This window comes from Anopheles stephensi, chromosome X, assembly GCF_013141755.1.
Source record: "Anopheles stephensi strain Indian chromosome X, UCI_ANSTEP_V1.0, whole genome shotgun sequence".
Taxonomy (NCBI): domain Eukaryota; kingdom Metazoa; phylum Arthropoda; class Insecta; order Diptera; family Culicidae; genus Anopheles; species Anopheles stephensi.
The window spans coordinates 2,312,089-2,384,177 of NC_050201.1; the positions used below are offsets into that span (position 1 = coordinate 2,312,089).

The following is a 72,089-nucleotide window of genomic DNA, read 5'->3' on the forward strand; positions in this document are numbered from 1 at the left end:
AGTTGAATAAACATCGCTATCAGCTATTTTACCTAGGTTTGGCACGGCTACAAAAGCTGGGCCGCATCACTTGCGCTCTGGCACCCGGGCACAGACGCGAATATCCCCAAGTCAAGACAGAAAAAGCTTCCGTGTGTTGGAGTATTTCTTCTGGTACGAATACGTACCACCACACGCACACAGCACGGCTACGGAGGTAAGACATCGGTGGGAAGACTTCTGAGGAGTCTGGACCGAGCACATCAATATTGGGGCGTCAAAGAAAGTAGGGACGGCCGGACGAACTGGAAGGGAAGTGATTTAAATTCACGGTGAAACGAAAGGACAAACTTACAGACACGGTGAGTATTGCCACTATTGTGCGGGAAAATCTTTAACTTTCGTTCGTCTAACGTGGGCTGGAAGGAAACTTACTGCGACCGGTACTGGACCGCCCAGGTCCCGTTTTTTTCCCCTTCCTGCCCAAACACAGTACGCTACGTTGTACAGTTCTACTAATTGACTACCGGCGATGAAATTCCGTCCCCCTTCCTGCCACCTTCTTCTCCTCCGCAACACTTCCATTCGGAGTGGCCAGTTGCGAGACGCAGTAGGTTGATTAATTATCGCGCGGAATGAAGCCGTCGGTCCGGAGGTTCAGGTTTCATCGTTTCTGATGCGTGTGCCTTGAAGCTCGAACGGTCTCAGAATCGATGAAGCGCAACGTTGAGGTTAACACGGCCACGGAGCAGAGCGTAAATAATTAGCGTCCGGTCTTTCCGGACGACGGCCGGCCAGCTTTTGCACCTACATCGCTGCAGACCATTGGACATCAGAAATTACATGCCGCCGTACAGCCGATGGAGTGGACGTTCTTCGCGAAGTCGATTCCTTCGTAATTGGTTTCAGGATGATGAATATGGAGCAGATAATTGAGTAGTTTTCGGTGCGTGTTTTTGGGGTAGAATGACGGCGCCTTGTCGTGCTTGGTCGGGCGCAGATTTTACAAAGCATCAGCTGGTGTTAATTATGTAGGTGTTGTTTTATAATTAATATAATGGTTTTTGGCAATAGCTGGGTATGGTGTGGTTTTAATCATGTTTTGATGCGCAGTAGAACTACTGGTCGAGTAGGAATACGTGACAAGATGTTGTTTTTGAGATAGTTTAGACCGGGGAGATGTGGTAGACATTAGACGAGATAGAGTAATGGCGACGACAGCTGACCATCAGCGATGTTGAGGACGCCTGAAGCAGAATTCAACTTCGTCCAAAAACTCCTACGCTACTGCAGATTTAAACGTCAAATATTCGGAACGCTTGGAACACCGATGGGATTTGCCTGACAGACACTTAACCCCTAACATCTTAACTATCACAGTCTGTAGTCAAGGCACGTGAGCGTGCTCTATATTCGGACATTTTGATTGGAGTAAACAAGGGCACAAGTTCGATTGCAACCCTGCTCACTTCACCAGCACCGGTTAATCGGCCAGTTCATATCACTTTGCCACTTTGTACCTACTGCTTCTAAACCACTCGCTCTCTCTCTCTCTTTCACTCGAAGTCAGGTGTTGCTGCGTGTGCCTGCACCATCGAGAGAAAACGTTTTTTTCCCCCGAGCATGTGTGTGTGTGTGCGTGTTTGTGAGCACCCTTAAGCTATGAATTGAGTGAGCCATGTACCGTTCATATTTCACTTTGCACCTGTTCCGGGTTCACGGTGGGGGGCAACAAAAAAATATAGTGTGAAAATCGTTAGTCGACGACGGATTGAAGATGCGGTAAATCGGTGGTAAAGGTTGATGTTTTGCGGTATGTTCAACTGCCATACCAGTTGACCTGTGATCGGCGCACGATATTTACAGTGTGGGACAAAACATGTGTGACTGCTGTGGAAGTAGCGAAATTCTGGAGAAAATCCATCTATATACTATCGTTGGGATGGATAACCAGGGTTCTGGACTTTTCCAAGTAGTTCATGTGGCTTTGGGCCTTGATGTCTATAGAGTATTCAATCCGCTAGCCTCTAGACGCTATAACCTCGAGAGGTCTCGGTCTGCCATTTCTGGTTTTCTGTGACATGATTTTAGCCGGGACAAAGTTGGCAGCCCAGGATGGGATTTGAACCCCGGACCTGCCGTGTGTAGCCCGACGTCGTTATCGTCTCTGCCACCAGAACACCCCAGTCAAAAAGCTGCTTTTGCTAAATCAAATATAAAATAAGAATTATTGAAGATTCTCCTGATCTGATGGAAGTTGCACATCGTTTGTCCAACACTGTACGTGCCCATACTGTATGCACTACCGCACTGGAACAACGGTCGACTCGCTGGAGAGTGTAACGGTCCGGGCGGTTTTTGGTGCAGCCAGGAAGACAAATCAACCAATCGATTGCGCTAAACCACGTAACACGTACACGGACAGTCACATCCTTTCGTTGTCATGTTGTCTGAAGCGGGCAACGATGTCATACCGTTGCAGAAACGTATGCTGCCGAACGTTCCGTTGGGTGCCAACTTTTTGGGATGTTGACTTCCAGATAGTCTGCCGAGATAAAAAAAGGCTACAGGAAAACGGTGTTGATGGATAGGAAAGAAGACTAGTGATGGGTTTAGCATAGTATAAAACAGCTGCTGAATATATGAGAAGAGAACAGAATTGGTGCAAATGATATTATGAAATGTCTTGGAAATATTCTTGATGTTCACAGGGACTTGTATGAACTATGAACTTATTGCTATTTACTTAATTTGACCAATCTCTATATCCTCTTGAGAGGTCTTGTCCTGTCAATTCTTACTTCCTTGATGTGAGATGCTACCAAAATCTGATTAATCCGGATGGATTTCGATATCCGGCCCTGCTTTCCGATATCCTGAGCTTAACTGTGTATTGTGAAACCAGTTTTGTACTACGCAGAATTATCCGTTAACATAATTTCTTTAGCTAGCCTGCACAGGCATCATCACGTATTGCTTCCTTTTAAATTTAAAATAAATATCGTCAATCGGATAAAAATGGCCGGTGAGCATTCAGCCAGGAAGAAAAGCTGAAACTCCAAACAAACAACTTGCGTGGATTCGAGCGCCGTAGCATCGGTTCCTAAATTAGATCACATCAGTGTATCAACCTTCCTTTCCCAAACGGAATGAAAACTATTCCACTGTCCGTTTCACACCTGCCGATGCATATGGTAACAACACGTGCGTGTGCCATTTTGTTGTTGATTTCGTCATTTGCACCGATGTTTTATGGGCTTGAGCGCGTTGTTTTTCGACTCGCACAATATTTGCCCAAATGCAAATGTCTGTTGTTGTCCTGCCCAATGGCTCGCATATTTCGCGCCGGACTGGCGATGGATTGCAATACCAATCGGGCCTCACCGGAGCCACAGAGTCAAATATGAGTTGCTGTAGGATCCATTTCATCCAATATGCTCATCTCTTTTTCGTTTTCGTAGAGAGAAAGAAAAAAACCAACGCGAGAGTGCAAATACAAATTCAAACTGAAATCAAAATCGAAGCAAATTGACAAGATAAAAACAAATAGTTATTGAAATACACAAACAATAGCAAACAGCCAATTTCCATAGCTGTACGCGTAAATAAAAATGTATCGGTGTTGTTGGAAGTTCAAGGCTGGAGAGGAAAGAATTGACATGAGAAAATAAATACATTGTTGATGGCTTGCTTTTCTGTCCTTGGATCCCGTGGTTTTGGCTTTTCATCGCGAAGAAAATCTAATTTGGTCAATTTTTTTTGTATCGCAAAAATGGAAAAGAAAAAAATTGAGAATTCGGAATATCTGCAGGGACAACTAACATCAAGTATTGCGGGATCTGAAATTTAGGTTTATGTTAGGGATGATGACTTCGATAACCTGCATCAGAATACTCCAAGCTCTAGATATCCTGGAGGGTTTCCCAAATCTGTGCTCCAAAGTCTGTATCAGGAAGCTTGGCTTAAAGATTGTCTGTGATGGCTGACGTTTGTCTAGACTATACCTCTCTGTCCAATATGGATTCTTGAAGCCTTTTGACTATAATTCTGGAAGATATTCCAGTTGCTGGATCTCCATACTAAGACACGGATACGCTGCTCGAGAGATTCTCAGCAAAGGTAATCTGATGGACCTCAACTTTTAGGCATCCGTGCTCAGTGGCGTACCAAATCATCGGCAGTGCTATAGCGATGATTGAGAGGACCAATTGAGATATGGGGATTTGAAAGATCTGCCTAGTAGGTCAGACAGCACCGTCCAAGAGATCATCTATAAGACTCAGAGTATTCTACGACCTTAGCCGAATAGGCAAAGTCTTACTATCTACCGTAGACTGTGTGTGATGTCCAGTGGAGTATCAATCTTGCACCAACGAGAGGACTTCAGCATATACGTTGACCCTGACATCTTGGTCTTCTAGTCTGGTGACTAAGTGAGATGACTAACAGGTGCATGGACAATGGATCGAAAACATAGGTCGTAATCGCCGCAAAGTAAGAGGTTGTCTTGTAGAAGCGGCCTCCTATTTGGGGCCCTGTATAGAAGGCTTCATGGACCCTCAAGGGGTCTCAAGGAAGAGATCTCATAACAGGGATCTCGTATAAGGGACGTAGCGTCATAGGTCTGATAACGAGAACCTTCTAATACGAGTTTGATGCTAGCCTCAATTTCCACAGTATACATATCTCCCAGAGACTTCAACTGCAATTCACTCTTCTTATAAACGTTTTATATCAATTTTTACATTAAGTTCTGCATAGGAAAAGTAGTAGTAGAGCAATTAAAAGCCAAGTAAGTCTGAACCCTTCATTAGCAAAAAGCCTTCTTACGCCATTTTTTCCCCCAAATTTCATATTGGTCATCATGCAGGAAAAGTGAAACTGATACAAAATGAATCTCAAAAAACACAAACAGTACGCACTAAAGTACAATTAAACGATTTTGGACACATCCGTGTCTTCAGTTTATTTTATTTCCCATTTACGCTCGCCGAACTGGTTTGGGATGGGCAAAATGTTTCGCTCGTTTTCAACTGCGCCAATGTGTTTTTTTTACACTCAGTTTTCGATACAATCGTGTTTGTGTGTGCGTGCGTGAATGTTTCTGTGTGTATGTAGAGTATGTCTGAAAGTGTGTGTGAGTGTGCATGGTAATATGTATTTGCTTTATCTTTTGCCTTTGAAAAGTTTGTCGGTTACTTTCTTGTTTTACTTTTCACTGCCGATCTAGCGCTGCTCATTGCTGTGTGTGTGTTCCTCTTTTTTCGTTTTATTTGATCAACTTTGTTTTCTTGTTTTTTCTCATTTTTCTCTCTCTGTGTGTTGGTGTGCTTTATTCCCTTTGTAAGGGGCCGGTTGAGTGTTGAGTTACGTTGTTTATTAATTTCCTCCCGACGGTAAACTTCAATATTTACAAATCCTTATTCTACACTTAGTTTATTTTTCTTGCATGTCTTCGTTCCATTTACCACTCGCGGCTTTTTGCTTGTTGTTTGGCTACCCCAATGTAGCTGTCACTGAATCATCATCAGATACGGCTGCACATGTTAATTAATACAGCTTTCCCCTCCTGCCATGTTCTCAAGAAAATGAAAAAAAAGAAGATGGTATCTGTACATAATATTGGTTTTGAGTTTGAGCCGCCCGAACTTTACGTAACAGCTGTGTGTTTTGATCGATCGAAGTATAGAACACCGATTTTATATTTTCCTTATGCGTGTGTTCGTGAAACATGCAACTAGGATGGTAAAAATGCTGACGCAAATTTGCTTGCCAATGCTTGCCAATTGTTGCGCCTGATGACGGCTCTCGATTCGCCCCGTTTTGTGCCTACTAAGTTCAATCCATAATCGTAGCGTGAGTTGCTTATGAAAGAGTCGTGAGGATTGGTTTGATGATGTGTGTGTGTGTGTGTTTCGTAAAATCGTACAAGAACCATTATATACAGATCTTCATCAATCTGTTCACAGTAAGTATGAACGTTAGGCTAGCCATAGAAGCTTGGTTGCTGTTTGTGAGGGACAGGGACATATATCGACATATGGTAAGAGTAGTACCTTGTAGCCTGTACTTAAACTCTGTTTGTGTTTAATCATCTGGAACTTTATCTGATGTTACCTCTGGCCTGATAACTGGTTGGCATAAATGTTGGCTGGCTGTTCCGCTTCTAACACCAGCTGTAATAGTAGAGCGTGTGCGGGAGCGATAAGTGTTTCAATTGTCGTATAATTGCTACTGCTGCATAGCTGAAACCGAAGCTCGATGGATGGGTCTTCAGGGTCGGTTGTCTAGAAGGAAGCGTAGATCCTGCTCACTGTACCATCGCATGCCCGCGAGAGCGATCGAGGACAGGAGCAGAAGAGATTGAGCTGAAATTGGATAAATGAATAAGGAGATCTTTAGGAGGAGGAGATCTAGTGAAGTTAGTTTAGATAGAGACTTTGAGCCATTGGACTCCGTCATTAGATGTCATTGCAGGACATAGGTACCTGGACCTTCAGTTCAGGTGTCTATAGTATATTCTGAATTTGATTGTTAATGTCCATGTTTTTGAGAAGCTGGACGAGTCTCTAAAGTGCTTCTGGACATCAGGACGTACGAAGATTCTCGATCAAGTATCACAGGCATAGACTTATGCTGGAGGGCCCAAGAAGCTGGACTCCTTCGGAAGCTTGAGCTGAATCGGAAGACGGAATAGAGATCTCCTGGGTTAATGCAGGAGGCGGCGTCTTGAGTATGATAGGGTATACAACATGGTTCGAGGTTCGGAGCCATGCCCTGTTCTAGATGTCCGAGATGGTGACTTTGGGTACAAAAGACAAAACTCGGTGGTGTCGACGATCAGCTCACCAGGCGCGCAACTTCATTCTCCTGGATGTCTATGTAACTTGAAGCTGTGTAGAAAGTTACGTCCAGAAATTGGAGGACGTCCTCGAGGTGTTGGCTGTGTGGATTTTTAGAGGTATTTGTTTTGACAGCATTAAGGACACTTCTCCTTTAGGACTAAAGAATTCTAGGTCTTTTTCGACCTGATGTGGCTTTGTCGAAGTATTTGGAGTATTATGGAGCGTATTGAAGTTAGTGAGTAAAGGTTACAGAAAGCTTCTCAGTTTCTTATAATTGTATAAGTGTAGTAAAATTTCACAACACAATCATCACCAAATATATAAAATGAAATTTTATGTCGCGAACGTCTGCGGTGTACGGAACAAACCACCCGAATTATGACCTATCCATCTCATATGCAACGGTCAAACGATGTTGAATCAACGCTGCAAACTGGCATTCCAGCGAAGAAATCCCTGTCGGCTGGGGCTGTAAAAAGGCAGGCGTTTTTCACATTCCGTTTTCATTGTGACGCTTCAAGTGCTGGGGTTGGGTTACCAAAACAACCGACTACAACTACCGGCTACATGACGTCACCTAATCCCACATCGGCCTTAGAAAAGCTTCGGGTCTTCGTTATCCACTTTTATGGCCCCCGTGCACATTTCACGGAAACGGGTAGGATTAAATGGCCTTAGACTTGAACGTTTTTTTCTTGTGATTGCTTCTGTCAGACTTTTAAGGATTCCCGGTAAGCGTTGACTGGGTGGAATGAAATTCCCATACACTTGGCTGGGTGATGAGAGATGAGACATTGAAGATTTAGAATATTAAGCGTATTTTTTGTCAAATTTATGTTTTGTGTATGTTTTAAAGGTCACTTTAATATTGTCAGTTAAGGAAGGAAGTTTCATCCCTGGATCTACTTCGATTTGGAGATTTAAAAATTCGTTTGACAGGTGTACCCTCTCAAAAGAGGATTGCTGGTTCTACGAGATGAAGTGTCTGGGGCATTCCTGGGCTTTCCACAGGATGAAGTATACAATGCATTGGTGGACTTTTATCAGGACTCTGCTCAAGGTGGGGTGGATAATGCTCAAGAAGACTTTAGCTCTCTTATTTGCAAGTTTTTCAGAAGAGTTAGTCCACTCCATCGTCAGCAATGTCCAGAGATTCCTTGAATATTACAAGTTCGTCTGCTTCTTGTTTGCTTCTCTTTCAATCACTGTTTTGAAAATGTACATACGCCATTGCAAATATTGTAACCTCGGAATTGTAACCCCAAAAACACACACATACACACGCTAGGGTAACTTACCGGCTGCCAGATTGGATTTAAGATCGAGTCCCGGGACGATACTGCTCCGGCCCGTTGCTCGGTTATGCCCACCGAACCCAAACAAAGACGACCGATGGCTGCGCAACGCCACCACCGCCTTCGCCTCGCGCCCGACCGACGGTGCCGCATCCACCGACGCCATGCACTTGATATGGATAACGTTGTCTAGCTCACGCTGCACAAGCCTATCTACTGGTACACGCATCTCCAGCGTGCGGTAACGCAGGTGAAACCCATCGCTCTCGAGCGTTGTTTCCTGCTGCTGCTGTAGGTATTCCATCGGAACCTGCAAATGACAACGTGGTTGTTAGATGAGAAGGAGAAAAATCCGGCTATCAAACAAAGCAAAAAAAAAACGACAACAGCAGCTCGAAGATCTCGCAACGGTGGCGTGTCTTCAGGAGCGTGCTAATTATGCTGCCACTACACTGCGGTACTGGCTGGATTGTGGTTTGCTGCCAATCGGAAGCCGGATAAAATCAATGCCGCTCGTCTTGGCTGACCGCAACATATGGTTGTGCAACCCGAGCTGGAACTAGGCTTTGGTTTTGCGGTTGGACTGTTGGACTTTGCATAAGAAGTACCGCCGTATAGTTGCTGCCGGTGCGTATCCTACCACTACCGATAGGTGGTCATTACAGCAGACCGATATATCAATGGCCCAGAGCAAGGCAGAGAGAGAGAGAAAAAAAGCATCTCTATGGATTTGCCTTTTTTGTTGTAGCATTCTACACCGCCATGTTAAACCGCTGGCATGTGCATGACTTCGGGCATGAAGTCGGTATTGATGGTGATGATGATGATGATGGTGATACTAAGGATAATGATGTATTCACCGTCACCAATCATCAGCTCTTCGTATAAGGAGCACCGTTTAGAAGAAGATTTGAACCTAGACATGGCGCTGCGTTGTCTAACCCGATCAACCACCAACTACTCAATCAAACATTTTGATAGATTTATCTATCCACACATCCAATAGAAACGGACCTAAAATTGTATTCGAAATTAATCCTTCAACGTTTTATCGCATCTCATCCGGCTACGTTCTTCGTTGGGTGATACAAACTGTGGGGAAAAAAAAACGTTTCAACCGTTTCTGCGCATGTGCTCATTTCAACGTGGCTTAATCGATGTAAGCAATTTGAAATGGTCAAATAGGTAAAAAAAAAGGAAACTGCATTTCAATTCCCAGCTCTGGAGGATGCTACGAGAGAGACAGCCCATCAGGATAGGAATGCATGGACATGAATAATCTGCTTCATGGTTGTCGCACTTTTTTTACAACCATTTTGAACAGATAAGTAATACAGGGGTTTTCGAGGATGTCTATCGAGACATTTGATTTGTTCAGGTACATAAGGGACCCTTAGAGGGAGGTGTAGAATTTGGATTCGGAATAGTTCCTTGACTGATAAAAGTTTTAGCGATAATTGAGCAAAGAATGATCATATCAGAAAATTATCTTAGATCCATGGATTACTTGGGCTCAAGGGAGAGGCCCAGGACGCTCTAGTAGCATGCCGGAAGTACCTCACATATAAGAAGAAGAGGAAGATTATTAGCATAGGTCACAAGCTCACTAGTTGTATAGAGGGAATAGAGCAAAGAATGCTTACATCAGCGAAGTATCTTATGGAGACTGGAATATCCTGGTCGTGCTTTACAAGCAATAAAAAGAAGAGTTTTACAATTGTTGGACAGTATCGTAGTATGATGATGTTGAGACCAACGGAACGGTCTCCTGAGATAAAGATAGGAACGACTCCTTCAATATGTAAATAATATGCCTGAACAAATCAATATCTAGTCGAGCATGTCAACTATATTCTCGCAAAACCCTGTAAAACGATTGAAGGGCGAGTATTTACACGCAAAAAAACTAAACGGGATCAATATATCACGTTCGGCTGCTCTATCAGCTTCGAACGCTTTGCGGATAACGTCCGTCTGGAGTGGAGCATGGAAAATGGTCGTTACAAATCTACCTCCACAGTTCCAGACCGCTCGCTGATCATTTGTCTGATGGATCGGACTTTCAAACAGACCCGCACACACACACACACACCCCGTGCATCAGTTGATATAGACATACACTCATGTACACTACCAACACGCAACGCGATATCTCAAACATCCCGAGGGAACCTTCGGAATGTTGCGTGGTTTTAATTGTCAACTTTGTTCGTACGAGCCTGCTCGTAACGAGCGCTACTTACCGTGCGGCCATTGATGAACCACAGCAACCGGGTGGCGAGCGTGGACCGATCGGATGTACAGTTGGCGGCAATGTGCTCGTTCGGCAGGTAGCTGGCACTGAGCCCGGTAATGGTAGGGTCGTCCTGGGGCAGCACCTCCACCGTCATGTTGCGCGTCCCGTTTGCGAGCTTGAATTCGGGTGCGTCACCCGAAATTTCGCACCGATACTCTCCGCTCGTGCGGCGCTGCAGCTCGGTTAGCCGGATCGAGCAGAGATACTGATTGCAGATTGTTGGCCGGTCAGTGGCGACGACGATGCCTTCCACGGGGTAGGTTGTGACTTTCGGAAAAAGCATTGGAGCGTACCTGCCGGGGAAGGAGTTTAGTTGTTAAAGAGCGCTAGAGTTGTTGGAAGAATCGTTGCGCTTGGCGTTTAATTGCATCCACACGCAGGGCTCACTATTTAAGTCTGGATACACGGAATGTCACGAAGGCCGGATATAGAGGACCTGACGCTATTGTACCAATAAAGAGCAATATTTTTTTAATTCAAGTTTCAGTAGGCTTTTTGTCGCCGAAAAAATGTTTTACTCCTCTAAGAGCTCTCCCTTGCCATACGGAAGTACTGAACATAGCGCACCTCAATAACCTGAGGTACCTTGCCGTCCGTTTGAAGTCTCACTAACCTGAGCTAACTGTGTAAAATGAACTATGGGCGGGTTCTAGAAATTTTTACTTTAGATCTCTATTTGATCTCTGTATTACGACGGTTCTAGGAATTTTGGAGTGAAAAAAACAAGGTAGTCTGATGCTTGCCGTATGTCCTCGTCCGTTCCTTGCAATGATTCAGTACGGCTCAGATCCGCGCAGGCGATATTGGCGTTCATTATTGTTATCCCGGGCGGTTTCTTTTTCCGTGTGCTGGCCAGCTGATGGTTAGCGGACGATGGTTAAAAACATATAATGGAAATATGGCGAAGATCGATTCCGAGGGTTTGCACGGTCGATGAGCAAAAAAAGACGACCAACCTTCGGTGCACATGCATCTCGGGTGCTACACGGTACGCTTGGAACGTGGAAGACTCGTCGGTGCGTCACAAAAGCATCGATCGGCTCGCATTGGCTGGCAGTAGGAGGGATGAAGAGGAGGTGTTGGAGGGAAGGGACAAGTGCACAGGTTCAGGTCGGTCGGTCAGGATTTGCGCAAGAAGGCTCGGTGCACACACACACACAAAAGAGGCATAAACAAACAAGGACCCAGCAAAACCGGAGCAAATCCCCGGCTGCAATCTGACACGGTTCGTGAAACGAACTCATTTTGATGATCTATCCTGTTATCCGCTGGCCGTGTGTCTTCCGCAATAAATGGAGGTACAATTTTCTAGCTGCCGCATCAGTGCAGATGCTGCAAATTGGACCGTCAGCGTCCGGGGGTTGCATTTCGGAAACCGTTTTTGCCAGCGCTACCTACATTCGTGTTCTTCGCACATTCGCAGGCGCTTTATTGTGAGTCCTTGCGACGGCAGATTTTATTATCTCCCATCACGCCCTTCTTTGGTTGCCTTCCACGTGTGTGTGTGTGTCTGTGTGTTTGAAAACAGCGTCCGTACTGCGACTACTACTATTTTAAACCCGTGCACGGTATCAAGGTAATGTGTAAAACATGAATGCGCAGTTGAAAAATAGCTTGCAGGCGTAGCGATATATATATTGTCGTCTGCTGCCGAGCGTACCTGTAAAACTCCTTATTGCCTTTGTACCATTTAACGGAGTTTAATTGGTGAGCACCCAGATCATAGCTGCAGGATAGCGTTACCGTATCACGATAGTCGACCACTTCCGGCACGTTCATGTTTGTCAATCGCAGCGCCAGTGTCCGGTGCCATTCTGCAAATAAACGGAGGGAGAAGAGTTTCGGAACAATGTTAGGGACCGCCTACTGTCTACCGTTAAAGGGGGGTTTTTCGGATGCGCAACGAACGGCATAATGTGCATATAGATGGAAAGATTGCGATGGCAGGCCCAAACCCCAAACTCCCACCCCCCCCCCCCCGTCCCCGTACGGCTACACAAATGAAAGTTAAACATTTGCACGATGAATTAAAATGTCTGCCCGCGAACATTTGATGGAGCGGCGAAAGGGGGAACGGACGGAGCCCGGAACCGGAAGGGCAGGTGCGACACGGTGAGTTGTATACAAAATGCCATCACTGCAGCACAAGTTATCATGAGGCACGGAATGAAATAATCACTGCCAACGGTGTGGTCATTGTTGGGTGGCTCACCCCGGGTCTCGAAGGTGAAACTGGTGAAACTGGGCACACCCCAACGGTGAAAATCAATCGTTAGCAAACAAATGGAGTTTTACATTAGGCAAAACCATAACAAAAACAAGACCCATTTGTTCCGCTTCACAATGGGAGCATATGGGGATAAAATTTGAAAATTGGAATTTTTGAAATGCAGTCAATTTTTTTTGTGTAGGGTTGATCTAAGAGAAAAAAAACATTTTGATTTTATAGCGTACTATTATCAAACAATTTATGAAATTTATCCAGCAACAAAACTTTTAGGCAACAAAACCATTTTAGACACAGAAAGAATACTGTCAAAAACTTTTCCAGAAACTAATTTTGTCGCATAATTTGTTCTCTAGTGCCCATAGTGCGCCCTTGCTTTTGCTAGAGGAGAATGAATGTAAAAAATAAAAAATAAACTCTCAATTAGTCAGTTACGATTTACAACGATTGGAATGTGCTTTGATGTTTTGTATTTGTTTTTTGCTTTTAATGCGGTCACTGTAATATTAATAAGATGATTTGATCGCTGATAGAACAGCACAGCATATGATGAAAGTACATAATTTATACTCGTAAACTTCAAACGTTTCACAGCATATATTTTCCTTTGGAAGTGGTATTTTATGCTCTGGCATTGGTTGTTCAGTTTTCTACTCGCACTATTGGACTGAACTCTAGGACTCGTTCATTACTTCGTAGAGCAAAGTCCAGCTCATATTGGGCATGGTTAACTTACATTTGAAAGTGCGTCAAAATTCCTGTTCTACCTAAGGATAGTCTACCTCTTCTTGAGCAGTGTCCTCCAATGGCTCACACAATACAAGCTCATCTTCTCATGATTACTGGATGTCCTTTTTATTCTCCGAAACTATTACATGTCCCGTATTTTAATTTGCGATAACTTTTGAGGTTATATAATAAAATCTTCGCATATTAATCTTTATCAATTATTCTTTTTTTCAAACATTTTCTACTTTTTACTTTATTTGGTATCATAGTCCCAATATGCTTTAAATAACAAAAAATGAGTAGCCATTTACATTTTATTAAAAATTGTCAATGGTTCCCCGCGTTTTACCGTCTCAACGACTATTTACACGTGGTCCAGGTATGCAGGCCCAGCCTTTTAATATAGCTTTAAATTTTAATGTTCACCACTGTGCTGATGGGCACAAAAAGGGCCTTCAACCGTTGCGTTAGCACCGAACCACGCTATGCTAAGCACGGTGCACCGGTTTGACTCCGGCTCGCCAGTCTAATACGGTGCACGTGAACCGGCTGAACGCATTTAGGGCATGCAATCAATATTAGGGGGCCGTATCGGCGTGTGCTCTTTGTGGTTGTGTAGAGTGGCGTTTCTATTGAAATTAGAAACGGGCAGAACAGCACAAAAAAAAAAACACAGAGCTAGACGGATACGCCAGGATACGGCACACAAACAAACAAAAACGAGTGCATCTATTGATTACGACCGTGGGCATCAAAGAAGGAAGATAAAAGTGCTGCCAACCATTCAGTCGAACTCCAAAGAGAGTGCCAGCTGTAAAAATGGTAGAAGAAGAAGAAGAAGAAGAGAGAAAAAAAAAACACCGGGTGGGAGGTAAATAATAACGGAAGAATGATGTCCCTGTTCGGCACGAGCCAGCTTAGCCTATGCGGATAATGATGATGACGACGGTGAACGGGAAAAATTGAAAATTGAAAAGCAAAAGGGACCAGTACGTTTCAGTGCGCCCGGCGTCCTGTACACATTATTACTGTATTGCTTCCGGTGTCGTTCCTCGTGCATCGTGCCATCCCATCGGTATCCTTTTGTTGGGGGGATTTTTTTTTACTTTTATCTAGTTTATGACACGCACTAAAACCCGGTTGGCAGGTGAGGCATGCCGATGACATCCAAAACGTCCCTATCGCCAATAATGGACGTCGTTCACTGTCATTGATAAAATGGTTGTGACTCGCAGGGGAATGTAAAATGGACGGAAGAGGAAAAGAAAAACAAAAGCCCCGTACCCGAACCCGGATGGAATTGATTTTTCTGAAACGATTATAGTGATACAATTAAGGTTTTCTAATGTCCAACGCTGTTGATCCTTTTATTCTGAAGACTAGGCATGTCATGGGACATAGTTTTAATTTGGTTTGTTTTAAAAAGATATCCTCCAATTAAACCTAACGAATATAATCGTATAGTTTAGTCTCACAATCTAATAACGAGTGACGGAATGAAGAACACAGAGGATTACAAGGAATTGCTAGTTAGTTGGGTCCGGCAAGTAGGTATCCGTATGTTGAAGTCAAGGATTTCGCCGCACGTACGAAGATGACGACAAGGGATATACAGATTTAAGGAGGATAATGTAGATGGTACATCAACATTGTTGGACGGTATCCCTGCGTTGGGTAAGAAGCGTTGTTATTGCTAGGGAGGCATGGGGACATCAGAATCTTGAAGCAATGTACTACCTGGACACTCACAATCCTTTGCAAGCTGGTTCAGATATTTGTCCAGGACATTAGATTTTTGAGCGTTCTAGCCGCTACAAAATTGCTATAACTCTCAAATGGCAATGAATCGTCCAGACAATTTCCGAAGTCCTTTACAAGGGATGCACTTTGCATGAGTGATGTTGTACTTCATCATGTAAAATTTACTTTACTAAAATATGCCAGTTCATCAGCATCAGGAACATCCGTAATCTCTAAATTGCTTTTCCCCATTTTGGGGAGAAATCTATCGGGCAACAGAATTGCCTCCAAAAAAGTACTCCCATGGTGGCCATTTTATGAAAATGGTTTGTGCCGAGTAAAAGCATACAAAACATGAACAATGTTCCCTTATCCTACATGAACACATGATGCACATACTGTTGTACGCTTTGCTGCACTTCGATGCGTTACAGTATTTACGTACATGCGTTGTTTGGGTCAGCTATCGGTATGTCAGTAGTTTTATTCTACGAATTGTTTCACGTATTTCACTCTACACACTACCAACAGCCCTATTATTTTTATAGTTTAAGAACGGAATATTCTAGAAACAACCGGCAACAAAACCAAGAGCCCACATTTTCCGGATGCACAGCACGCTGATGCTGAGCCGTATCGCTGATGCTGAGCTACATTCACTCACAGTGATAGGAATTTGGGACATGCAGCAGGAATGTGAGCGATTCCGGAAGAAAAGAGAAGGAGATGGAGATCCTTAACAGGCAATCATTGACACCTCATTATACGCTGCGAGCGGAATTTGTGGAGTGATAAGAATTGCTGATAGCTTTAGTATTGACGTCAATTTTATCACCCCGACTCAATCTTGCTTGATAAGTTTAATGGCATTATTAGCTGGATTTTTGTTTGTATCTGAAGGGGGCTGCCTCTGATGACTCAGGCACATATATAAGGGACTTTTTCGGCGAGTCCTCTTAACAGGAGGTCCTAATACGAGGCCCTGGGTTTGAGGCTCCTGAATCGATGTCCCTTTTACGAGGTCTCTTTGACGAAGTCCCCAAAAAGACCCACGCCCTATTTACGAGATATATGACGGGGCCATCTACTCCGGTTACGGGGATATCTGCCAGCCACAGAATCTGGACCTCAGAAGCCTACTCATGAAAGCTTTCAACAGATAAAATTTATGTCTGTAGCGAATGTAAGGACTTTATAATATCGTCAAAGATGGTCAACCTCCGAGACTCGGATGACCCTCTCCTGAGCTAGGGTGACAGAACACAGGCAAGTTCAGCTTCTTGGAACAAGTCCATGGTGATAGTAAAAGATTCCTGAGAATTTTCCGTCCACCGTTTCCCCTCATATTCATCATCACAAGCCACGATTCTGAAAGAGCTCTTTGAGTCGTATAGCTTAACCCAGGCTGCGCAGGTTATACAGAGTTGGTAGGACTACTCCTCTGCATTATTCATACAATCCTATTTCTTAGGCTCCCACTGGTAGCACGTGTTTTAATGTTATTACCCAGTCTTTCACTTCATTCATAAGTTAAATAACAAGACAAACACACACACTCGCACACACCCGTGCTCAGGTAGGTAAAGCATATTTGGTCACACCTGTTCGGTGGGGAAGAACTCCAAACTCCTTGTTCAAGCAGGGGGGTTTTTTTTTAACGCGGATTGTACACGGCACTAGGAAGAGATTCACTGTTTGCTTGAAACGTTTGGCAGATATTCTGCGCCATCGTTCACTCTTCACGACATGACCCCGGAAATTGCCCACACCCCATGGCTCCCATGTTTCCAAACGTCGAACCTAATTATGATCTGTTTTTCTTCCATTTCGTGCAACTGGCGTGCGGGATGCCCTCCGGCATGGATCCGTGTTTCACACTCCAACTTTTATTCCTTCTTGTTTTTTTTTTACTCTACAGCTCAACCGGGGCTTTTAACCCGGAGATTGGGTAAAGAGAGCGGAGCAAAAGAGCGGTGAGGTCTGCTCGTACGGAGGTACGGAAATAGAAAACGGAAATTGAGGTTATGGGATTGCGTTTGTTTCGTGTGTGAAGACGTGTATGTGTATAGCAAAATGTGTACTTCTCCTGGTAGGATTTCTTTCGTGCTCACGTTGCCACATGCCACTTTGAATATCTACACCGAAAACGTTCTGCTAAACGGTGAGAATTCGTAAATAGTAGGAGGGGGAGTTGGGTTGCGGTACCCCATCCACGGAAGTCCATGGAAAAGGATGATGTTTGCAAGCTGTCATGAGAACAATCCGTGCATGAGCATTACTCAACGTGCAAAACCGTGCCGTACCTTCCCTGGTACTTCGATGTGATTCTTCAACGCAAAACGAGCGAGTTTTTATCTCACCAAAAATGTTCCTCGTTTTGGGGGTAAGTGAAGCACTTTGGAGGAGCTTGGAGCCAAATTTTTTTCTTCCTCTTAAGATATTTGCAAGCCCGCAAACTACGCCCCTGAAACGTCCGCCATTCCCCGGTAAAATGGGGCCGATTTTTCTCCACCGACGAAACCGACGGACAAATTTCGAGTGAAAGCGATATTAAGAATAATTGCTCCCCTATTACTCCTTAGCGTTCGCTGTTTGTGCAGCGGTTTTTTTTCTCTCTTCTTCTTCCTCTTGGTTCAATTTTTAGTTTGTGACGCTTCCTGTTCCTCCTTTGTCCCGGGACTTTTTGCTAAACGATCAAACTTTGCGCCACATTCATTTAACTGAGCCATTTACAACGGGGAGGGGCGAACAAAGTTTTACACTGCACCAGAGGTTGGGTGGGCAAAGTTATTTGAAGGCATAATAAAAATGTGAAGAAAACATTTTCGCAACATGCTTCGGTTTAGGTGGAGCTGATGGAACAAAGAAGCCACCATCACCACGACAAAGGAACGGATAGGTCCACCAACGTGGCAGTAAAATGTATTCCGACCACAAACTAGACGATGGGTCGTCACGCTTATCGTCAGTTAGCTCGCGTTCGTCCAGTGTCGCAAGTCTTTGTTTTGTTTACGTTTACGAGACCTTGAAACGATGTGACGTATCTGAAACTATCAAGAACTCCTGACCATCCGGACTAGATATCCGGCGATGTGATATCAATAGATCTAGTAGGTCATTGTGTGGACGCCATGATCTAGTAGGTCGTTAGACGAAGAAATATACTGTCATAATTATCTACTCAAGGTTATTCTCGAACCATTTTCAGTTTATAAAGACGCTCAACAACACATAACCGTGTCTCATCATCTCGCTTTCACATGCTCTACCAGACTCTCGTTGATGTGGAGCTCATGTTTCATCCTGAGGTTACAGCTCTGCTACTACAACACAACTATCCATTACCTCCTGTAACACGATGCAAAGTTTTGCATGCCTAAAACTTCTTCAAACTGCAGCAACGAACTGGAAGTCTTAAAATCGCTGGAAAGTTTTGTTCGTACCACGGTCGGTGTCGCCGTTCCCGAGGCTTCCGAACGCGAAACTAATCAGCACCGCAGCTAGCGTCAGAGCGCGACTTCTTTCCTCGAATGAACCATGGACCAGGGCCCAGTTAATTGGATGTGTGTGGTGCGGTACGGCCCTACCACATGTGAGCTTGATGGCGATAAATTGACTCTCAGGTGTCTTTCGAGCTTTTAGCTCGGAAAAACCTTCATCTTAGTCACCGCGCTCAATTACAGTGACGATGCGCGAATGCATCGCTACGCTCGATAATTGTTTGCATTTTGCAGGCTAGCCTAGGTACGGCGCCGGGAAGGATGTAATTTATCGCCGGAGCTGCTGATTGCCTTTCGTCTAATCCTTCGGCTCACCTAGTCATTAGGTGAAAAACTTTACCATGCGCCGGAAATTACTTCTGCCTGCTATGGCGGGGCGGTAGAAATCGTGGTACTAATTTTTGTCGAAAGAATTAGTACTCGTCAGCTATCGCCACTTGGGCCCCTTCGGTAAACGATACTAGACGTGCGGTTCTGCGAATACTTTTAAAGTTTGATTCGAAGGTGGTGCACGTTTGCCGGTTGATTCCGTTGATTGGCTTTGCGGCTTCTTCCGTTGGCGGTGAGTCTGAAGTCGCTGAGGTAGTAGTTGGTGGTACCTGAGAGCTCACTGGACATGTCAATCAATCAATAGCTTTAGCTGAGATCTGAGAATCTGGGACGGAAACTCACACCGTTCTATGTGCTAATCGATGGGCGACAGGAGGACCAGTGATGATTTAACGCGAAACAGTTAACCGCAGAAACGTCGTTGGCTAGAGCATTAAAACGCTTGAAGCATAGTGTTTCTCAGGATAGCTTTGAAAGAATATATTTTTGTGTGTGGATATTCTCAACACAATAGAACGCCAGAGCAAGCAAATGAACATTCTTTACCGTGCAGAATAAAACGTCCAAGACAGAAGATAGATATCAGCTTGTCAAACTGTAAGCGGAAGACAGCTCTTGACGCCTTCTGCGTTAAATTGCTTTGCAGATAAAGATCAATCATGATAGCGTTCTGGCCACGGAGTTTGGACGCGAATCGGCAAACTAACTCGACCCAATTGAGGAAGGTTCTGTGGCTCTAGAGCATACGATTTCATAGAGTCATCAAGACTTGCTTCGGCGAAGTTTGTCCTTGCTTTCAGCATTCGAGAAGGAATAATAAAACGAGTTACATTCAAAGTTCGTCTCGTAACAATGTTCCTTGTTTAAAACGTAAAGTTCCCAATGAAACACACATCACCGGTCAAGGTTTTTGGGCTATTTCCGCGCTAAAATGTATACAAAAGCAGCATAAAGCTACACTGGCTGATGACCAATGAAGGAGGACGACTTGCTACGACCCGCTAGCGTGACGTCCCGCTTCGTTCCAGAGTTTCCGCTGCTGGTGGTTCGTACCCCATTTGCATTAATTACATGCATACCTACTGTTGAACAAGTGTTCCAATTTCGTTCCAGTTTTTCGGGTCTGTCCCCTTTACCCTGTGACCAAGCAACAACAATAATCGACGATAATGGTATACTGAAGAGTTGTAAAACTATTCAAAGAGTCCTAGAGAGTCTGGATGCTAGCAATGGTGGTGAACAGGGTGAATCAGTGTGATTAATGCAGAGTTGGGACGCTGAACACAACTTGTTTTACTATACGGAGGCACGGTTCACACGTCAGGATGGCTATCAAATCCCATCCAGACGTTCTCGGGTTACGGAATATCTGAATATCCAGCCAGACTTACTCGGTAGGCACAATGTTTAGGATGTCAGGAATTGCAGTCCAAGGCATCTTGATTCGACCAAAGTTGTCGAATACGAAAAAGGAGAAGAAAGCAAATGCGTTATGACTCAAGGATTCCACCAAGAAAACCTACCGGACTTCACCAGTATACGAGCAACTTAAACAGATACACCTTGACACTTCACTGCTTCACTTTGGACGAAGTTGAATCAGTATGCTGCCGCTTAGCAGTTGAGCAAAGGAAGGATGAAAACCCATCGACTATACTGTCGTTAGTATTACTGGCAATGTTGTTACCCATACTGCCAGGATCAAACAAAGTCGCTCGGTTGGTTTCCCTTACGGAAACCCGCAAGTCCAGAGCGAAGTGAGTCCCTATTACCCACACTCACCTCCACAAACACGTATGAAGGATAAACATTATCCCTTATTTTCTCTATTTTCGATGACAACAAAACAAAAAATGGCTACGCCTGGGGAAGCGTTACGGCGCACGGGTAGGATGGAGTAGCTAAAAACTGAAAACAGCCACAGGAAGATGCGATACCACCGTAAGCCATCGAGGCGATACACGAGGAAAGTTTTGTTGTGAGAGTAAAAAGTGAAAAACTAGGCGAGACGAAACATGATAAAAATGAAACCCTATCAGGCCCTGTGTGTGTGTGTGTGTGTGTGTGTGATGACTTGGGAAAGTTTTCCTGAGGTGCATCACCACTCGTACCTGTCGTCGAATGTCCTGGATGCTCATCGTCCGGAAGCTGGGGTTCAATTTTATAGATCATTTCAGGCAACAGAGAACATGGTGAGAGGGAAAACAGATAGCCGTAGCAGGGCTTCCAGCAAGGCTGATGTAGGCGAAAGTCGCAGATCATAACGATGACAGAAGCTAGACGACTTTGTTGATTGTGCGAAACGGAGAGCGCCGACGACGGTGGCAAACGGGCTAAGCACACGGGACAGGGCGAGTGATTATTTTAGGGCTTTTGCCTTCGTGTTTTCTTCGAAGGATTTCGTTGGTCACACATCTCAGGTCTCGTGTCAAGAAAGGTTAGGCTAAGTTTGTCTTCACCCATCCGACTGTTCCCCAAGAAACAACGGTACCCGGCACGCGTATCTGTCTTGTTGTTCATGCGTGTGGTTCGGACGGAAGGGATGTCCTGCCGGATGTGCTGGCTGAAAATGATGAACAATGGCAAGGCGTGAGTGCCCCGTGTAAAGTGTCAAATTGTTGACTTAACTAAGGACCATCCGGGGCTTTTTCTTTCCCCGGCACACACTGCATGCACAAAGTTCTTGGTCGAGGGTTTTGGCACAACTCCTGCCGTCTCGGCAATAAACGAATTGCCAAACACGGCTTTTTCAGCCCTTTCCTTCCCCACGATCGGACCCCAACACACACACACACACAGACGGTACGCCTAGTAAAGATGTTTGTTTATCTCACGGAGAGCAAACTTTGAGACAAACGATAACAATGGTGCCGGTGTGTGTTGTTGAGTGTACGATTAAGGTGCGACGAGCGTAGGGCAAAGATCAGTTCTTGGTGATGATTTGGGTTATGCTGGAGGTAGGGACCCTAAAACCTTCCGATTCGTGAGCATGTTGAGCATCCTGTAGCGAGTGAACGTATTAGTTGATGCAGTTGTCCGAGGCTACACAACGATCTTTTCCACCGAAAGACATCTGTCCAAAAGTGGTCCAGACATTAGATTGCGCCCTCAGAGACCATCTCTAGCTTTTCTTGCACGCTCTCGCTGGCCATCAAAACCCGTCAAGGAATATTTGCCGTAAAGAAATTTGTTCCCAACAGGCTCCTAAGCAAAGTTTGGAGGTGCCTTGGCAATATCCCTTCTTCGTTCCCGTTCCCGGGACCAGCTGGTGATAAAAATTTTGCAATTTAAATTAATCTATATCAGAAAGGCAAATTTAGTATCCCGGGCAAACAGTGGCCACGAGCTTTTGGGGTGGGTCGGTGAAAATCCTTTCGACAAACGGGTGAAACGAAGCAAAAAGGAACAAAAAAGCTAAATACCATCATCGTAACCCGGCAAAAATGCATGACAAACTTGGGCACAGCTGCAGCTGAACTTTTACTTGCTTTTAGCTATTTTATTCCACCGCGCTCAAACACTTTTATTTATTTTGTATTCCCGTTTTTGTCCCTCGCTCCCAACCGTGTGCTCTGGCGTGCGCATTCCGGTAGCATTTAATTTTGGGACACACTTGGGACATTTGGTGGCCCAGCAAAAAAAAAAAAGGAAAGCAAAAAGGCATCGCAGGGGTCCAGTAACGCCAGAGCACTGCTAAAACACTTGCTCTTTTTCAGCGGCAAGGTTTTGGTTCGTTGACCAATTGCACCACCAAGCAATCGATAAGTTGTTGGACCCTGGCGAAGGCGAAACACGGAAGCACCGGCGGTTGGGTTCGTGAGCAAACAGGGATGATAGGAACTGCAACAACAGTCGAGTCGAGCTCGGAAAGGTGAAGCCGGCTCGAACCCGAACGATCCTGGGGCGGAGGGTTTGGTAGCTTACGGCGATCCATGATGAAGGAAAAACAGACAATGTTGAGCGCCGGTTCGCATAAGGGAAGTTTATTCTGCCTGGCACAAGTGGCACTTTACAGGTTTGGCTCTTAAGTTCGATTGCTACTCGAGCGGGCGCGCGAAAGGTGGTGGTGCAGACCGATACCGATTTGAAGAAACTGTTTCCCTACCCATGGTGAATGGGGCGGAGGGGGCAAATCGTGCGTCAAGAGGACCCCATCGATGGTACGAAGCGAATCCGTAAGTGGTGTATAAAGTGTTTAAAAGCATTATTGATCCTGCTAGTGGGCTAGCCGGTAATGTCTGCCACCCGGGGCGGCTGAAGTACGGCACGCTCAAGATGGTGCCGGTGGTGGTGGATGGGTTCAAAGTCAAAAGTCTCAATCTATTTTAATTTGCTATTTCTTAAACAACCTTCTACCCGGTTAATAGGGTGAGTGGAAAAATGCAACTCGAGTGGGCGTGGGTTAAAGCTCACGAGCTTGAGAGAGAGAGAGAGAGAAAGAGAGAGCGAGAGAGAGAGAGGGACGTGAGGATAGCTTGTTACCAGGGGATCAGAGCCCGAACAGTTGAAGCCATTTGCCAATAATCGCACTTGCTGCGAAGCATCTCGAAGGAATCTTTGCACCAGCTTAACGTGTGGATCGGTATCGATTGGTGTCTGTGCTTCAAGACCAGTCTTTTTTTTTCTTTATTGAGTGGTTGGCCCGGGGAACGATTCGCGTGCAGCCAGCTTCGCTATCACTGTATTTTCGCCCGAACGGTAAGGAAAAAAAGTGGGCGAGAAACCAACAAAAAATACGTGACATGGTTTTGTGCCTTTAGATTGCAATGATAACGACCAAATCCTCGCTTGAAAGTGTCGGAGTATGCACTGAAGGTTAATATTATGCTAGCAAGTGTAGGGTATCATAAGCCATGGTGTTAGTACTTGATAAACCGTTTAAAATACTGTTGCTTGTAAGATCTAACAGTAATATACGGAAAACAGAAAATGGCGGAGTGTTGAGCGTCCCGTCTAGACAATCTAAAAGCTGGATACAATAAAGTAACGAAAGCCAGACATTTTAAGCCAAGACCTCTTGGAATTGTAGAGTCTGCATGATGGGTCAAAACATCTGTCGTGGGCGAAGAATTAAACAGATCACCAATAGTCTCAGTAATCACATACACCTCTGCGATATAGACTCTGTTCAAAACCATTGAGTTCCTCCTGAACGTATTCGAGAGGAAGATGTCCTGAAGGACTATTGTTCCTGAGCTGTTCGAGCTGTACGGAGATCTCATCGTCTTCTGGAGGCACACCAACGCTGCCCGTAAAGTCTTGTTAGGACATCGTCATGGATAGAGTAGGCTTGGTAGGACCAAGTTGAGATAGATTAATAGCGTTCAGCCAGAGAGTCTGGGTCTGGGAGGGCTTCGGCAGTAAGAAGAGGCGATCGAAGCAACTTGGAGACCTTAGGCAAGGCTTCTATCATGATGAAGATTTCGACGAGTTTCCTTCCACGAGATCCCATATTGGGAGTCTTCAGTTTGAGATTCTTAGAGGTTCGATTCCGTATAAGAGGTTCGAAGTATCAGGTTCCTTATTTTATAACATTTACATTCTGTTGGGAAAGAATTTTATACTTCAATTATAAGATTTTATAGAATCATTTCAAGAAAGGATAGTTACTACCTACCCTATTTCTTGGTGCTGAAACAGTAAAGGACAAAGGGAAGGACATAAAAGATTGTTCACATTCGTCTGTGTTTTAGTGAGAAATGGCCCTTGACGTTGTTACAACAGACCACACTGAAGAATATGATATCCATAAAGCTACTACAAATTGATCCCACCGACGGGACGCGGGTGACTGCATCTGACCAAACCGTTTTAACATCTGCCCGACAAGAGAAAAAATACCCCCCCTGACTAAATCGACCGTGACAGACACCATCGTTTGAATAATGCGCTCACATACAGGGCACACAGCGTCCAATCCTCTATTGGCAGTTTTCCCTTCACCGGGAACTTGATTCGAAATCAATATCAATCAAACGCACCCACTCGCTGGTACTTGAAATTCATCGCTCCACAATATACGAGCCAGAAGGCATGCATGCCATCAACAATCAATCATAACTCCAACAAGTCGTACGACCTCTGGTCGGTTACGACTTTCGCATCATTAATTCGCTGTTCCTGCTCGCAAAGTTTACGAGTCCGAGCTTCTTACTATTTTTGCCGGCTATCTTCGCACCAGCAGCAGAAAAGGGTGCGCACGGTAAATAGTGGCGTCCGTGTCGGACGCATCCTTTCCTCGTGTTGCGTTGACAGCGAGTCGCTACGATGGGAGTTAACAAAGATGAAATGGGGTAGAAAATTGGGCGGACGGATAATGGAGAGTGAGGTCGAACCCTGCAGGTCCAGTGCGAGAACTCGTTGAAGCCGATGAAGCGACAAACTTAGACGATACGTGTTTGTGACCTCGTTGTGACTGTAAAACGATTCCCTGGTATTCCCTAGCAAGTATGTGCGTGTCCAGTCTGGTGGAGACATTATTCCGAAAAGATATCAAAAACTACGCCAATAACGTGGAGCACATGGTATGGTTAAGGGGATGCTCGTTACTCGCGAGAACGCACGAACATAGTAACGTTGAGCGAAGATTGCTTATCGGCCGGCAAAGAACCAGGAAAATTTCGTCACTTTCTTATCTAGCGCAGCTAGTTGGTGGAGCAAGCGGGACACATTCCAGACGCGTCGTGTCATTCTAGACGTGGCCTGATCTTTATTTTTCCGTGCAATGGTAAGGATTCATTCAGCTGAATCGAATGTTCAATCCTTCTCCTACCAGCTCCGCCTTGGACTCTGATGGCGATGAGCTAACTTAATTCTGAAGTTCATGCATGCTTGGTGCGACGCTAGACGGTCGAGTGGGCGAGTCCGAAATGCTCCGGAGTTCACTCTACGCGCTGCTGGAATTTTCCTCGGGAATGTACTGCCAGGACTTGAAGAAAGGCTCACAAAAATAGAACATTGTCGCGCGGAGCTAGCACCAGGCGGGTTCAGCCGGGACGGTCTTCCTGTCGGAAGTTTTGCATGTTCGCTTAAGCGTGACAGGGTCATCGGAAGCGAACTGCAGGACGACGTCTGAGCGCGTTCTTCTCGAAAGGGAAAGGAGTAGCGTGAGCACCGCTTGATTGTAAGGCGAAAGAAGCAATCGAGCATTTAAAGGGAAGTTTGCAAAATAAGAGACGAAATTAACCAATGCCAACGAACCAGGACGAGACAATGTTCGCAAGCTGGGAAAATTCCACCTATGGAAGTATGTTTTAGTTGCCTCTCTTTGGGTGAAACGGAAGGACAACTAGATAGGAGAAGCAGATAAAGAACTTGTTGGAGAAGACTGCCTTGGCAGCAGGTTGCTCAACAACAACTGTTCTAGCGACGAGCATTCTTCCGATTTGTTGATATACCGGGCACAACTAATGGAGGGTAGTATACTATTGAAGAAGAGAGCGGGATAGTGGAAGAGACAGAGTGAGATACAGAGAGAGAACGGGAGAGCTATTAAATATATGTAGCAGGATATGCATATCGCCAGCCTTGACGTCCAGTAGTCCACGCGGGAAAGAGTGGAAAGTAAGCGAACATAAATTCCATATCCTTAAACTTTTCCCATATTATGCTTCGGTGGCTGCTTTACGGCTGATAAAAACTTTGATACCTTTTTTTTGCTGTTGTTGCTGCTGTATCACTACTTCTGGACAGGTCATTTTGTCCGTTGAACACCTGTCTACCTTGTTGGTGGGCAGATGTGTAGGGTGCCGTCGCGTTGCTGTGCTGGTATGCGAACAATGTGTGTGTGTGTGTGTGTGTGTGTGTGTGTGTGTGTGTGTGTGTGTGTGTGTGTGTGTGTGTGTGGGACCGAACCTCAAAACGCAACACAATCACTGTGTCTGCGGTTAAGCTAACACCTGGAGAAAAAAAATCTTCCCAGAACCGGGCGCCGTGAGGAATGCCGTGACGGTGAGCTAAATATTCGCACGCCAAAAATGGAGGCAACAACACATTCTTGGCGTGCCTGATAACGAACAGCCAGACATTAGGGAGAGGGCAGTTAATAGTCTTGACGTGTGAATAACTAGCACGTTTAGGCAACATGGTGTTATTCGGAGAAGAGGAGTTCCGGGTTTCCGAGTATGATACAGGAGAAGTTATTTATACATCAGTGTTTGATATATTCACTGATGAAAATGGTAGTAGTCTTGGTAGATTCAGGACTCAGAAGATTCGAAGATTCAATCCTTTGATAGATTCGTTTCGGGTTGAATCCTAGTGGACGAGCTTCAGGATTAAATCCTGCATTCTTCAATGTTGAAAGCCTCTCAAAGTCATCAAAAAATTCTTGTCTAATGCTATCCGAAAGAGTATTTCTTCCCAAAATGGCAATCATCAATCCACCTTGGCTTTGTTTATGCTTTCCTATAACGTCAGAGTACTACTACCAGCTGTCAACAGCTTATCAACGCCCTTGTGACGGTTGCAGCAGATGACGCCCTCGGGTTTTGGGATAAACAAACAAAAAAAGAGTTCATAATATAGATGAAAGATTTTCTAATGCAAAATCTGTCTCTCCTCGTTTTTTTGTGTTCAAGAGTTTTGTTGTTTTAGAATATCTACGACTACCTCCAGACTCTAAGTGCAACTCTTGGTGTGGAGCAATTTTTTGTGAGGATATCTATCTCCTTCTCTCTCCTACTCCAGACTCTCAGGAATGGACGATGATGACACTTTTGGTTTTGGGGCCCGGAATTTCTACGCCCTATGGTTTTTTTGTAGCACTATTTGATTCCCGCTCCTGCTGTGTTGCATTATCGAATCGAGTCCTTACAATTGCGCTGCCTTAAAGATGCATTCGATCGTGCTGAGCAAACCTATGAAACATCGTCCTCGGGGAAGTGATGAGGTAATGGTGGGAGGGGGGGTAGGATGAAGAGAAGGGTAGGGATGAAAAACATAAGACAGCAAAACAGCAAATATCACCCTTGTGACCGAGGCAGGCGCAATGCTCCGTGCCAGCACTGCTAGCGTGCGGGCAGGATGCAAAGAAAAACAAATTTCGAAAGCAGTTTTGCTGCAGAGATTTTACGCTCAATTTGGAGAATAAATGATTTTTCTCACCTACCTACCGTACCCTGCAGTATCAGCTGTCTCTGTCACCAGCTTTGGCCAGCACACACATACACATACAAAAAAAAAACGAGGAACCCATCTCAGCAAGAAATGGCGCAGCCTCCAGGTATTCTAGGGCTTCCTTTTGTATTGCTTGTCTTTTTTGCTCGGTCCCGAACCATGCAGTCGGCGGTGAGAAACATGAAACCTAAAGCAATGACACGGTAGAAGTTGTTCCGTTTCTAGTGAAGTGCAGCTAAAAGACGTGCTTTCTCGTGATCCATTCGACATCAATGGTCACAGCAGCAGCAACAACAACCACAAAAACAGGCCTCCTAATCCTCTCTGTCTCACTCGCGCTGTCTTTTGCCAATCGAGCACTTTTCTTGAAGCTGTTATGCCGCCCCTGTGTTATTCTTTGTCACAAGGTACTATGTCTGTTATGTGATTGCCTTCCTTTTTTTTTTCTTCCACCACGAATGGTCCGTGATTTTCCCACGGGAACACTTCCAAAGTGGTGCGCGAGGATCGCCAGCAGGATGAGAGAGAGAGAGAGAGAAAGCAAAAAAGATGGAGGATGAAGCAATCTGAAAAGAACCTCAGGACTTCGAAGAGATTCGAGCCCTTTTTTCGAGCCATTTATTTTTGTGCTCTATCTCGGTCTCGGGCAGCACGGAGGGTGCCGCAATATTACCCGAGGAAATTAAAGCAAACGACAAAACATGCGGTACTAAGCAAATATTCCTCCCCGACCGTGAATTTATGCGCCGGGAAAATGTACATCAAAACTCAGCATGTCCTCAGCGGAAGATGGGCCGGTTGTGTGCATGGTGCAGCTTAAAGGATCGGCGCCTGATCCTTTCACCGCAACCGGATTGCATTTGCTCCAGGGCTGAAATCTTTATTGTCGGTAGGTGAGCGTGTGTGTGTGTGCTTTGCACCAATTTCCACTCGTGGACGTCCTTATTGGCCGGAGCGAGTAGCTGAGCATATGTTTTTGGGGACGAATTTGGCACAGGTAGGTGCGTGTTGGACATCGGCAAGCGATAAATCTTCGACGTAAATCTCAACACTGACGGCCAAAAAAACTACTAGCCACTTGGAGCATATACCAACAGAGTTGAGCTTGCTAATGAGGCGAACAAGGGGAAAAAAGCACCGAGAAAACTAACCGAACCGGTGAGGATACATAGGACGCCTTGCCTTACTGGATGATGGGCGCACCTTTCTACCTTGGTGAGGGTTTTACTCAAAATAATGTTATCATTTCCCGAGCAGATTAGATATAATTAGGTTGCTCTTTTTGCTTTGGTCTAACTAAGGTCAAGGTTTTTTCAAGGATTCTACCGACCTGTTTTGATTATTTTAAAGAAGGAACAATATTTGTGACTAGGAAATAAAAACACATACTCACACTTTCACAGTTGAAGTTCACTCTAACAGACGCTTGAACCGACCATATGAAGGTGAACGATATTGGACCAGACACTGAAACTGCAGAGCAGTCCAGCATCCAGGATTCCTGGATGAAGTCAACAAGTCCTACGGTCCATGTACGGTCTCCTTAAATTCGTACAATCTAGGGAGTCCTGAGAGAATCTGAGTTTTAAGAGATTCTGCAGAGTTTTGAAGTGCTAGAGTCTATGCTGACAGAGGATGTTGAGGACCCTCGCCAGTTTCGACAGGTAGATTCTAAGCACTATCTCAGTCGGTGTGTGAGAACAGGACGTCTGTTGGACTCATGTTGGACTCATGAGCTCGCAAGCAACACCTTCGTCACGAGAGGCAGAGATGCATATTGAGTTCATTGGATGAATCAAGTCAATTCGGACTCTGGATTGAAGCTCTGTACCAAGTTTCCTGGAAAAGAATTTGATGTACTGACCAAGTGTCCTAGAAGTCCTCATCAGAGCAGATAAAAAAAGAAGACGTTGGTGTTAGAACTACTCTTAACAGTTCAGATAGGATTCTGAATTTTGCTCCAATTTTGATTACTTGAACATGCATAGTATCGCACACAAACCTTCATAATCGTACGTAGCATCACACCAAAGTACCGCGCCTATATTGTCAGGCGCCACCGTACATACAAACTTGCCCACACTGGTAGGAAAATAATCGGAATAAAAGCTGTCATGTCCTAAACCGAGCGTCAAATAGTTTCGTGCGGTACGATGTTAAGCCCGAGCGATTATTACGCTATTAAACCCTTGCGGCTGTACGGTTGATGCATTAAGGTTAGATGTGTTGATGTATTCTTCAGCAAACCCCAAATTTCCACTTTGGCAAGCGGTAGCGTGTAGGTCGGGCGGGAGTATTCGCCGAAACATTTGCTGATGTAGGCGTCACCAGTTGGCTATTTTGCTGGACCGTTTCGTGTTCGCGTTGAATTAAAATAATTTTCAAATTGCACCGACAGCGCTTTGGCTCAATGGGTCAGCTTCCTGCGGCTGTCGATGGAGGACAGCGTTCAAGCCGCCCGAATAAATTTGCGGTTTCTGCATCCTCGACTAGCAAACCTCCCCCTCAGCTCCCGTCCGGGTCGAGGTTTTTATGCAACCGATGGGATGAACGATACACGCCATCGGCGTCATCACGGTGGAACTTTAGACTGACGGTTGAACGTCGTTTGGCAAAGGCATCGATCACGCGCGGGTTTAATTGAATCATTTACAGTTTTGCGTTTTATGCTCTTTAGGGATAAAATGTTTCCATTACAACTGAAATTGAAACGGAGTAATCGCTAGGACTACATTTTATAGTGCATTCTGACAGCAACAATCAAATATGACCGACTTTTTTTTCCCCCAGTGCGGTGGTACAGCATCATATGGATATCATATGGTCGATAATGAGAGTGCAAAATTTATGTATTTTTTTTTCTGACCAGCCAACGGTTCACACACCCATATCAAAATGCAATAAAAGTTAATGGTTCGAAGCGTTATTGTTGGCTATCGGTGGGCAGGGCGTGGGTGAGCAGCAACAGCATGCAGAAGCTATAGTGATAATACTCTGATGCCGGTTTGCGCCATAGCAACACCTATATTTTTTTATGTAATTCGAAAACTATGAGCTGGTTTGTTTTTCAAACCCATTAATACTTCATTTTCTCGGAAGTTATGAAAATAGGATTTGTAGTCAACGTAACCAACAGAATGTCAAGAAATTTGGTAAATATGTTTAATCTATTGAAGCTTTAGTAACACAAAGATTAGTGAGTTTTCTAATGCATATAGTGCTATAATGTTAGAAGCCTGACTACAGGATGAGACCTCAGGATAATCCTCTATTCATCGCTTCAAAATTCCAACGTAATCTTCTGGTGATGCAAACCATTCCGATTTGAACGATGATGAGAAATTAATCATTCGGCATAACTATGTCAATGTTGGAGTACTGTTTTGCCAAGGCTTAATGTTGTTTTTGCAGCAGCGCTGGATGTTCGCCGTGCCACGGACCGGATATTCGCGGACCTTGAAATTGATCATACTCTTGACATTAAGGAGAACTTTTTGAGCCTAGGGCTAGACAGTCATGATGTTATTAATTACTCAAAAAAACTGGTTTAAACCCTTTTTTGTCAAATAGCTAGAACTGAAAAAGTGGTAACAAAGTCCGATTACAAGTTGGATGGCTCTAGACTACCAAGAGCCTGGGAGATCGATATGCTAAGCTTCTCTTTAACTCCTGGGGTAAGAGAGGGTCATTCGTGACTCTGAGAAGTTTTAGAGACTTTGGAGAGCATCGTCTATAAGTTATTCAATAGTACTGACATACGCTAATGACCTAGACATCGTTGGTCTGAGGTTCTCCTATGGAGTTGAAGCTTACCAAAAGGGTCGAGGAGTCGGCACAGCACCTCGTTTTCTCAGGAATGATATAAAGATAGTTGATTGCTCCTTTGAATCCTGTTTAGCATTTCACTTATCCGTGGGTCAAAGGTAAGTACCGATAAAAGCATCGATGTAGATAGGCGAGAGTTGTCAACCGGTCATTGAAAATCTTGAAGAAACTTCACAGTACTCTCATATGACTCTGAGACGAGGACTCTATCTAAAAACTGACGAGACTCTCTTAACCGGATGTCAGTTACGGTAGACCAAGATCTCTTGAGATTGTAGACTCTCCTTAGAAAGTCCTCGAATACCCGAATAAAGTAGGATGTACTGTAAAATTTAGAAGAAAAACAATGTCCCTCTTCAATTCATTTATATGCCAGCCTGCTTACGAAACAAAACAAACGCAAAGCCTAATAATCAAGTTACGAATGTTTTCGCATCGTAACCAAACGATTCAACGACAGCCACGGCAGGAGGCGATGAATTGAATTACGTGTGAATCTTTTACGAGCTTTGCGTAATTAAAATGGCATGAAAATTCCCAGGAAATTGAGGCGCGTGAAAAAGACACCGGAGCGAAACGAGGGCCAGAAAGCATTTCCAGTGGAATGCTGCTCCGCCGATGGGTCGGTGGACGACGGCACGGCAGTGGTGAGCGAGAAGCGCGAAGCAGCTGCTCGAGGGTGTAATGTAGTTAATTATAATTGCGCAAATATGAGATGATATTGTTGTAAAATGTTTTGCCGCGGGCTCGTCTTCCCGCTCCTTCCAGACGGGGGGGAAAAAACGATTGCACGATACGTATGAACAGTAATCGGGAAAACAAAAACTTTAAACTCTCGCTTTCTTTCCCGGCCCGTTAGCTTCCTTGCGGCCGTGCCGTCGCGGTATCTTCTTCCCGGTACCGGCGCGCGAAACTCCCGGTCCCAGAAATATATGTACAGATACTGTGACCAGGGCGCAATGGAGGACTTAACATTGTTCCAGTTTCCAGTTTCCGGCTCATATTGTTCGGTGCGCCAAAATCTGTCCTCTAGCTGCTCGGTTCTCGGTGCACACTGGTGGCGACCTCCGTCGAAAACCAACTCATGAAAAGTAATTTCAAACGCTCGTCGCGCACCATTCACACCGTCCCGCATCCCCAGCATGCGTTTTTGTGTGGGCCATGATTCGCCGCCTCGTACATTTGCTGCCAAATGTCTCCGGATGTGCTGTGCCGTGCCGGTTTATGCTTTAAAGGGCCGTCGGTGGAATAATTACGTTACCGACTTTCGCTCCACTCGTAATGCTATTCTTCGGCGTGTCCTACTCCTTCCGTTCGGTTCCGTTCGCGCCATATCGGCTGCCGGAAAGCACAGATTAACTGATGAAGTTTACAGTTTCATGAACTCCGGCCCCGGCTGGGAGTGCGAATCGGCGAGCCCGCGTTTCTTACGCGCGTTGCAACTTTCGCTGTGTGTTGGGGCGCGTTGGAGTTGAGTTCATAAACAGAAGGATTCGCGGGTAGAATGTTTGATGGTGCGTTACTGAGATATTGCGATGGATACAGATCGCTGCATCGCTTATGCATTATGGGAACTCCGGGAGTACAAAAATCAGAGCGAGTGTCCTTGTCAAACACAGGCAATGTGAGTAGTGAGCATTCAGCTATATCATCATCAATTATCCGAACTTCGTACGTACGTAGCCATCCGAGAAGTGTTGGGTTCTACACACGATCTGCATACTTTCCAACAGTCGGCAAGACATTCGCTTTCATAATCTTTTAATTAACATTGAAATGAATTTATTCCTCTTGAAATGAAGCCACGGCCAGCATACTCTCTGGGGATGGTCGATGAGCGCACGAGGACTGGCAAATCTTCCATCGAGCCATGTGTGTTTGAAACCAATTTCTTCGGCAAGCAAAACATTCATATCGGCTGTCGGCTATTGTTGGATCAAAGCGCTGCCAGAACAGCAAATCAGCGTTGTTCGGGGGGGTTTCTTTCTGGTTGGTTTTTTTTGGCAGAGCATCAAGACCCACGATGGAATCGCAAAATTTGTTTTCCTACGTGAGACGCATACGGCAAAAGATATGTTAAGTAGCGTGAGAGGGAGAGAGGGTCTAAATTTATGTACGAGGTTTTTTCGTTGGTTCTGGCTGTCATTTGCTATTGTTTATTTTATTTAGCAGTTAATCTTTGCTGCCAAACGGCAGAAAATGTTCTGGAAGGGCCCGAAAAAAAAAAATCATTCAAATGCTCCTGTCAGCAGTCGGCTGACGCTTAGCTAATCAGTGAGAATGAAGTGGCAGAATGTCTTCCCCGTGATGGGTGATAATCGGATTTTCGACAGGAGTTGGGATATTACTTTAACTGTTGAAAGTATTGTACGCTTGCCGGCACCGGGACTTGAGTGTGAAAACTTTAATTAGATTCTGAATATCCGGACACGGTCTTTTCAGCGCGAAGCAATGCCGGATAGACAACTGCAATTGAGAACTGTGTCGATGATTGCACCTTAAAGTGGGGTCTGGATTGATATGCAAATGTTGAAGCCTTCAGCCAAATCTTGAACGCAATAGCGCAGAGCTAAGACTTCGGTGCACAGTCCACCATTACTCCCCAAGTACTCGGGATACTCGGGTTTATAGTGGTGCTCAGCTCAATCTCTGCTGAACCGTCTAACGAATGCGTCCCGTGTACTTGCTGCTGAAAGAAAACCTTACCCCCCCCACCCTCCCCATGCCCGTTCGCCAGTTTGCATCCGAGTGATCCGATAAATCACCGCTTCTACCCGACGTGTTGAAGCCTTTCCCGGTGGTCGGAACGTTCGGGACGCGAAACAATCGACCCCGTCTTCGGCGCGGTGCGGAATTTATTACACTGTGCAGCCCGCGTATCGAAAAACCCATCCGATTGTCAATCTTATCAAGCATTCAGCATCATTATCTGTCATCGCTAGACGTTGGCGAGCGTGCGAGTACGCCAGGGTACGTTTATAATGGTACGCCGGAAATCCGATTGCGATTGGCAACGTTTCGAGTCACACTACGTCTACGCCAACGGTACCGGTACGTGATTCCCTGGAATTCCAGTGCCAGTGTGCCGGCAATCAAAGACACACACACACACACACACACACACACACGCTCACGTGCCTTGATTCCCTAACACGAGGGGGGGGGGGAAGGGTGGGGCGTTCTTCCGGCTAGGGCCACCTGTTGGCGGGAAGGCAGCACATCAAGTACGCGGTACCGTTTCGTCAATAGCTATCTGTCAGCACGAGGTCGCATCCGTGCGGCAAAGCCGATTTTCCACCGTAGACTGTCTGCCAACTTTTGGCAAAAGCAGCACCGAGCCGCTCCCAGACACCGAGACTGTTGCATTTTGCAGTCTGTCAGACGGCGCAACAGCTTCTTTATTGCATCAGCGCGCGTACCTCCGCCGCGTACCTTTGCGGGTCGGAAGTTTCGATGTTTCCTTGCACCGTCCACTCGACCGTCGTCTTTCCAGTTGTACCCGGGTCTCGCAGCTTGTCAGATTAGATACGGCTGTGCGATGTTTGCCTTCCAGCTCATAAGAGTCAGCAGCAACGGTCTAACAGTCTAATGAAATGCTTGCACTTCGCCAACGTTCGGCTGTTCCGCTTTTCGGCTGGTGGCGCCCGGTCCGGAATTAGAGAACCGGGAACCCCGGCGCGCTGAGCTTTTGCATATCGTTTTCAACCATTACTCAATGCATTACCTGCCCGAATGTGACATGTCGCGGGTGATCGAAAAGCGTACAGGTGAAGTCGTTAGTTAGGTAGCAGCAGCAGCAGTAGCAAAAAAAAAAACAGAGAAAAGCGAATATGAAAAACACCCGGTTGAACGTGACAAGCGTCTAGCATTTGTCACACGGCCCGGTCGGCAAGCGAACTGAGCCTTTGTTAGGCCGTTTTGCATCATTTGTGTTCGTGCTGACGCTTCGACGGCGTGTCTTTGGCGTTTGACAAGCCGTGCCGGTGTTGGGGGTCCTCGCTTCATCTCTCCGGCACAGAAAAAAAAAAGACCAGAAAGGGGTTGAACCGTTTTTGCGACACACACACACGCACGCACGGTGATCGAAGTTCCACACAAAACTCGTAGCGGCACGTCCATACAAGGCTAAGGGCACGTTCGCACCCCGAGAACGGATCCTGTTTCGCTTCGATTTAAGGTTGATTCATTCGTGCGAATATTTTCTCCACCCAGTAGGAACTCCAACTTCCTACTGCCTGGTGGCGGCCACCGCACCGAGCCGTTTCATATTTCATGATTATTGTGTCATCACCGTTCCGTTCTTCCACCCCAAAAACGAGAATAAAAAAATCTTGAACATTGTATGGCGTCGACGACGCCACCACAAAAACTAAGATGAACGCGTCTGTATTAGAATTCCGCCATATGCATAACCGGTAGCCCTAACGATTCCATTGGGAAGCAAACCTGTCAGCTCGTCGTCACCCTCAGCAGAAGCTGGAGCAAGGTTGGGAGTTTTGGCTGTGTTGTTGTTGTTGTTGTTGTTGTTTAGCGTCTTGTCTTGTGGATGGTGTGTAACACGTGCTCGCATTGATACGACTCCTCTGCCGTATCAATCTCGTTTTCTGGAGGATTTTTTTTTGTCCTCGAGAAGATGCGTGTTGTGAGTGCAAATTATTCAATTTGATGTATTGAATAAAATATCGCTGGAATTGAACCGCGTCAAACGTGTCAAACTGTTTATATGTCAGACGGTTCAGAATGTGGAGCGGTCTGTCTGATGCAACATAGGGGCCAGAGGGCTGCTGAGGTGTTGAGGAGATCGCATACATTTGCTCAAGATATGTTTTGTTTTAAAAAAGAAGTTAAGACATCTATATTTATACATCGCACACACACACATGTATAGATCTATATCTTAGATACATATACATGTATCTATCTCACTCAGATGGATATAGATTTGTACATCTGAAACATTATAGAGGACACTTAATAAGGCGAAGGAACCAAAGACGAAGGGTGCATTTTTTTAACCAGAAATTTGTGCCAGAGATTCTGAGTGGATGTCACTCCGCAAACGTGATCATATGGAACATTTATATCCGCGCACTACATACCTTGCACTACCACAAGAATTATGCAAGTAGGAATCCAGCGAAGCACCTGCAACAGGATCACCATCGTGGTTGGCTCAAGGAACAAGATCAGATTCTTTCCGTGGTCATCATCTCGTTTGATTGATGAAATTGAGTTACGGTGAGGGTGACCACACGTGAAAGTCTTGCCGTGTTTTGCCTTATAACGGCCACTGCACTTAGTGATCAACGCCAGGAGTTCTAGAGAGTCTAGAGTTTCTCCGATGTGTGACGGTAGTCTGATGTTGTTGGTAAACTTATACCCTGCATCACTTTTAACTTTGGCGCTCTTAGGTAAATTATTGATTCTGAAGATATTTTTTTGTAAATTACTAGGGTCCTTATACACTGGAAGTAATTCTGGATAGTATCCACAATTTTGCGAGGTTATTTGGGATTTTGTGTGATTAATTTAAATTGCTTAACTCGTTTAAGCTTACTTAAACGCTTGACAATGCAAGGGATTAGTTTTGACGGGGGGGAGGGATCCACTCAGCCACTCTCCACACCGACGGTGTATTTGAACTATCCACTTCCACTAACAGCGTGGTGACCCTCGGCTTATCGTGATGGCGTTAGGGCGTGGTAGCCGTTATTCGAACGGTCGGAGTTCCAGCCGTCACTCCGCACACCACGCCACACCCGGAAAGGCACTAACCGACCGACGAACGGGTACCCGCGATGCTAAGTGCTGGTTTGCAGACAATCTTGTCACAGTTACGGGCACCCTAGGTAAATGCAGCGTTACACGCGATTCAACGATAACACGCGCCTCGTCTCGGGCTGTACCAGTGTGACACTCGGGCTGGTTTGCGGTGGGTTTCGGTAGCTGTGGGTTAGCTGTGACATACGCAAGGATACGGCCACTACTGATTCAACGCCAGATCGAGTCATGTTTTGCGCCCCCCGAAAATGGTCGGCCCGAAGATGGCCGTACAGCATCCCGAAGCACGAGCGGCCCGAGCACGAGCCTTGTCGACGAGAGTGAGAGAGCGCGGGCCGCTGTTGGGAGAGCAGAATCAGCAACCGCCCTGACGGAGCTTGGTTGGGCGTTGATGATTTTGATGATGATTGGGAGAGCGTTCTCTGCATTGATCCTGCCGGCTTTCTCCGGTGTGAACCACATTGGGAGGACAATCTGCTCGCTCTTTGCGTTTTCATTGTAATGATCCCTGGTGCGATTCTTTTTTTTTGATTTCATGGGGCGAACGCATACCGAAGTAAAATGCCTGCCACAGCCGTTGGATGCTTTGTCTGGATGGATGAGCGTGCAGCCTCGGCGAAGAGCTTGCTAAAAGGATATTAATATTGTTTGAGCGCAATAATTTCAAATATTCTGCTACATGTGCCCTAATGGGTACACTTCACCTCGCGCGAAGGTTCATTTCGTGCAGTAACACCACCGACAGTACTTTCTTTGGCAAACGAATGTCTGGGAATCGTTGATCAGTTGCTATTAGTATAAACACTCTCTATTCTTGTCTCCATTAACATTATCTAGCCAATCAACCAAAACTAACCCATTAGTTCGCGAGGGATTCATTCCATTTCACTGATCGATTGGTTAGGCGAGAACGCTTTCGCAATTGATTTATCTACTGCTGATGTACTGGGTCCACAATTTGACTACTAACCCATGACCTCGATTTGGCTTCTATATCGGTAAATTACTATATTTTAGCTTCACATTAGAGTCATTAGGAGGATGTTTTTACTTTCGGACGGTAGAGGACGAACCTCTCAATATAACTTGATATTTTTCTTATCCAGGAAAACTTCGAAGTCTCAAAACCCGTCAGAAACGATATTCCTGAGCAACGTAGAATCTATGGAGCATGAGTAAAAGCGTTTTTGTAGCTTTGCTAGTTCTCCTAAGACCCTAATATAACTTTGTGAAATATTCACCAATTCACACAAGCACTTAAAATGAGTTTCTATATTTTTTAGCTTTTAAACGCAAACATTACTATAGGCTAGGACATTGTCATGTCCGACACCTTATATACTTACTGACGGCCCAGCAGTAGCGACACCGGTCCTTCTATGCGACAGGACCGCGAATCCCATAGGAGCTCTCACGCTGTACGCAACGACTGACCATCCAGATACGGGCAACATCAAGTCAAGGAAATCGGAAATAGCAGACAAAGACCTCTAGAGGGTTATGGTGCCAATAAAGGCGTGGCTTCAGAGACTTGAGACTGACAAACACGGATAATTGGAATTCTACAATAATTTGCGTTTTTTTAACAACATCCTCGAGAAATAGTTTATAGCTCAAGAAGTACGAAGTGTTTTCTTGATATTGTGAAGTTTAGCTGAATATCTGGATATAGAGATCTTAGCAGTAAGCATACTACCTTAGTATACCCGGTTTGAGGACTCAACTCAGAGTCTAGGACTTAAATACAAAAATTGGAGTTCTAGCTTTGATCTGTCAAAACTTTGAATAAATTTATTGTTGAGTCTCCGGAAAACTCTGACATTAAAGTTCAAAAACTGTTGCCAATGTTATATGTCAAGGATCTATTAATAGATTGTCTTATCTATGTAGACACCTCATTCAATCTCACCACGGCATACGTCCTGTAATTCCTTCCTGAAGTAACTGCTCCGTTTCCTTCCTACATGCCTCCATGTTTTCGTGCTAAAACCTACTTATCCTCACACCGGCTATCGAGCAAATGGTACAAGTAGGCCCGCAAAAAAAAGCACCGAGCAAAAGCAATACAATTAAACGTTGACGATGTGTTGCCGCATCGGTGGAGAAGCGTTTTTCCTTCGATCAATCACAGTTTGCAGCCGGCTCGTCGCGTCGACGATTGACAAAATCGTAAATGATCCGTGGAGGTCATGTGGGAGGAGGAGGAGGCTACAAATGGAGGCTACAATGGCTACATTCCGTGACTATTTGCAGTCAGCTGGTAGCGAATTTGTGCTGGCAGCGAATGCATAATCGAAACCGTATCCCGTGTGTAATTAATTTTGTTGCGAGCTCGTATCTGTTTACTGATTTTTTTTTCTCTTCTGTTGAATATTTGATCCTCCTGATGGTTTTGCAACAGCTTTTAACGGTTTTCGTCATGCGCGGATCTTGCGTTTTGTCAATTGAACGCACATTAGCCGGGCGTTATCTCCCATTCCGATGGGTGGTAAGTGAAAATCTGCGAAACCTACTCACTACAGCAATTAGCTGGATTAATTGAAATCAATTTAAGAGCAAACTTTGAACTTCAAAATATATTGTACGATTTCTCCAGGACTCTCAATTCCATTTGTTCTGATAGGAATAAGTGTGTGTATGTGTGTGGGCGTGGGGGTTTTCAGCTTCAAGAAAAAGTCAGCAAGACAAAAGCGCTAAAGCTGAACCTGAAAATCTCGACAAATCGGACCGATTTTGATGCAATCGTTTAATCTGCTCAAACTGTGTGCGGATGTTGCCTGCGTCTGATCGGACATTGCACACTGCACGTCCAGAATCGAATCCACTCCACTCCAGACATCCGCTTTAGAGCGTCGTTTGGCACCATATCGTTTTGCTGTAAACGGATTTAATCCGCTCATGCTCCGGCAATGCCAATTGGCAATGGGGGAGTCAAACAAACTAACGCTCTCCCTCACGCAAAGACCTCTTAGCCCTTAGATTGCTTTTATTCCGCTAACGAACAGTTACATCGCTGCCAAACCCTTTGCGCTCAGTGCGGCAGTTTCAATCAGACAATCAGGAAGTGGAATGGAAAGGCGATGCGCCCTTGCCGAAGCATAAACGTTTGAACGGATTTATTTCATCACTTTTGTCCGCTGTCACTGTGTTCATAGCATCCTAGCCACCAGTTTCTGTTCCTTATGTCCACGTATTCTTATTACAATATCTAATGAAAACGACGCACAAACTCTAGACTATGACCGCACCCGCAGAAAAAGGATGGCGACGAGAGGCCATTTTTGTACTTGATGTGCACGTATGTGTGTTTGTACAAGAAATGTTCTTTTTTTGTTTGGTTGTCGGTCCTAACCCTTAACTCACTACTGCTACACTGCTTTCTACTCCACTTTCCTTGACTTCATCTCGGGCAATGGCGGCGAAAAGCGGCGGCAACAACAAAAAAACACAAAAGGATCGACCATAAAACCATATTAAACAGCGTAAAGTTAGCGTACGCGGCCAAAATTTACAACACCCTGGGCACAAAACCCACATACACGCTCTACCCATACAGATATACATATTTGTGCGATGGCGTTGTCTCAAAACACCAACGACGACCGGGGACTAGCGTCCGGACGGAAGGCGTCCCAATGAGTCCGGCGCACGAAAATGCGATCTTCATGTACATATTCCAGATAAGACAATAATGAAGGAAAATGGATTGCAATAAAAATTCGTTCTAGAATTCGTTGCCTCCACACGAAGCGGCTCTCGTGGCCGGCCACGCGTACGCAAAGAGGGGAAAGGACAAACATGGCGCAAGAAATGTGTCCTTTTCGCAGTATATCACGGCTGTGCCAGACAAAACCATCGAATCAAAACGATTCCCTCACACACACACACACACACACACACACACACACACACTGTTCCTGCCTCTAGCCAGTGGCCATTTTTCTTCACTTCAGGCCATTGGCAGTGTGATGAGTTGTCATGAGAATTCTCCAACGAAGAGAAGAAAAAAAAACAAACCGAGGGCCGAAGGAATATCCGTAGCGTTTCGCATTTAAATTCCAAATGAACGGCTACGGTAAAAGGGAACTTCACACGTTGCCCGTTTGGCGAGCGTGGCGAGCGATAATTGCAACCAAGTCACGTGCCCGACGAATCAACGTAGTACAACAAACAGTTGAAACGGACCGGCGCTCGGGAATGGAAATTGTAACAAATTTTAAACACAACCAAGCATCCGACACGAACATGCACGGAAACTATTAGTAGCTGGTGGTGGTGTAGCTGTAAGGGGGAATGGCGATACACGGAGCTTTACGTACGACGCATCAAACGTTAGGATTATCGGCTGTGGAGGTGAGAAATACTTTGTGCCTTGGCTCAACGACAACCGAGTTAAACGGATGGTGAAATAAATCGCTTCTGCCGGGCACAGGGAATTGAACAGATTATTTGATTATGTATACGTCCGTACATTAAGCGTTGGAATCCTTGAGGATTTAGGATCTCGTCAGGGTTTTTTTTTATAGCTCCACACGAACGCAGTAAGAAGCCGAAGATCTATCATTATGACGACAGGGGCTTTAATTTAAAGATAGATTTGAGAAGAATTGAGAGGAAGTTGGAAAGCCTCTCGAGGCTGTAGAGCTCAAAAAGCAGAAGAATATTCCCTACCAAATCTCATCAGGCTATGACTACCTCAGTTATAGGTCAATCAAGAAGGAGAGGGCAGGTTGTACTCTCGAGGTTGTAGTTGTAAAGCAGAATCCGTGCTCCTGACACTCGAACAGTTTCAGCAAGCATGTCCGTTTCATGTCTCAGTACGCCCCAGTATTGCCTATTTCATATATGACTTTATCAAGCATAGCATATCAATACTCTCGAGGTTCTAGTGCTAGAGTTCCAGAAACCCTTGATACAAGGCCCCTGATACAAGGTTCCTGGTACCTTTTCTTTTACTTATAGCTTAGCTTTGAGTCTCAAAGACCTCATAAGGCTCTTTGAAGGGCATCTGATACAAGACTCAGTGTTTCCTATGACATATTAATGGGTGAGGTATTGTATTGAGGCGCATCATGACACATTGTTATTCAAGCTATTTAATTATAAATATCTGAAGTACAAAGGTACATTTACACCAACATAAAAATAAACTCAACCTTCAATTTATGGACATTAACTCGCTATCTGTTCTCTGCACCCTCACTGATGAATGGAAGAATTCTGCTCATCACTCCCGAACCAACACTCGTCCTTGGACCTCAACGTCAATGATGCCCTGACCACGCGCGTCAAGATCAAATATCAGCGTTGACCACCGAAGCTGACATACCGCTTTTATTTCCTTCCCCATTTTAGCTGCCGTCACTGGCCAACAGGGCTCTTGCGCCCTTGATTATGAGCCTTTGATGCGGCGCGTATTATAAAACAAGCGGATAAACCCGGGGTGCCGAGTGTATCACGTCCAATGATAAATGTACCTCAATAAAACTGAACTCGATCTTTGCTGCGGCCCCTTTTGTTTCGCTTCATGCACCAAAATGTGTGTGTATGTGTGCCCTGTGGTCAGATTGGGGCTGCTAGATGAAGATTATTTCGACTATTTTTGTGCACATCCGTTCCGTGCCTTCGATATCTTCTGTTTGCGTTGGACGCGATGGCCATTTTGGTTTCCCGTTTTTGGCTGTGTTGGTTGCATCCTGAGTGAGTGAGTGACCGTGGTGGCAAAGGAATGTAAAGAAGAGAGTAACAGCAGCAGAGCAAAAAAAAAGGGCAAAAACTCATACTACTCGCCACACTGAGATATCGAGTTGACTTCATTGTGCCTCAGTTTTCTCTAACGCTGCACTGTTATTAAACCAGAGCTGAAACCATTTGTTGTTTCTGTTGCGAGTTGAAGTCGGGCGCTTTAAGAAAGGCTCGCAATACTGTCCACGTTCAATCCGCAAGGGACGCCGTAGGTAGAAGTGTGGTAAAAATAACACTGCAATAGCGTCACCTCGTTGTAAAGCGTGTGTTAAGTACGTGCATTCCAGGCACAACGGACTCGTTTTACTTGAAGGTTTTTTGTTGTTGCTCCTGCTCTTCTTTGGAACTACAATCTTTCGGACTTTGGCTGCTATTTTTGGTTTTGGTGTGAACTTTTTTGTTTGTTTCGTTGTTGTTATATTTGAAGCTTGATAGCCATTCCTGCATACTGCCCGTTCACACATACACATTTTTGCAGACCGCGGTTTCAGTTGATTCATTTCGTGGATGTCCTCCCGTTGTTAGCGCATTCGCGTGGTTGTTTTGGAAGGCGAAATATGTGTGACGCCCCAAGTACAGAAAATGTATGTGTGTGGAAATCGTTACCAAGGTGGTGACGAGAGCTCAGTTTTTTTTGTGGCCCAATGCGCGTGAAGGAATTCGCGATGCATTTAAGTTACGAAACTATGAGCATGGGAAAAGCAATGGACTGGGATTGCGGGAAATGTAGGATGGTTTGCATATTATACTACAGATACTGTGTAGGCGCCTAAAGTGTGGTACAAAATATTGGAGACTTGTAGTGATGACATTTATTGGACCCAATAGAACTTGGTCTACTCTAGAAGTCCTCAAAATAATGCTCAGAGTTCTGCTGGCCTCAGTTGAGAATCGTTGTTTGCCGGACGCTACAAAGCCATCACTCCATCTCAGTTTGGACATAACAACGACTATTCGGTCCATGAGGACGACCTCAAAAGACTTGACGGACTGGGTCGTCCGGTGTTATTCTTCTGACATGACAAGCCCTCCAGAGTCAGGCGAGTTGGATGGAGCTCGTAGAGCTTGTCGTTGTTGAAACTCCTCTGTGGTCTTCCACGGATATGCTCTCCTGAGATTCTACCTTTCGAACGCCACTAAGAGGAGTTCGTCAGACAACAATATTAGCTATTGCTAGCAATATTAAACGATATCTGGGATAATGTCTTCGACCAGATGATCTCAAAATTCTAAAAACAAATGATTATTCACAGTTTTTGGGAGATTCTGAGAGCGGTTCAATTTTCAAAACAGTCATAAACATTTTCTTTCCCTTATTAATTACCACCAAGCAATGGACCGCAGTCAACCATCAGCAAACGGACACATGCCTTTTTCACCAAACGGGAAAAATAAAGATGTATCTCACTAATTTACCTTCAAGTATGTCTGGGCTGACCACCAAACGTTCGCTCTCGGCTATTCGAAGCCCGAACCCTCGAACCAACGTTCGGGCAGCATCGGCAGTGTACGGTGGCTCTGCCTTAGGATTGAGCCTTCCCGACCCTCACCCGAAAGTGTTCCCGTTTTACGCCCTAACTAATCATTCACGTTTCAGTCATTAATCTTCACCCCAACATTTCTCGGTGTGCATGCGTGTGTAGAAGGGGTCGTTCAAAAGCCTTTAAAAAAGACAACTGGAAGGATGCTGAAGCTTTGCCACACACACAAAATAGCGATACATTAGTGCTAGACGTTCCGGGGCAAAAAAGAAGGCTTTATATATGCGGAAAATGAAGAGGGACATCAAATTTTAGGAAGCAGGAAAGAAAGAGAGTCAATCGTTTTTTTTTCTTCTTCTTTGAGAGTGGTAGCGTATATCAAAGTCAGTGCTAGACAAGCAGCGATTCCAGTTTGTTCACCTTTTTCGCCTAGTCCGCCGTAGCGCTATGGAATGAGACATTAGGAAATGAGGACTTGGGTAGAGTTGGGCGGTCCCGGTAGATGATTCCAGCGAACCGACAGTTCATCACTTGTCATCGTCTATAAATATATTAAAACTCATCAAACATGATCGAAACGCTATCTGTCACCTCTCAATCACCGTTTTATTACTGTCCCTTACGGTGCCCGCTGGTGTTGGGAGCCGAAGCGTTCTTGGCGCATCATGACGATGACAGTGACGTGTAACGGAGTAAGCAAACATTGCTTGATTTATTTCCGGAAGCGAGAAGCTAAAACTGATAAACTGACTCGTTCAGTCTGACCATTTTGTTGTTCTTTTTTTACTTTTTCTTCTTCTTTTGCCGCTCCTCTGCGTGGAGAAGAAACAATCAAATCGGAAACAAATAGAAAAGAAGATGGACACCACCACGAACAGCTTCACAGGAATCGAACTACGACAAACAGCTGGATTAAAATGGTTTGTGTGTGTGTGTGTGTGTGAGACTTCCAAACACGACGACCTCTGGGAACCTTTGGGTGGGAGGAGCAAAGTTAGAAGTTTTGGACGCGATTCGGCGATTTTCTTGGGTGGTGCGCTGACTGAGGAGCGCATTTTTCTTTCCCAACGAAATCAAAGATTGTGCGGGATGAATGAAGCGATGGTAAGAAAAGCTGGAAGCTACATTCCAGGTCGAAGATGAAGTGGTGTATTGCTTCAAACGCTTCGGTTGGCTTACTCGCACCCATACTCAGCTAATGCGTACTAACGCTTCATCTTAAATGGGAACTATTTGGGGCTTTCCTTTGTCGTGTCGTGGAGACTCCGCTGTGTGTGGCTCTCCTGATGCCACACAGATGCTGCTGTCGTACGGACAACCTTATATGTAGCGTGTTGGACGCTTGTACAACTCTGGGTCGAGCTGTTTCTCGTACACTTTACTCGCTATCCTGGTTGTATGGTTGTCCTTTTATCCTCGCAACTTGTGCTTGTTCAAACATTTGTTTTTAAGAGCAAGGTAAGTCCGCTAGATAGTAGACGATTTTTTCTTAGCTTTGATTGAACACTCTATGAACTAAAACACTATTAGCTATTAAAAGACTTGCTATCAACTAACTAACTATGATGGACACACACTGGGATTTTGTTGTCCAATAGGACAAGAGCATTAAATCTAGAAAATGATATTAGTAGACGGACAGCAACAATAAGTTAGGACGACAACAAGAATAAGTCAACTTTGTATTAAAGCCAAACGACATCACTGCTATTTTTCTACGTTGAAATCGGCAGTGGACCAAGCAAATCGAAAATAAAAGTTCGAAAGAAATAGATGATGACATTAGTTCATCTGAATTCCAAACAATCCTGGAAGTGCGAGAAGTGAATTGGAGGATGGGAAGTGTTTTTTTTTTCGCAAAACCCATAATAAAATATTTTTATATCTAAAAACATCATAATATGACCCAGAGCACCGATACAAAAAGGTAAATGGGTGCGTGTCCAGATGGACGGGGAAACGCTGTCAGCCCGATTTTGCAAAACTCTAACCGAACCGAACACGTGTCAAATTGAATCAGTAACACTTGCCAATTGGTCAGGATGCTGTCAGCTCGGAGGTATGGATGCAGCCAGACCTATTCTAAATATCCATTGTGCTGGATTTGCAGAAAACAGCAACAAAAACATTTGCTGGAAATATGCAACTGTCGGGCAACACAGAGACTGTTGATGTTAGTCGGCGAATCAAGGGTTGGGGATTTTTATTTAAAGATACAGGATACATATAATAGACAGGTAATTCAATATTTTACAATTTAACGAAACAGACCTCTTCAACAGATTTCTCTCTCTCTCTCTTGTACGAGAGGATAATCGAGACCAACTCCAGCGAGTCTACTAACAAACGCAGTGAATAGATGTAGAGGCAGGTGAAGTCGTCCTACGTGAGGTCGAAGGTCAGGAGCGACGACTAAAGGATTCTATTTGTCCTTAGGCACAGCAACCTCAGGAAGCTTCTTCACTCAAAATTTCTGAAGCGACTGACGAGCCCTGGGACTGTAGAGGAAATTTCTTGATGAAGACTCAGGTGTACACCTCTGAGAACCCAATTCTTCTTGGCCTTCTTCGAGAGGATGGTGCACTCTAAGATAGTTGTTCCTCAGCTCCATGAGCTGCAATATACTAGACTAGACTAGAATCTGGAGAAGTGGTCATGTCCTTAAAGTCTCCGTAAGTCTCTGTCAGTCCATAAAGTTTTTCTAGGACTTCAACATGGACAGACCTTAACTTCGAGTCGGATCGATCGAATAATGACGTTGATGTGCCCTCAGAAAAGTCCTGGATATTCAATTGGCTGATAATGACTCTCAACCCTAAGCAGTACCCAAGACTTCAGAATAGCCCGATAAGAGCCGGATAAGTAAGTAATTCCAATAACCGTTTACTATTGAATCTCGCATTTCCTTGTTGTGAGTATGCAATTATAAGCATGATTTAATTTAAACTGAAATGCGCACACAGTCATTGTTTGCCTTGTTTGGTTTTGTAACTCACACAAAGATCAAATGGGGGCCGTCTTGACTTTTGCTTTCCTTCTAGCTGACTGGATACTTTTGCCAAGGACATAATCCTTACCCCAGGTCTTCCTCACTCTCTCTCTCTCTCTCTCTCTCTTGTTTGTCATTATCCTTCTTCTGCACGCCAGGAGGACCCTTTTCATCTTCGATTACATGAAATGCTCTCGTACACACACTCACATTCACATTTTCCATGAGAAGTTTTCTCCCCCGGACGTATCATATCGCAATCGGTGTGTATCGGTGTATCAATTCCGTTTTTGAGGGCGCTGAGCATCTCTTTACACTGCGGCTTACAAGCCACGAGCGCAGCATGCACCAACCGCAGCACGGGAACATTGTTAACATTGTTGCCCTGTAAGTCGTCAGGAACCAAAAAAAACCCATCGGTGAGCGAGAGAGAGAGGAAGAGAGGGAGAAAAGAAAAGAAGGATATTTTCAATTCATACTCATCAGAAAATGGGTGAACAGAAGGAAGTGATAAGGAAAATGGGAAAATGGGAGAAGAACTTAAGGGACACTCACACACACACATACTCACACACCCATACTTTGGTTCAACTCTTCAGGAAGCAGATCTTTGCTTCATTCGTAATTTTTCGCGCATTTTTCATCCGTTCGAAGAAGCCGGCGCTGATACGTATCGAAGTTGCTTACCATTCCCTTGTGCCAATTTCCGACAACCCTGCTCGAGCATTATCCCTGGTAAAGAATCTGGCAGAGGAGCACCAACAACAACAGCCACTGAAAGCAAGAAGGAAGAAAGAAAAAAATCACACAAGACGTAAACGTGTACGACCGTCCTTCCGAGCGTCACGTCATCCGCCGGGCCCAATGTTTGCCGAGCCCGTTGTGTGTAGCATTGCATTTCCTCTCGTACATGTGTCCGCATACGATGTATCGATACGTGAGACAGCTCGATGCCACTTCGCTTTCCACGGCTCCGGCTTGCGATGTAGGAGAAAGTTTGCTTTTCTCGTCGAGAGTGTTTTCTTCCCAGCGTTCGGTGAAGCTGCCTTTACTTAGCTTATAAGGGGATAAAAAGCAATCTACAACATTTTTGCTACGGCACGAGGCACGCGATTGCCTTCCCCCCCCCCGACCCGGTTGTGGACGGCTTGGTGGGGGACGCCAAACGGTGCGGTTATCTGGTTGCCATCGTCTGGGCAGCACGACCTCCACATGCGCCAACCATCGCACGCTGGCGGCTTTCGGCCTTTTATTATTGTGGGGGGCGGCCTCGACCAAAATCCATCGAAGCATGATAGCACTTTCGGCAATACTTTTAAAAAGATTATCGTATATTTTGCGTGGTTTATCAGCCCGAATCAGCCCGTGCCCGTGTGAAGGGTATTTTGATGATGTTTGTATAGATATGTGCGTCAGTACGTGGTTGCTTTTTCTTTTCTCTCCTTCTTCTTCTGCCCGGTTGCTGGTAGCATGTCTCTTTGATTTTCTGCATCTTCCTCTGGTGAGATAACCTTCGATAAGCTTACAGTTTGCTCTGCGTGCCCTTTTGTCTCTGCATGCGAAGTTTTTTCGGTGGCTCCTCCAAAGTGTCCAGCGTGGCCGTGGACCGGTGGCCTCTGCACGATGCGGGGTTTCTCGTAAACGATTTGCCGGATTCCGATGAATAAACAGCCTGCAAGGAGAAGTTTGTGGCGAGGAGCTGGTCGCTCTTAGTTGGTCGGTGATGGTGTGGCAGCAATTGGATTGGGATCAAATCGTCCAAATGTCATTGCAAATAAATGCTGATTTGCGGACGATTCGACCCCTTTTTGGAGGGGTGGGATGGCTGACAAGACTTTAGCTGTCAGGTCAGTCAGCCAGGCCAGGGAGCTCCATGGGAGCATGGGGCCACCGAACAACAACAAACAAGCATACACACGCACGCACATCAGGCAATTTGGGGAAAGCAGATGAGCAAAAGTGTGGTCTGCTTTCGCATCTACCCTATCTCTGATCACCTTTTCCGTACGAGATGGTACCACGATATAGCCTCGCATCTACAACGATTTTTCCCTTTTTTGTTGATGTTCTGTGCTCAACTTTTGATTGGAGTTTACACCAAATGCGAATGCAGCGCTAGAATGTCTCATATTCATTGACTACGGTGGTGCTGCAGTATGGTGCGCAAAATTTCCCCATAAAACAATTTATAATATGGTGCCCGACGGAGAGCATCAGCTACAGCGCCACGTAGCTGTAATAGCTCGAATAGGAGGAATTTTCTACGAAACTGTGGAGCAGCATAATTGTGTTCGGAAAGGAATTTATGCATGAAAAAACTAAGCAGAGCTGATGGCTGATAAACTGTGAACATGTGGAGAAGATGATGCCAGGAATCATCATTGGATGAGGCGTTGGGATCATATTGTCTAGATATGCTGATGCAATGAAGACAGTTTGTGTAACTAGGAAGGATCTCTTAGATCTCAAAGGGTCATGGCGTGGGAAGTCTTTATAAGTCTTCTGCTTCTTCTTCTTATCTGTGAAGTGTTCTTGAGAGAGTTCCTGGCTAGGAGATTCCAGAGATTCCTTAAGATACTTTCCTGGTACGAGGAGTCGCTGTTCAGGTATATCTATACAACTACTGGCCATATGAGCTGGCTTTAAAATCTTCTTCTTATCTGTGAAGCCCTCGGCAGGTTTCACTAGAAGATCTCAGATTTTTTCGTCTTCCTAAGCTTCTCCACTGATGTGAGCATTTGCAGCTCAATTATCTGTTTAGATCTAGTACTCATTTTACCTAACTTAAGAAGCTTCTTCCTATCAGTGAGATTCTCCTGACGTTTCCCTACGAGATTCTAGTTTCCTGGGTGTTGTTAAGACAATCCACCTATCTGAGCATTTGCCGCTAAATTATCTCTACATAACTTGCGAACATATGACCTATCTTAAGAACCTTCTTCTTATCTGTGAGTTTCACTAGGAGATCTCAGTTTCCTGAGGAATCATTAGCTATTCCACTGATGTGATCCGAATTTTATCTACACCTATTCTAAGGCCGCCAACTAGTGACCATATGTGCCTGCTTTAATAACCAGTCCACACTTGAGTTGCATAGGTTATCCAATGATGGATATCAGTGTCATCAACTTCATCGGCAAGCTTTGTGGTACATTTAATCACAGTTAATCCCCACACGTTACTCCACCGACAGAGTGGATAACCTCTGGCTGGTGGCCTGCTTTGTAAAGGAATTTAGCTCAGGTGTATGCATAAGGTTTTTGAGTAGGTCCACTCCAATTTTTCTCGCCTTCCGAACCAGGGAAAACTCCACCAAAAATCTAGGGACCACTGAAAAGTTACCCCCAACGACGAGTGAACGAATCAAAAGCCGGCCTGTTTTGGTCGTCTCGTTGGGGGCGCCAGTCCCCGAAAATCCGCCGTCCGAGAGTAATAATGCCATGCGAGTGCGGCGTACCCTGAGAGCAGATTCCGTAACGGGGTGGAAATTCTTCCACTCTCCTTTGATAATGCACGGGATAGCTCGAGCCGTTCCAGGAAATCGCCCTACGCCCCCTCTCCAGTGCTACAGTTTGGTTCGTTGGTATTCATGAGCAGTGTCAGTTTAATTAATAAAACATGGTTGATTAAGTGAATTGAATCCTCTCCTGCTTCGGTGTTTTTTTTTTTTGCTACACGCTCGCCCCTTACTCACCGTGCGTCACCAATACGGGTGAAAGTGTGCGGGTTGATGGACGCAGCTAAAATATAGCTCTGAATACCTTCATCAATTCCGAGATCTTTTCGGTGCGGAGAATTTATCATATATCAGAGTGCTCATAAGGAAGGTCTCGTGCGGTGGACGTTGGTAGGGTTCTTGGTACTGAAGCTCGGGATACCCGGATATTGATGCAACTGCAAAAATGTTCCCAAGCTTCTGCATGTGCTTTGGACGATGTTGTTTGACATCTGCTTTAAGAAAACAACATCGAACAAAGTAAGAACATAGTTGTTTCGGAAGTGAGGGTATCTGGTGATTACGGACAAGGAGAGTTAATGTGGGGGGCCTTACGTCAGACGCCGAAACCTTAAACCCTAGCCCATCCTAAACCGTTTCATCAATTTGTTATCAATCAATCAATTTATTCTAAAGTAAATGATCTACTTTTCCCATTTCTGGACCTTCTTTCGCTACGTTCCACCTGTAGCTGGATGATCATTCCTGCATCCAGTTTGATGGGATTCGATACCTGGTTCTCCTGAGTAAAAGTCTCGCAACGCTACCACTTGGTCCTGCCTAGTCAACCAAGTAAATGGTTCAAAGAGTAGGGAAGAAGAAAAAAAAAGGCCGAAACCTTTCACCCATGCTCCAGTTCGAAACATCCAGCAGGTCCAGGCTAGGTCCGATACGGTCCGAGAACCTTTCGGCAGCGATGCAACACGTCCGCCGGTTCGTTTATTCAACCTTGGCATTATATGAACCGTTCGCCGACCGACCCTTGCTTCCCGCAGCGCCAACTTTGGCTAAGTGTAATCAAAGCGTGTCCAGCTAATGCTGGGGAAAACTCCCGCTCGCTACTGCCCGGCGATGGTGGCCGGCTGGATGAAGTGATGCTGATATATCTATCCCGTGCAATAATAAATGCTGAAACTGTAATAATTTGTACGTGCTTCACATGCGAGATCAAAAAACACGGGTTGGGACTATCGCAATCGCGGGGGGGAGGGGGGGGGGGAAAGGAACGGACCAGCGAGGTAACAAAGCTATCCTCCCGGATCTCACACGTGGATCCGCTTGCCGGGCCATTGGCGTGAGCGAAAAGATTGGCTCACTGATCTATGGCTGTGCTGATGCTGATAGTAAGCTGCCAGTCGAAGTCACTAGCAAAACCCCAGCGCCCGGGAGCTCACCAGCCGCAGCTGCCTGCCGTGCAGATGATTTGACTTACCTATCGAATGACGCCGGGCAAAACGATATGTTCCGTTTTGCGGAGTTCTTAAAGGTGATGGGGTTTTTTCCCCCGCCCATCGAGAAATCACGAAACCGGTCCCGAGGGAAAACTTTGAGAGATGCAACTTTCCGCTGCAATGATCGAAGCGTATAGAAAGTTTAATACGTTTCACGCGCGCTTGTGTGTGTGTGTGTGTGTGTGTGTCCGCGCTATGTATGATAGTGTAGATTCTTCGGCAGGAATGATGCCATATGCCTACGCAAGCAGAAAGTCATATCCGCGTCCCACTAGCGCCCGGGACATCATAAATCACGTAAGTTGAGCGTCTAAATATATGAGTTATGGTCGTGACTTCCAAAATGCAGTGACGCGATGCAATTACCGCCTGCCGAAGGCAACCATCACGCAACACCGCACTATCGCTCTTTCCACCACGGGGCGTCGATCGCAAGGGCTTGGTCAATATTGCTGCCAGGCGTAGCAGCAGCATAAACTCAATGATGCGTTGAATTTCACCTGAGGGGGATTCAATACTGTAACGATTTGGCAATGAAGTAACTGGGAAGCTTTAGCAGCTTTACAGTTGCCAACGTAACGATAAATTCCTGATGTTGGCACTCAATACTACTTATAGATTTATTTTATTACACTCAGAGTTGCAACGAGTGTGTGCAGTGGAGGAAAACTTCTTAAGAATGTTGCATACACGCAAATTTTCAAGCAGCCATCAGCCGTTTCAGTAATTGGAGCTTTTAATTTCGATCTTGAAGAGTCTGGCGAAACAGCTGATGTAGCAGATACCTCTTCAAGGGTGAATCTCGCAAGCTCTCCGGGATGTTGAATGCGGTATGAAGTGGAAGTTACATCGACCATTACTAGACAAAGTCAACAGCGATAGGGGTAGAGTTCTTCAAGATGAGACTGGAACGGATTACCGCTATCATGCATCAGCTGACTGTAAGGATTCAATAGCAGGAGGACCTATCGAATGAGTCTAAGCTGGAAGTCATTCATCTGGATTGCAAAAAGGGATACAGACTTTACTATCTTCCGAGACATCATAGATCTGTCCCGAATAGGAGATTATAGTAGGTCCCAAATAATAGATTTCCTCGGAATCCACCAAGCAGGATGCCTTGAAGAGAAATCGACCACCGATCAGATCTTCACACTAGAGCCAGATTCTTAAGAAAAAGATGAGGCACGTGGTTAGGATGCTTCATCAGTAAGATTTGAACTTGCTTGGACATCGGAACCGAGTTCCCTGGAAACGGTTAGACCTAGTCGCGCCCTCATTCGAGTGGGTCAAGAAGAAGGTTTAGCCATATGTTCTATGCTGAGCACTGTTTTCGTTGGATCGAGGAATCAACACAATTAAACCCTCACCCTGGTTTGCATTAATCGCAGTTTTGAGGAAGATTCTTGGGATTAGATAATGAGGATGCGTTGTTGTAGTACCGAGCAGCGTCTTCGCATTCACCTGAGCATCGAACCACTGCACCGACCGCTGGCTGACATTCCACCAAAGGTTGCTCAAACCTCTGGAATTTGAAGGAACGAAAGAAGGCTGACGGTGATGCCCAAGGTATCACCCAGTTACACAGGCTTACAGTCTGCAACATACGCAAGAAAATGAAATTGAATACCTTCACATAGGCTCCTAGTTGAGATGGAGCAACCAATTCGCAATGGTAAGGGTGTTCTCTTGTGTGTGTTTTCTTCGCCAACCAGGTAGTTTTTATTACAACAAGATATTTTTCATTGTGATGGACTGTTCGGCCTCTTCTCTGTACCATCCCCCCCCCCTAATGTCAGATATTATTTTATTTCACTTATTTCACTGACAAAATACATGCCAGGCCGGTAAGGCCACTGGTACGGTGTAGCAGGCTCATGCAAGCAAAAAGAAAACGCTTCTTTCTACGAACTCACCTCAGCTGCCCCGGCCACTCACGGGGTGCCCCTGGATTGCTGGGAATGCGACCAGCCAAGGTACCAGTGTGTGTATTTTAACGTGAAAGCATTTTGCATGTTTATTAAATTATACTTGTAAAATATCCATTATCCATCGCAACCGGAAAACCGAACCGGAGCGTCTGAAAGGAAACCGAGTAATGAAATATATCCATATCGGCGCAATACGGCACACGTGAGTGACAAAGCCAAGTACAGATTTTTATCTGAAGGTCTTTGGTCGTACGCCCCATCGCACCCACCCCCGCTCACCACGTACTGCGCTATTTGAGACGAATGTCGGCCTTACTTTTTTTCTTCTGGTCCCCACCATCAACTCGTGTTCTTCTTCGAATCGAGCGAATCCTTCCTGGTCCAGGACCAATATTTCTTCGAAGAGGTGTGTGTACACAAACGCACCACAGTGCACTCCAAAGGCACTGTTGCCCGAACCGAGCCGCTCAGCTAGTCGTCGTCGTTCGGCGTTGTCTCGCTCGGGGCAGAACAAAAGTTTTGATTTATAGAAGAAGAAAAAAGCCCCGAATCAGTGAGCGCTCACATAGGAAATTCAATTTATCTCTACTCCGGCAGGAATTGTTTCATTTAAATTGGATTTGACTCATTTTCCGATACTTCCGATCGGTCGCAAACTGTAACCGAGGGATGGGTGGAGAGTAGAAGACGCAATAAGCGGTTTAACCAGGTTTTTTATCGCTTCTCGGTTCGGTAACTAATATCTTTAAGCAATTAAGTTTAGGTCTCGTGCGATGTTGCTTGTTGTAAAGAATTAGATTTTAGACTTTGCTATGCTTCATTCTGTGTGTTTGAACTTATCGCAATAGTAGAAACAGGTAGGATATAATCAGCCTAAATGTGTTAGTGATAACCTCTGGGAGCTATCTTTTCGAAGGTTTGGGGTTAGTAATGGATGTACATTAGTGTATATTAATTTACAAAGATTACGTATTTACGAGTCCTGAGACCTACGCCCAAGCAACGCCCAGCTGTAGCGACCGTGCGCTGCTGAGAAGGTTGCTGCTTAAAATTAGAGCTCGCCAAGACTAAATCCTACAACGAAAATGAATATTTTTTTGCTCATCCAAGGTTTCGCCGGGGCTCGCTATCTTCCCATTCGCCTTTTTTCCGTTGGTATAATCTGTCCTGCCATTGCTGGTGCTTTGGTTGTTTTGCATTTTAGAATTTTGTGGCTCATAAAATGGCGAGATGAAGAAATAGAGTCCAGGGCAAAAAACAAAAGAGAGAGAGAGAGAGAGAGAGACCAGAATCCTTAGCCGTCAGAGCCTTTTTGCTTCACCTCACCGTTCGATCAGCGCCTGCACCTGCCTGCGCCTGCCGTCAATCGGCCTTGGGTTGAGTGGCGAATTTAATAAATAGCTTTGACCGAAGCGAGAAACCATGGTCTAATAAATTAGATGTTCCGGACTAGTTAACTGAATGGCTGTGGGGTTGGTTGAGAGGCCATGTTTCAAGCACCACTCTCCCAGAGGTCCTCGAGACTGGGCACAGCATAAGCGAAAAAAAAACACCCCTAGAAGTAGTCTCCCAACCTCCCCGCCCACGGTATACATCACACAGCATCGGTCATCCGGATTTCAGCGTGGATTTTCCCGGTGGTAACGATCCGTAACCGGTTTGATACGGGATGCCTGTTGGCTTATGGCGGCATCCCGCTTGAGAGCAGAGCGAGTGAGAGGTTTAGTTTAGCAAAGGACGGATAGACACCAGTGCCGGGGAATGGCGTCAACGTCGTCAGTGTTGTTTTTAGTTGTCGTCAGCGTTAAGAGCATATAAGCTCTCGGAACAAAAGGCTGTTGAAAGGACCAGTTTGTCGGTGTGTGTGTGTTTTTTGTTTGTTTTGTTATTCTTTTGCCCCTTTTTCGCTCTGCCGAGGCATCTCCACGAATCGTTGACTCCTAGAATCCTTAATGCTCCACTCGGTGCCGATCTATCTGGCTGGACCTCACCACCCTTCCCGTAGCCCGTAGCTCGATTTATGATATTTGGACACCTATAACCTTTTCTCCGGAATTCTTTCTATTCAGAGGCAGAGGCTGGATGTTATAATGCTGTTATCTCACCTGACGTTGGGCGTTTTTTCAAACCGGACTAGGGATGTATCGCAAGTACAATTTACAGGATGTATTTGCAAGAGCTAGCAGCCTTTACCCTACCTAACCCTGGTGGCTGCTTCGCTATTTGCTTGACACCTTGACAGCTCATCAGGCAGGCACGGGGAGTGTCATCTTTTTGAAGGTTTTGTACGCGACAGCCAAAAATTTGATAACTCCCAGTAACCTTGGCGTTGCGTGCAGCGAGAGAAACACAGCCTTCGCTTGGCCGCTGTTTTATTTATGTATTCATACCGTCACCATACTTTACATACACCGCACCGAGCATCAGGAGCTGAAACGGGCTACTGTGCACAAAAAAAAAAGCACGGCGCATTGTCGCCGGCACCGGTGTACCGATATTCTGGGAAATAAAAATTAACCTCACTCGGGGTGACGTTCGGTGAAATGGAGCACCGAACCTTTTTGGAGAACTTGCACACTGTCACACGGGGGAGCCACGTGGAAAGATGGCAACGGCAATCGGCAAAGACTTTAAATCATCGAGGCACGAGTGTTTAACATTTGCCAGCTGCTGCTGCTACTGCTGCTGCCGGTGCTGGTCTGCTCCAAAAGTTCCGAGTGGCTGCGTGTGCTAAGCTGGTGAAGCTTATTCTCTAGGCGAGTTGTCCAGTTGACAGATTAGTTTGTGCCCGACAGGGACGTGATAAACAGTCATCGCAACACATCGGTCCGGCAGGAAAGAATGTTAGCAGTCAAGTCCCCCCCTCGACCTTTCTACTGATGAAGTTTGGGGTTAGGTCTTTGCCAAGCCAGTAGCAGAATGTTGGCAATAGTAAACGGTGCATTGCAACAACTCCCACGAGAGTAGGGGCAGATCGACCAAAATATACTTACGTATATTTGAAGAAGAACTCCATACCGAGCATAGAACTAGACTGCTTTAACTCTGCTTACACGACCTCCAAGAGACTGGGAGCATCCAGAAAAGGAGGTTAGAGTTTGGAAGAAGCAAAAAACAGAGGAAAATGATGAACTCTTCCTATGAGAACATCAGTCGTAACAACCTCTGGATGCAACGCTTTTGGTGTGATTTTGTTGATAACACCGAGGGCCTAACATCACACTGAAGGGTGGCGTTGCTTTTGAAGAATAAATTAAGATATTATTGCCTATCGTGATATCTTCGGCAAATGGCGTTACCCATCAAAGAGGGTGCAGTTGAGTCATATCTGCCCCACCGGTACACATCAAAGAAAGACTTCAAGAATTCTGTTTCCTGATTGGTTTAACACATATGAATACAGATGTAATTATTCTGGGATTTTTTTAATGTCAAAATGGTGGATCCTTGAAGTACACACATGCGTGTCTTTACACTAATACATCTTTGTTTTTCAATATGGCAGCTAAATGTCAAAATACTGTCATCTGACACTTCTCAGCTCATCACCGAAAAATTACCACTCGTTTATGAAATCAACCCCTGCCATCCGAAGTGCACCCGAGGCATCCCACCCTCTCTCCCGTGTCCTCCATCCCGCCCTACTCACTGAATGCCATTATCCTTTTTAGCTCGGTTCCGCTGGCAGCATCTTTTTCATGCCTTTTCTGCCCCCCCAAAAAAAAAAACCCTCACCATCGATGTGATAACGTGTAAAATATGGCGAACGAGGCGCACAAAGGCGAATGGCGAAATAAAGCAAAATGGGGCGTTTCATCGAACTTCGAACGAGGGTTCGCCGGGCCCGGTTCAGCCAAAAGTAGCTCATTTTCATCAAAATATTTATGATGATAAACAATTTCTCTCCTACTACACACACACTTGCTCTCTCTCTCTTTCTCTCCCGATAGGTTCTCGAGGTCGGCATGTCGGTGGAAAGCGCCGAAATGGTTGACATAAACAAAAACCATTCTTCCAACATTTCAGGTTCCCGTTTTCTTCACTCTTCCTATGCCCGTCCTTCTCGGTAAACGCTTGAACAGGAGCCACATGCACGAAAGCGGAGCGTTGTTTGTTCTTGTATTCGTGTGTGTGTGTGTTCAAGTATATAGCACTGAGCGGTGGGCGAATACGAATACGTGTGCTGCACCGAACGGTTTGTCAGTACCATCAAACACCAGGCCGCCCTGGGACTAACGTTCGGCCATTCGGCTTGTGTGGAAGGACACTTAATGCACCAGCAGGGGAAACCGGTCGTTCCGGCTAGCTCGTTCCGGTTTGTCCGGTAGTTTCGGTGGCTAGTGGCTGTTTACGATTGGATCCCAGCTGCGCTCAAGCAATCGAATGACCAGGCGACATTTAAACAAAAGCTACAAGCTTTCTGTTTCGCTGCCGGTTTTTTGTTTTGTTTCGTTGGGTTCTGGAATGGAATGTCTGCTCCCAGCGACTGCCAAACGTATATTCAGAGCTTTCCATCACGGTTGTAGCGCACCCGGACATGGATTAACAAAACATTTCACAGTACAGCATGGGGATCAATGTTCCAAAGGGGGGGGGCGAGGAGTTTGTGCTGTTGGTTTGACAATATATGTGTCTACTTTGGTGAGTGAAAAATTTTGATCCTCAGTACAATTGTTCGTTAAATACCATTCAATTGGGAACCTGCGTTAAGCTGAATTCAGTGACAATGTTCAGTTATGAGCGAAAATTACACTCAATTTTGATAGGTAATATTTTATTGAGGATAATCGTGTGGGATAATCCCTAGGAACGGAATTGAACCTGAGCCAGTGAGATTTGCGAAGCAGGTTGAGAAGATGCGGACCAACCTCTGATAGAGTGCTCATAGTTGTAGCTATTGCATATCTCACTAAATTCTCATGCTGTTGAATGATAAACTTGTGGAGGATATACAAATCCTTGAAGCTTCTGACTCTGTGAGTAGAAGATTTGAGTATTTTTTGACAAAAAGACGAAGTTCCTTGTCACAAGCAAGCTCATGAGGGTCCAGTCCAGAGCTCTAGTCGGGTTGGTTCATCAGATGAATACCTCGGCATAATCGTCGATCATCACCATTCCTTTGGAAGGCATGGTCTGAGAAAGTTGAGGTCTCTTTTTATAAGTAGTCTCAAGTAGACTCTTTCCTGGAGTTCAGCAGGATTAGTTCATTAGATCTAATAGCTGATCGATCATCGACTTAACTTTTGAAGGCATTTGGAGGACAACTGTAATATTGCTAATAGCTCTTTGGATATGATGTGAAACACTGATGGACTAAGATCATCAGTCGACATCTTCTTGAGGTTGTCGTCATCTTCAAATCATCAACAATCCTCAAATCTTCCGGCCAAGATGATTTCCACGTAGAAGTCAACCAAGACACATTTATCACCCAAGAGATTGCTACGTTTCGCGAAATATTCACCCATGAGTTCGGGGTGCGTGAACGATGCACGTGCTGTTTCTTTGCCCCAGATTTTCTGGTAGCCCACGAGCAGCCGAAAATAAATGCGAACCCTTGATCAACCGAAAGGAACCTCCCTTGAAGTTGATGTTGAAGGATTCGGAACGCCACGTTACACCATAGCATCCGCAATGCGGGCTGCTTGCCAACGAAGCTCCAAATTCGGTTCGATGGAGAACGACTACGACTGCTGGTCGCGGGTGAATGTTTCCGTAATGTGCTAAAATCCGTGGTTGGTGCGTGGTTCGTTTTCGCGACGTGTTCAACACACGAAACTGTTGGTGGATTGTGCATAAAAAGGATCCGGCTTAGACTCCACCGTAGAGCCTCACCCATGAAGTTTGTAACCGTACAGTGAGACTGTGTGGAAACTGTGGAAGTAACAATGGCACAATGGTGTGCGATTTACTCGGGCAAAAATCTCTCCCAGACACTCATTCGTCTGTGGCAGCCTACGAAGACGCTCCTTACCTACACAAACACAGAAACACCAACCAAACAGTACCCTTTCGCTCATCATTATTTGAGAAATAAGTGCTTAATATTTAAAGCACTTCTCCTCGTTAACCTCCATTGCTATCATCCTTCAGCGAAGATAAGATAAGATAATAAGCTAGAACTGCTCGAGTTCGTGCATTTTCATCAGCGGTACCCCAACAAACGCAGAAGCTGCTCGGAAGGAAGGTCAATTGGACGATTCGGCGTTCGGCCTTTGGTCGGTTTACCGGCTCTGGGCTGTGCTCTTACTCGGTCAATTAAATCATTAAAGCAAGGACTTCTCTAGGGCCTTTCACCTTTTTTTTTGTTTGCACTAGCCGACAGCGGACATCATGCTAATGGGAGGGTTAGTTGATTTCTTTCTAGGGGACCGTTGATCCATGCTTTGCATCGTTGGCTAATGTATTTGTTACCATGATTTTGTTCTATGAATCGCTCCATAATGTTTTTTTCTGGCCAGATATCTGTGTTTCATTTTGAAATTTTCAACAGTAACAGGAGGTTGAAGTAGGAGCAATGATATATATTTGCATGGTTTCTTGACGATAGCATGTAGGTGATTGGTCTCCCAGTTTCAGGAAACCTGAGAAAATCCTTGATATTTCCTGAATTCGATAGACGACGTCATCTGCCACTTCAATATCCCTAGCTTTCTGGAGAACGCATCAACACCGTCACTTCATCTCAACTTGGGCAAGTCATGCCTTCAATAATCAGGCGGACGACCTCAAAAGACTTTACGAGCTAGGTTATGAGGATCCGGATGTCATGAGAAGCCAACATTCTTGAGCAGAGCTCTGCACCGGAGAATAGCTCTTAGTAAACAATATCTCGCGATTCTACTGATCATCTTACTCTCCAATTTCTGAAGCTCGTTTAAGAAGAGGTCGTCAGAGTTGGATAGAGTTTATGTCTCGGAGGTGAGTACGGGGACGCTACATCGTAGTTTTTCACAACAGGTAGTTTTAATGAAGAAGTTTCCTCAGGCTGTAGTATGTAGCGTTTTAGTACTCAGGACCCTTGCACGTGTCTCAACACATCTATACTGTTGTAACTCCTCAGATCCCACATAGGTGGAACTTTACCTATATCTACTACAATCACCTGTCAAACTTCAGCTCAAGGTTTGGTGCCGTCTGTTTGATCCTTTGGGAAGCTTCTTCTACAGAGGAGGTCCTCAAACCAACGATGTCTTTGTCATTAGATCCTGATATAGATTTGGATCAACTTCTAGCAGATATGAGTAAATTGAGTTCTACTGTTCATTATATATCACTTTATCGATTACTATATGCAGCATTATCTAGTCAACTGTCAAATATATATATTTTCTCATCGATATCCAAACCAACATGATCCAAATGCATCGCACAAATCTTTCTAGCGAAACTTTTACCTCTTACTGTTACATTGATAAACGATAAACGACAAAGCGTCGCGTGAAGCTGGTACGAATATGAGCCACCGGAACAATGGCGAACGATCATTTACGATTCACGAAATTGAAGTTGAAGATGCCTGGTTTCAGCCTCACTACACACAGCAAACTGAAGCAGTTCGGCAAACGGCAAATGCACCTAACATTTGCATACCAGCCAGCCATCAGCTTCATTTTTTTTTTGTTCGTTGCTTCTCTCTCTACCCACCCACGTATTATGACCCCATTCCCCGACCCGACATTTCGTGACGTGTGTTGCTCTGCAACCTAAGGAGTGCAACTTTTGCTGCGCCCCTAACTTTGTGCAAAGAAAACTAGGAGCGGCACGAGAGCGGCGGGCAGGCACTACCAACTACCAATTCCTTACATTAGCAAATTTTCCGATTGCATTGCACACCGGACGCGGTGGCACGACCAAACGGCTACAGGGCTTGATGCACCGCAAGCGATGGAGACATGACTTCGTATCGAAGGCATTTGCGAAACAGGACTCTGCCGGCAAAAGGTAGCTGTTTTTTTTTTTGGTGCTCAAGTTCCAGCTCACGCTGGACGGAAACGTGTGGCACGGCAAGTGGCTTTTGGGCGTGAGTGCGAACAGCAACGCCAACCAGGGTGCAGGTTGGCTAGATAACGGGGCTGATGATGGTGATGACGGGAAGGTAGGGAAAGTTTTTGCTTCAAAAGATGAGTATATATTTTCAATTTGCCAAATCGCATCCCAACCATTTGCCATTCGTTTCATTGCTTCACTGTTACGCTAGACATTTCCAGAGCGTGTTGGGGTGTGTGTGTGTGTGAGTGTTTTTTTTTTCGCCGTGTCGTTTCGTTCGCTTCCTTCTCACACGTTCACAGCAAAACACTGGAGACCGAACGCACCAGGTTTCTCTGCGTTCTTTCATCTCCTGCTGGCATCTCCGAGCAGCAAAAGGGGCGCTCAGTGGAAGGGCTAGACAATATCTTTCAGCATCATATTGAAGGATTGTTGCAGCAAGGGCGTGACGCGTGAACGGGTGACCGGAGCGGAGACTCCGGACTCGCTTCCTCGGATCTGGAAACGATCGACGAGAACGATCGGGAAATGGAAAAACTTTTGATTGCTCACATCCTTCTCATCGACATATCGGCAACCAGCAATGAGCGAGCGAGCGAGTTTTCGACAAGCGTTCCATCCATCCAACGGGTCCAAAGTCCTCGGTGTGCATACCTGAGAAAATGGGGTGCTGTAGTTTGCGATAGGTAGGAATGCTCCCAGAATATCTCGTTTTCATACCACTGCATGTTGATGGCAACGGGTGCTAGTGGAGTAGGAGAAGCAGAAGGTTAAAAACTATACTCACATATACATCCACACACGCCGCACATACACACGTACATAGTTGGAAGTACGGATTTCCTTGTGGAAGTTGGAACGCTGCCTGTGAGGACCCCGCTTTACACTACGGAGTTGATGCCAAAAGTCAGGTGCCTCGATGAGCGCACTGTTTTCATATGGTGTGATGAACACAACCCGATGACTTCAAACCACGGCACGGTACAGGGATTCGCCACACACCCACACAAACGTACGGCCGGGTTGGATGGGTGACGTCCGGACACAAATTTTAAATTTATGCATCGCATATCATGGCGGCCCGAGCACCACGAAGCGCCTTCCACAAATGCACACTTGACGGGTGCATTTGCTCTGCGTTGGCGGGTTTTTGGCCCACCCAGGCTCACTCTCGACAATCAATTTTGCCGAAACATCGACTGCAAAAACGCAAATGGCACTCTGCACACGACCTGCACGACGGCACGGCACGGACTCTGCCACGCGCTGAGGGCAATGAGATGCGCTGAGATGCTTGTATGATGTGGCGTCATCACACTGCCACCGGCAAACACTCGCACACAAAACCGGGTTGAAATATTTGTGTTTGTCACCCTCGCGGGGTCACCCCGCACAGCCCGGCACCACATACTGTGCTAGTAGATTTGATTTCGCACAGTCGCAGCGCCTCGCAGCACATCCGTTTAGCTTTCAAACCCCAGCGTCAACGTTTATCGCATCAATCAATGAAGAAAACGGGTCGCTCCGAGGTTTTCCAGTGAATTTCCGAACCTCTTGACTGGTATGGGTTTGGTGATTGCTCGGACTAAATTATTAAAGAAAATGTTGCGGATGTAAGGCGCACGCACTGCATCATATGTGTCAAAGGACTCTCTCCAAGGTCCTCTTTTCTGCACGATGAGAAGTAGAAGGAAAGCGACTCTTTTTCTCTTCCGTTCGAATGCGTGAAGCCTCTCCCTTTTTATCATATTTCTTACAATTAGCCCTTCATGCACGATATGCAAAAGTTTAATGCCTATCAATTGGTCTACACTACTTTGTGGAGAAGGTTTCTGGTCACCATAGAGGTAAAAGTTTTTCGTTGAAAGAACTTGAGGGACCCGACTGACCTGTGTGGTTGGACTAATAAGGATAGTTTTGCCACAGAAATGTGAAATTGAAATTTATGATAGGTTCTGATTGTACAATGGACATTCAATGGGAAGAAATTCCAAACTGCAACTTTAGAATTGCAAAAATTATTATTAGTTTGCTATTAAACTAGACGATCAAAGAAAGAACACCATAGGATGAAGAAATTATGAGTGGATATTCGGAGAACTGCAAGTTGTTCAAGTTGCTGTACTTCAACTCCTACCTCACGAGAGATACCAGGCGTCTCCATAATGTCTTCTGGTATAAGGTATCTTCTTCAAATTTTTTACTTCCAGAAAAAAATCTTCCATTCTTTAGATAGTGAGAAATTTATTATAAACCTGCTGTTAATCAAGAAGATCATTTGACAAAACTCCAATATGAAGATATTATTTGTGAATATTTGTAAAGTTTCCAGCGGTACCAGGCGTCTCCATCACGATGTTCCTTTAGCCTAACAATTCCACTTCAACTTTTTACACTGGGAATCTTGAGTTCCATTTAGCAGATGAAAATATATTAAAAGCTCGCTTTTAAATAAGCTGATGATATGTACGAAAAATGTATTAACGATTTTGTACTTCCAGGTGCACACCACCAAAGATACCAGGCGCTAAGACTTTATCCTAGTTAGGAGGACACTTAATGATCTTGGAAGAAATTGAAGACTTGTATATCCCTATACATGTTGAAACCATACAAACGATTCATTGTATGTTGAAACCTAGAAGAGATACGAAACTTGGATCAAGTCATATGAAGGTCGTTGCCGATGGCAATTCGGACTCCTCATAAAGATATCGTAAAGCCTTCTGAATATTGATTATGTTCTTTTTATGTTTTTTCATATCTCTTGGAAAAAATACATGAAAACCACCAGCCTTTGTTAGAAATAAATATTTACAGAAACAAACAAAGTTTATCGATTTTTCACAAACGGTTCGTAATCAACAAAGTAAAGCTGTTACGAAGCCAATATATCATCCCGCGGTCGCTTTCAAAACCATGTCCGCACAACATTCCAACTAATATCCGGACCAGGGATCAAATATCGGCAACGAGTTAATTTAATAAACTCATAAACAAGTAAAAACCAGAAACCGCTGCATTTTCCGATCATTTGTCCTCGCTCCGAAAGGCTCATCCTCCTTCTCCTTCGGCAGTGCGCGCATGCAGTGCATTGGGTATTAAAAAATAACCAAAATGAATCGCCGGGAAGCGTGACAAGGGTGGATGGGTGACATCCGAAGCCGTGGCAGAACTTTGGTAGCAACGGAATACACATCGGAATCCATTTCGCTGGGTGGCTTCTTTCTCGTGCCGGCCTAATGTTCAACCAACCGACCACATCCGACTGTCGTATTTGATTTAATTTATTTCCTTCCACTTTTCTACTTCACGTTCCACGGCGGGGGCATAGGTGTTATTTGCTTGGTGTGAAAGAGCGAGACAGTGTGAGAAAAAGGAAGATTGTAGGGTGAGAGAAAGAGGGAACGAGTGTGCGATGAAAATAATAAAAGAAAAGCCATGTAAGATAGAACGGGACCGGTGCGCAATAAAAAATGTATCGAAAGTCCGCAGAACACCAAGAAGCAAAGCACCATTCGGGTGCCGCCATCTCTGCAGCCATGTCCGCAACTTAACAGCGGCAACAATACGACCACCACCAACACCAACAACAGCAACAGCCACGATCAAAACTGGCGGGTGCGAAGTGCAGGGATAGCTGGCGCGGACCGGAAGTACAACAAAAAAACGCCGCAGTTCCTCGTGACCATCGACGCTGCTTATTGTGCACTTTCTTAAGTCAGTAGAATGAGCTCCCGGGATTTTGTGAGAAGGGGAGTGTGCGAAAGCGGGGGCCACCAACGGCATATAGAATATAAATATATTTAAAACGGAGTTACTGCTACCCGGGTGCAGAGCAGTCTCGGGAGTCTCGGTAGTCACGGGAGTTCCTGAGGCATATCAGGATACGATATTTACGCGAATGAGCGTACAGGAAACATCGCACGCACGCATTCGTAACGAGGCAGAAGATCGCTAGCGAAAGGAGCAGCGAAAAAAAACAAGCAAACACATTGACACGGAATGTGGTTGGACGGGAGGACGTCGGGAGACCTTCGGCATAGGGCAGAGGGCGGTACGGAAGAATGAAATGAGCCAAGTTACTGACATTCATGTAGCCTGCGTCTGTTATTATTGTTTTTTGTTGCCTTCCGTCTCCTTCTTGCTGGTGGAATATTCTTTTTGCTATTCTTTTTCGCTTTCAATTTATTGCTGGTCTTGTTGCTTTGTGTTGCAAAACTGTCAGACACAAAAATCCCGAGAACGCCATCTTGCACTAACGGGGCCGCGACTACCGGGACTGGTTGGCGTTGTCCAGAACAGTTAATGAAAAAAAAAACTGTATATATATAGAAGCAGAGCAATCTCTTTTGTATCCATACTAGAGATGGGCATAGCTGGCAACAAAAGGTAGGTGCAAACCGTCCTCATCGTCCGGGACCGTTGGAATCGTCCGGAACCGTCGAAACCGTTGGAATCTGGGAAGCCATATGGAATCTGCGGAACCAACCGGCACCAGGCTTCCAGGATGATTATGATTATTTCAACGGATCCAACAATTGCGTTGGTTCTGGCGGTTCCGACGGTTCCGACGATTCCAACGGTTCTGACGGTTCTGGATGATTCCGGACGCTTTTGAAGATTCCGACGGTCCCGAACGATTCCGGATGGTTCCGGAGCAACGATTCTGCTTATTCCGGCCCGTTTCAGACGAGTCCAAAAGTTCCGACAATTACGGACGGTTTCAACGATACCGACGGTTCCAGACAGTTCCAAACGATTCCGCGTGAAACCAACGGTCCAGAGTGGAACGGTTAGTGTACTCCAAAGAACCCATCACTACTTCATATAGGCTTTCTCTCTTTCTCTCTCTCTCTCTCTCAGCCAGATACACTCACACCAAAGCACATATTAGACCAGTATTTCCGAGAGGCCTCCCGGAACCTCCAACAGTTGGTCGCCGAGCACCGTTTGAGTGATAAATTACGGGAAATATTATAAATGACCATGTAGGCATTAAGTGTAATTTTATTTTATTCATCCTCAAGCTACCGCCGAGCCAACCACCGCCGACAGTCTTCCATAGGCGCGCTTTTGTGGCGCCTCAGCCCACGGGAGCGCAAATACAACAACCGCGGTGCTAAACTTATCGCCTCAAGAAAAAAAAATACTGGAATGGGGAACCAAAACTTTTTCCACGCGTCTGGTTTCCACGCGAAAATTACGGACAAAACTTCCCAGATCCAGCCCACTGGCCCCACTGGGATCGGTGGTCGAACGAGAAACTTCACTTGGGGTGCGGGTAAAATGTTCGCACCACCCGAAAGATGTTAAGAAGCGCACGAGCGCACGGTGTCACGATAAAGGCTCGCGCCCGGACCCGGCCGGGACCTTTTTTTTTTTTGTCACTTCACCAATAATGGAAACTGGCCGAGCGAGCAGAGGGTTTCCGGGCGGTTCCGCGTTTAAAGGCCACCTTAGGGTTTCCAAGGAGATGGAGGTTCTTTTTTTGTTGTTGCTGCTGCTTGTTGTTGTGATCTGTTCGCTTAATAGATCTGACTCTCGGTATGGTAGTGCGTCCCGTAGTCGTAAAGTTTCCCGAACCATTGGCAGAAAGCCTGATACAAGCAGCCAATGATATGAGAGGAGGAAAGGGAGAAGGAAGGGAAGGCAGTTGAGGTGTTGATTGCGTCTCGTACAAGTGATGAGATATGAGCGGATAAGTGATTAAGACGCCTGGCTCCGCTTCGAAGCCTACCGCGCTAGAGGAGATATTACTCACCGATTGCTACCTTCTAGAAGGATGACTGACAGCTTCCACACCTTACCGGACGGGGAAATAATTTAATTTCGATCCAACAGTCGGTGGCTTTGCAGCCTGGCTGAGCAGCGCAAGTACGAGCAGGAGAAGCTGGGATGGGTTTTCTTGTTGCGTTGCCTGTTGGAAGTTGCTGTGACCAACATTATAGCGGGAGAATATTTTTCTTTCCCAATCATCAGTACGCTCAGGCAATGTGGTAGAGGTTGCTCTTGAATGTGACGGGATTCTGTGGGTGTAGGATAGAGCTGTCTTAGAAGTGGGACAATTATTTTTTAAGTCATTTCGAAGTCAAGAATATCTGGAACACCATACGCCATATAGACATTTTTTCCCGACCTCCAATAATTGTTAAGCCCTTTGCTTGATGTAATAACAGAAATTGAAGCGAAGTAGTTAACCAGGTTTACTCAAACGTTATAAGCAGTTTGACGCAAAAAAAAAACCCGGTATCACCTTACCTACTCCCAGTATTTCACCCTCCTTCTCGTCTTGAGAAACTTTCCCTCGAAGACCCTTTCGTTCAATCTTAGGTAATCGCATTCGACATTTATATGGTTCGCAGGCGGGTTCGGTTCGGCGTTGGTTCCGGTGGGTGAGTTTCGTCAAGTGACAGTGATTGAGTTCGAGTACGCGTTGAGTAAGAGCTTCATTAATTAGGAAGCCTCCCGGGCACACGGTACGTGCATGTGTGGCTGCTGATGCACGGAAAGGCAAATTGAACCGAGCAGTTGCGGATGTTTGGTAGTTTGTGCGTTTGTGCTTGCGCCACTGGCGGGATACTTTCCCCGGGCTGAAACGAACGAACTAGAAGCTAGAGCTAGAACGTACATGTGACGGCAAACGCGCGCGAGTTGAGTGTGTGAAGTTTTGTATCAAGTTGGGTTACGGTGTGATACGAGTAAGGCATAACCTTCCGATGTCATCACTCATACAAACCGTTCAAAGTGTGAACTAAATGAGACAAACTATTGCCACCACAGTTTTTGGGTCGTTGCGTATGTTACACCTTTTCAAATAGGTCTGAAGCTTCACCATGGTCACAAGTCAGCAACTGTTTTTAAACAATCTAAACCGTTTTTACTACAATCTGAGTAAACTCCCTTAGGAGTAACAACAGACGGCCCAACAGCGTCCAGTCTCACATATGCCTCTGTAGAAAATTGACAAATTATTCAAAATTATCAACATGATCCCTATATCTCAGTTAAGATCCACATCGAACTCCTTTGTCAATGTTCTGTGTTCCAAAGCTCAGAAGGGAAGAATTAATAGTCTCACTTCTAACATATCCCTCTGAGACGGAGCCTCTATCCAAATTTGATAAACTTTTCTTAGTTCTTTTAGATTTTGAATCATGAAAGTTGAGAAGGTTTTCAATAGAAGCTGAGAAGGATATATCCATTAGAAGAATCAGTGAAGGAACAGCCAGGTCCCTGTCATGAAAATACAATCAAACCTCTAAAGTCTCTGTAGATGTTCCTCATGTACAAAGGAGACATTGTGGACGTAATCTGAGATGTTACGATGAAGTTTATGGATCCTCTAGAAAGTCCAAGATATTGGAGGTTCTGTCGACGGTAATCGACCTTGAGCATTATCAAGGATTACCGCAGTAGGCCAAGATGGGCGAAGCGATGTTAGCACCTAATAAGTAGGGATAATCAGTCCTTGGGGCGATCTGATGGCCACAAAACTTAAAAGATCATGGACCGATCCACATGAAGTATGACACCTAAATGAGGCTAAGGCAAGTTCAGGAAGCAAGCAATGGTAGACAAAACACTTTTGATGTCTTGTGTACTCTTGAAGATCCTGTCGGATGAATACGGTCGCTACTTCCATCTCTCGCTAAGTATATTCACTGTTGTTCTCTTATTGATACTCGTGTTTATCTGTAGGCTCAAGCGTAAGCCAAAAGAGTTAACTTTAATAACCAAAACGCTCGAGACCGCTAATCGCGGAAAGAAAAAAAAAAAACAACAACGCGCCTTGCTTTCGTCAGGATCCATCCTGAAGTATATCGATTTCAAAATCTATCGTTCATTTTTCAGCTCCCATCGTAGTCCCATTTCCTACTGTTCAGAACGCATTATTTGAGACTCTCGAAACGGCTCGAATGGCTGCCCCAAAAAGCAATCTCTGTTAGCTTTTAATACAGCTCTTCCGCTCTAGCGAGTTTGCCCTCTTCTACTCTCTCTCACTCTCTCTCTCTCTCTCTCTCTCTCTTTGGTGGGGATTGCTTTACCCGAGTAGCAGCGTTGAGCGAAAGAAAAACAACTCATTCTAGCAAAATTTTATTAAAAGAAAACAACAGCTTCATATCATTATCCCTGTCCAGCGTTTCCGGCATCCATCATCGTTCGCCTCGCCCGTCGTGATTTATTCGGAGGCGTTAATTAAAAAAACCCTTTCTCTTTACACACCACCTTACAAGGCGGCCGGGCCGATAAGGTTCCGGCTCTGGCGGAAAGATTGGGCGTGGAAGCGAATTGACCTGAAGCGAGGAAAAGTGGCCACGGCAGCGAACGCGACTCGGGGAAAAATTGTTTATTTCTATTTGATGATTTCACTCTGGACGTCTTTTAGACTCTTTTTTGTACATTCAATTGTGGCTGACTATATATTGTCTGCTTGGGATCCCATGTATAGGTAAAGTATGTCTAGGTTAATTGTAAGTGACGTCTCATGAACTCCAGCATTACGGGTCAATGTCATGATGAATCCACCAGCATTCATCGGAAGTCAAAGAACTGGTCATTTTGAATAGTTAGAAGCTTGCTTTCTCACATGACAGCTCAATAAACTTAGTGAGGCTAAAAGAAGTCATCCTTAAAACTCGGTTCCCTTATGGATGTCCGCTTTTTTCACCCTTAAATCGATTACGCGAAAATATGCCCATTTTCTTTCAGGGCACGCTGATGAAAACCCTTCGCCGATCCAGAATGCGATGTAAACAGCTCAAACCTTCTTCACTCTACATGATAATAAGTGGTTGGATTAGAGTGAATAGCCTAAAAACCCCGTTGGTGAATCCCACGGCCTACTGGCGATTCTTGGATTACATCCTTCGGGCAGATGTGCCGAGAGCGCTGATGTACTGCAGTGGCAGACAATCATAATCCAGACGATTCCACCGTCGTGGCGAAATCCAAAATGGTTAATTTCAATATTTTATGAGCAGCAGCTTTCGATAAATAGATGTATAAATAATATCCTCAAATCGATTCGCACCGTATGCTTGAAGATACGGCGAAGGCACCGGGATGCGAGAGCCAATAAAGAGTTCGACGTAACAGCAGATAGTCAAAATAGCAGATCGTAATAAAGCAATAAACTCCCGGCCAAACAACGCTAAATCATAGCTAGAACATACATTTGCCGAAGTTATGACTTTTGGTCTCGCCAATGATCAAAGCGGCACGGGGAAGCAGTAGAGAAGCTAAAGTTCAGGCAATACTTTATCGATGATTGTGTGTCGTCGTTCGGGAGGTTGCTTTTTTGTAGCAAGGAATGGTGCGAATCGTGATTTGGCAGCCAAAT

At 45.3% G+C, this 72,089-nt stretch overlaps 1 protein-coding gene across 1 annotated transcript; it reads right to left on the minus strand.

Annotated features, from left to right (window-relative positions):
- Positions 1 to 4,906: 4,906 nt before the first annotated feature.
- On the minus strand, positions 4,907 to 37,858 carry LOC118503492. The gene is made up of 5 exons (XM_036036817.1): positions 36,983 to 37,858; positions 12,076 to 12,229; positions 10,363 to 10,708; positions 8,123 to 8,429; positions 4,907 to 6,347 (listed from the first exon to the last, which is right to left on the minus strand). Exons 1-5 carry the CDS (start codon positions 37,044 to 37,046, stop codon positions 6,253 to 6,255), a joined length of 966 nt encoding a protein of 321 aa, XP_035892710.1. The 5' UTR covers positions 37,047 to 37,858; the 3' UTR covers positions 4,907 to 6,252.
- Positions 37,859 to 72,089: the final 34,231 nt, after the last annotated feature.

Excerpts from the sequence above, each read along its gene's own strand:
- LOC118503492 (XM_036036817.1), bottom strand. The coding sequence starts at position 37,046 with ATGGTGATCCTGTTGCAGGTGCTTCGCTGGATTCCTACTTGCATAATT. Across the intron at positions 10,709-12,075 it reads GGCAATAAGGAGTTTTACAG|GTACGCTCCAATGCTTTTTC; the intron begins GTACGCTCGGCA and ends CTTCCCCGGCAG. Across the intron at positions 8,430-10,362 it reads GGTTCATCAATGGCCGCACG|GTTCCGATGGAATACCTACA; the intron begins GTAAGTAGCGCT and ends TGTCATTTGCAG.